Source organism: Aplidium turbinatum, chromosome 5 (genome assembly GCF_918807975.1).
Source record: "Aplidium turbinatum chromosome 5, kaAplTurb1.1, whole genome shotgun sequence".
NCBI lineage: Eukaryota > Metazoa > Chordata > Ascidiacea > Aplousobranchia > Polyclinidae > Aplidium > Aplidium turbinatum.
In genome coordinates, this window is record NC_137476.1 from 23,270,636 (window position 1) to 23,329,546 (window position 58,911).

The 58,911-nt window shown below is 37.6% G+C and overlaps 1 protein-coding gene across 1 annotated transcript; it reads left to right on the forward strand.

The window, feature by feature from the left end:
- The first annotated feature begins 40,648 nt into the window (after positions 1-40,648).
- Positions 40,649-54,441, forward strand: LOC145771039 (PAN2-PAN3 deadenylation complex subunit pan3-like). The gene is made up of 11 exons (XM_082582782.1): positions 40,649-40,808; positions 41,592-41,669; positions 45,918-46,076; positions 46,469-46,585; positions 46,893-47,012; positions 47,732-47,861; positions 48,163-48,277; positions 48,703-48,815; positions 52,575-52,704; positions 53,188-53,391; positions 54,259-54,441. The coding sequence occupies exons 1-11, from the start codon at positions 40,649-40,651 to the stop codon at positions 54,439-54,441; spliced, it is 1,509 nt and encodes a 502-aa protein (XP_082438908.1).
- The last annotated feature ends 4,470 nt before the right edge of the window (positions 54,442-58,911 follow it).

The following is a 58,911-nucleotide window of genomic DNA, read 5'->3' on the forward strand; positions in this document are numbered from 1 at the left end:
AATTTCTTGGTGGTCATTTTGATGCAGAGACCTCTGAGGCTCTGAACATGGCCCTGTCTGTTTCTCTGATATTCTTCCTTTCTGCGAGGGCTGTGAAGTGTTTATACAATGCTGGGAAACTATTCCACAGAGCATTGATACCACGATGTGAGGACGCAACACAACGCACACTGAAAATTTTACCCACTTTCCTAAATTTTAAGGCACATGAATGGTAAAGGTTATTCAATGCAAGAGTCACATCACACGCAGATATCTAGAATGTCAAAAGAGCCGCAAAATTTTTGTGTCGTTCTTTATTACCCTATTTGCAAAAAGTTTGATTTACTATACATGTAGATTGCATGATAGAATTAAGCTAACTATACAGGACCTAATCACGGAAAACGGCGATTGCTAACAATTGTATGTTCGTGTTTTTTGCAGTTCTGTTGTGAGAAAGCTGTTAAAGTGTTACTTGTTCAGCCGATAAGTTGTTGTTCAGCCAGAAGAGCTGAAAAGTGGAAGCTTGAACGAGCCCCCCCCCCCCCGGAGCCCCCCTACATCAAGCTTTTTCATATTTCGGGGATCTGAGCTCCCCCGAGCCCCCCCAGGAATGCAACCCTGATTAGTAGGCAGAGGTGGATACAGAAGAAGTGGGCGATTGGGGTGATCACACCCTCTCCTTAAAACACAGAAAAGTATTTTTATTCACACTATATTTGCAAGATCGGATTGATGTAAACCTTCACATCATTGTGTTTTGCTGAATTCGTCCCCTAAAGCTACTTGCTGGACCCGCCCCTGTTAGTAAAGGCTATAGGTAGTAGGGTGTACCATTTTGCAAAAAGTTTTTAGAAATTAGTGCGGCTATGTATCACGGGTTTCCACTTTTGTTAAAAAGTATTTTGGTGGAGTTTCAGAATTTTCCCGCCAAAACTGTGGTTCTGCCGCCATTTTGAAAAAATGGCGACCAGATAAGATATCATGAAGATCTACAGCCTTAAGCTTTCGCAATGTGATCATGTAATATGTCGATTACGGGGTTTTTGGGGTCACAGAATACGAATCTGAAGTCAAAAATGCTCTACGGCAACAATTTTGTAAAGTGAGTTTTGACATATAGATGTGACCACACTGTTTTGGACTGCAGATTTACATGAAAAGAGCATCTTATTGTCATTTTAACCTTGAAATGCATGTATTGTATGCAAAAATTTTTCTAGTCGGTGTGATTATATCAATAAATTTGAGGGAAAAATGAACATGTACTTTCTCGTGTAGGCTACTTCAGATCCAAAAAATATCTACTAACTAGTCTACAGTAGCCTGTATATTTACTTAGTTGCTAACCTATACCTACTTACTAACTAATGGGCAGCAACAGAGTACCCCACGGCAGACCGAAAGGTTCGAAAAACAAAAGTAAACTCTCCCAACTGGGTAAATGCTTTACTTCTACACGACGAAGATCATCATAAACTACAGTGACTCAAAGAGTAGCTAGTGATCCTACCCAAGTTACAGATTCAGATCAGTTATGCCACTGAATGAGACGGCCGGTGAAGCATACCGGTCATTGGCACAAACACCAAAAGGAAAGTATTTCCTCATTGGGAACACTAGCAAAGACTAGATGTTTCTAAGCTTCCTAAAAGCTCTGACGTTCTAGCTAGGCTGTTGTTCCTCAGAGACGAAAGTCACAGAACGATCAACCAATCCATCGTGATAGCAAGGGAAGAAATTTGCCAGGTATGGAAACATCATTTTGGCGTGGGTTTGGTATTTGGTAAGAAGAACGAGAAACAATCTGGATCAGAGAAGGAATCGTACAAGGTTATTGTTAAAAATGCGGATATAGACCGGCATCTGAGAAATTTGTATTAAACTTGGTATCAACTAGAACTTGATTCTAGGCGTGAGAGGAATAAAAGTGATTCATTTAAAAAACGTTAGCGTGATATGGAAAAAAAGCTCAAGGATGCTCTGAATATGTAAGACTACTTCGCAGCCAATTATCATGCATTCTGGTATCATTGACTGGGAGACAGATCTGGAACATCTGAAAAATCAACTCCAGCGAGATCAATTAGGTTGCGCATTGTGCACAGATGCTCTGCAGAAGAGACGGGACTTAGCTAGAGAAAAACGACACAGTGCAGCTGGTGAAAGGTAATAGAAAGAGGATGTTGCTGACAATCTTAAAACAGTGAAGTTGGAGTACAGATGAAGAAACACAAAGTGACAACTGGAAAACTCCTAAAAGGAAGAGAAAGAAAATGAATATTATGTTGCTTACAGCTTTAACCCTATTTCCTGTGACGTATTTTGGCCAGTTGACTTGCGGAGGGGGGGGGTCGGTGCGACACTATCACTTTCAGCTCGTGTAACTCAAAAACTACGCAAAATAGATCAATTAAATTTTCACATGATGCAGATAATTTATCTGACAACATAGCATCGAAAATCTTTTGCAATTTGTTCAACAGCGTAACTTGAAAAATCAAATAATTTGATGGTTGGTCATATTTTTTTATTTGACTTGAGAAATCGTTTCTTAATTACTTTATAATTGAGTGTGACGGGATAATTCCATTGTGTTGGATTTTAATCTCTTACGCGTGGACGTCGTCCACGCTTCAATGAAATCGTAATTGGCGTCTGACTTGCGTTTGCTTGTTGTTTTGCCCGAGGCATTGCAAAAATCTTTCGCTTTGTCTCAACATTTGCAGAGAATGAGACAAAATCACGGCAAAATAAACTGTTTCAAGTCATTTTTGAGCCATATGTTATAGTCTACACATTTTCAAATGTACTGTCATCGCTTGATATTAAAACTAAATCAAGCAATGAGCTTTAGTAAACATTTTATTTGTAACAATTGTGTTCAGTTCAGTTTTCTTTTCACACTCATACTGTCCAATTTGGTTATACATGATCAAGAAACACTTTGCAGTTTACAGCACATCCCAGGGAGCTATTTATTTGTTTTTAACATTGTTTCAACGTCTAGAGACGTTGAATTGATGTAAAAGTATCTGATTTGCTTTCTAGCTAGCGGTTGATACAGAAAAGTAAGGTAGCCTATTGGTGTCACATGGTGTTTGAACCACAACCTATCCAAAGGTAGTTACTTGCTTCGATAGGAGCTCGTTCCAACTTGGACCTTCATGCACTTCAAAAACAAAAAGTGTCTAGAACTCCTGACTGATAAACTATGTCACGATGCATTACAAAACTGATTTGTTTCCATACCTACCAACAATGATCACTTTGAATGAAATAATTTTGCAACAATTTTGATAAAGTGAAGTGATAATAATCGTTTAGTCAAATCGTATTGGTAGGCTATAGAAAAGGTCGTTTGTACATTGCCAAAGGGAACTCCCGTTCTGCGTGACAAACTCAAAGTCGTGGCATAACGATAGGAAAAATAAATACATTTAGCAAGATATCAAATCTTGCAAAAAAAATCTTTTTTAGGCTGATTGTTATTATCATACAAAAAAATCACTAAAATTTTGACTTTTTTCTTCGGCAAAATTGAAGGTTTTTGATATTTTGAAAATGCACGTTTATGTCTAAGCGATTGAAACGGCTTTTTTATGTTGTCAACTAGATTTGCAAGATAAGGTTTTCTACATGTTTTTCTAATTTGTTGGACATGCATTTTGTGTCAAGCTATTTCTTACGCATTAGAAGATTTCTTTCTCTTCAAATTTTGAAATAACTTTTTAGATGCAGTTTACGGTTGACGGCATTACTGCAAAAGCCATCTTTTGTAATTGATACATAACCAAAAACAAAAGGCGCATCAACTACTGCTGGCTGATAGACCACGTAACAATACATCATAATGATGTTTTTCCGAACCAAAGACCCAGAAAACCAATTTTGTTGTATATTAGTTCAGACGTTGAACCAGTGACAAAAAGTGATTTGCTGATTTGAAACAAAGTGATTGCTGTTCCCTATGTGCAAACCTTTTGATAAAAGTAATCAAGTTTTGGCCACAGCTTTCTGGTCCACTGAGGCTACTCTGGTCAATCGACTCACGTTGCAAATAACTTATCGACATTATTGGGTAGGCTCACACTGAAGTTGTTTTGTGTAAAGTCTTGCTTGTGAAAAAGTCGAAATAAAAACACAAAAATGAAGTAAGTTATATTTACAAAGTATTATATTCTTGAATCAACCACAGTTTTAAAAAAAAATAGTTTGAACAGGTTTCATGTAATAGAAACTACAATTGATATCATCGCGAAGGATCAAATAGCTGTGAAAATCACTTCGAGCAATTGTTTGTTATGATTTTCATTTTTCATCATGCAAACCAAGGTGAACCTCAATATCATATTTTTATGCCAAACGATAAAAATCGTTTTTATTTTTTTTTAGTTACTTTTAGGAGACAAGGAAAACAATCCGTATAAAAAATAATTCAATTCAACATATTTCCCTTATTTTGTCAGATATGTATTTCGTGCAACAATTTTTTAGAAAAATTGCTGAGTATGGTATCGCGTTTTAGATGCAGTCAGAGAATGCAACTTCGCGGTTGATGGCGTTATTACAAAAGCCAATCTTTTGTCACGGAAATGTATTCGAAAACAAAAAGGCTCAAAAGCGGCTGACTGATAGGTTACGTTGCGATACGTTACAAAAACAAGGCATTGATTTCAGATTCTTTCAACCAAGCAAACAACTTTGCTCCAAATGACATAAACATCCAAATTTATTGGGAAAATGATATATGCCTACACCTTTTTGAGGTAAGCTTTTGTGAAAATAAGCTTTTGAAGATCAACATTTGAAAACAAAGTTTGAAATTATTGAGTTGGTCCTAATAGTGTTTCTGCTGAGATATATCAAAACTTTTCAATCCTCGTAGAGAAAAAATAATTTTGTAATCTCTCACGCAACTGCAAAATTACCATTTAGGTAAAGATTCATTGCTGACAATACAGTATGTGCAATGTTTGTCAAAGCACAACAATTTCGCTGCGCGTGTTTTTCCACAAAAGCAGAGCAGTTTAGATAGACGATGTCAAGTTCTTTTCAGTATCCTTCAATCTTTCGTTTTTATAAAAACGTTTTAACAACATCCATAAATATTTATGTGAATATAAGTGTACAGGTACATGCAGAAGTTTATTGGCGGGTCAAAAACTCACTCCTTGTTGCTTTCCGACAAGAAATCAACAAAAAACTTCCCACATCAGTTTGTTTGTTTTGTGAGATAGACTGAGTTTTGTCAAGAAATTTTCGTACGGCTTCTTGTTATAAGTTAGAAACAAAATGTATTGGCCATAGAAAACTATGTAAAATTACATCTTTTTCAGCATGGCTTATCGTATACTTACTCTCTGATATAATTTCAAAGAAACCCAGATGTAATTAAAAGATTAATCAAAGCAACTCAAAACTCGAGTTTGCAAACAAAAGGCGGAATCATTACGGTCGAATGCTTTACAACAAAGCCAACTCACGAGATATCTGCGTCGCAGTTCCACGCACGACGGCGCTCAGTAATCCTATTAATCCGTATAATTAGAAAACAAAAGGACTAGCTAGTAGCAGGCTAAAATATCCGAGTATGTTATGAAAATCATGTCATATCTCTAAAACTATAGACAATAGCAATGCCATTTCAAGCGGAATAAATACTTGAATAATTTTTAGGAAAAGTCAAAAAATTTCAAAGATGTGGATTGCGTAGTTCTTTAGTGATATTGCTTTGAAAAGCGCCAAGTCCCACCCGACCCCCCCCCCACAGGACAAAGGGTTAACATTTGATCGACTTGGATTGAGCTATCGGCAAAGAACAATGTTCGTGGCTGCTGTGGCTCAAGCGTCCGGCATACAAGTCTGATACCAATATCTCAGCCACAACAGCTCATAGACTGGCTAATAAGACTAGGTCCTCTCACTGCCAAAATATCAGAGATGAGTTCCAGGCCCCTGATTTGGAAATAATTCACTGGGACGGTAAGATTCTGAAAATGAGAGGATATGTTTCATCAGAACGGTTAACTGTGTATAACTGTATATGTGTCTGGCGTTAGTTTTGATGATGAAGGTAATGCAGAAATGAAGCAGCAGTGCTGGGAGTGAGATACCAGACGGCACCGCATTATCTCAGGAACAGGCCGTAATAAAGTTGGTAGAAGACTGGAGAATGAAAGTTGTCATTGGTGGTATGTTGTTTGATACGCCTGCAGCCAATTCAGGGAGGTGGCAAGGTGCTTGTACATTGCTGGAGGCAACAATTGGGAAAGCAATTTGGAACTTACTGATCAAGAGTGGCTACAAATGCCAGTATCAGAATGGAAAAACTTCTAAAATTTATAAGAAACTAAACAAATTCACTTTGAACGTAAGGGTGGTCAACGATATTGCGGAACGCGGGATTATGCTATTCACTGATTTTATTGACAGGTGCAAAGGCACAGAAAACAGTTCTCAGATTACAAAATGCTACGTTAGCCGAACTCAATTGTCAAAGAAATTCGTCAAGAATTTAGTGAATTGGGTGTTTGCCTCTGGTATTGCGTTGATGATAAGGAATAGCATGCAGAAGAGGGATGGATCATGTCTGAGAGTGATTAACTCAATTTGTTTGTAAATTAATCGTGTTATTATTTCAAAAGTTTGACAATAGTTCAGGATTATTCATTCTGGCGTGAGGTATTCTTGGTCAGGTTGTATCCATGTCTGTAAAATTTCACCATTAATTTCAAGGGGTGAAATTTCACTTTGCAAAATTGTTCTCGTAGAGCGTTTTTGACTTCAGATTCGTGTTCTGTGACCCCAAAAAACCCGTAATCGACATATTACATGATCACATTGCGAAAGTTTAAGGCTGTAGATTTTCATGATATCTCATCTGGTCGCCATTTTTTCAAAATGGCGGCAGAACTACAGTTTTGGCGGGAAAATTTTGAAACTCCACCAAAATACTTTTTAACAAAAGTGGAAACCCGTGATACATAGCCGCACTAATTTCTAAAAACTTTTTGCAAAATGGTACACCCTAATAGGTAGCATACTGTAGTGTAGGCCTATCGTCTACATTTTTATTATTTCCTTGCTGAACATAACATATTTTCTTGTTGCATCAAAATTAAACTTTATTTTGATCTATTTCCTACCAATGTTTTTACTCTTCATTGACAGTTTGATCATCCTATTGTGATTAGTCTTGGTCAACTTGATGATAAGTCTTTCGATAGTCTGCTTTCAGTCAAAAATTCCAACTGGTAGTATCGTAAATCTACTTAACTGTCATTCAAAAATGCTAATGCGGGAAGTTGTCGCGGCGTCAATTGCATTTTTACCTTAATATGTTGTTGCAACAATATTGCTCACAGTTTAATGACAATCGTGAACGCTGGGAAATATTTATAGATTTTCTTCATGAATAATAAAGAAGTATGCGTATCGGTTTCTCTGCAGCGCTTTTAATCTGGTAAAAGTGATAGCACATGGACGGAAAGGTAAAAATAGCTGCCATAGAAACGTTTGCAATTCAGTTACAGGTTTTAGATCTGATAAGGTGACATTGTGCAACTTTATGTTTTTAACTCAGATCAGAGTCAATGGAACTACTTTTGGTGAAGCGTTGATTTTGGAAAACAGTTGTCTTGGTTTCTAGTTTAATGTTATCGATAGAAGGTTTAAGCAAATGCAATAGCCTACATTTTTATCTGTTGCTAGATTACAATAAGCACAACAGTAAGATTGTGTTGGGATTAAAAGTTTAAAATAAAAACAACATTTCAGTGTTAACTTAGTTAGAGAAATGTTTTATAGCTCAATTTCATTGTCAAATGTTTCAAAACAAGTAGGCTAAGTGAGTTTATATTGTAGATAGCCTATACAGGGTTTCGAGGGTAGATGGCTTTCTTATTAAGTTTATTGTCTTAAGATGTCAAGGATGCGTTGGGTTAGTCACGGACAGATTGGACAGGCTATAAAGTTCACCTCAGAAAACAAATTATAACCTACTGTACAACAGCGTGGTCCAACTACAGGCCCGCGGGCCGCATGCGGCCCGCGGATGGAATTTTTGCGGCCCGCGAGCTTTCACAGTTTTGATTAAATTTGTATTTTATGTTACAGAAAGTAATTTCAATTAGAACAAGTATAGCATGTGAATAAAAAGTCTCAAAAATTTAATTCAAAGTTGTAGACAGCAGAGCCTATACTGTTTCAACCTATTACGTCTCGTCAGTACAACTGGACTTCTTAAAGGCTGATATGTACCTATAGTGTTCCGGACGTAGAATTCAGTGATTTACCACTTTATACAAATGTCAGATGGCTTAGTGCTGGAAAAGTACCGGTACTGCAACATTTATTTGGTCTTCGGAAGGAAATACTATCATTTCTTCAAACAGAACAATTGGGCGAAACACAAATGTACCAAACTCAGTTATGCGACAAAAACTTCCTGTGCAATTTTGCTTTCCTCACAGACATGACAATGCACTTGAATGTGTTAAACCTAAATTTGCAGGGGCGAAAGCAAACTGTTTCACATTTAGTTGGACACATTGAAGCTTTCCAGCGGAAACTGCGCCTTTTTGCTAGGGCCTATGCTTGAAAAATAACGATCTTTCACACTTTGATTCTTTGCAGGCACTTGTGGTAGATGATTATGAAGTGGAATGCTCCCGTTTTGTAAGAGATATTAATGATTTATCTTGTGAATTTGAGAATAGATTTAAAGATTTTGACAGATTAAAACCTAATCTCCATTTGTATAACAATCCTATGAATGTTAATGAGGAAACACAGCTACCAGAACCAGGGGCGCCGGAAGCGGGGGGGCAGGGGGCGGAGGGGGCCAATTTTTCTGAAGATGGAGGGGCAGGGGGGGCAATGGTGCCCTTTTAAAGTCATGTAAGCTACTGCACGGTTTGCAATATAACAATTTCTGCTATTCGCTTTTAGCCTAGTCTAGTTATAATCTTTCATTTTTGCCTCAAAATAATATTTACGGCACAAAACTTTGCAACACAGTAGGCTACAGGCCTTAAAACTCGTTTTATTCCGGCAGCCGTCGTGGCCTACAGGGAGCTCCTTCTCGACGGCCAAATCTGCGTGCTTGGAGGCCAAAATACAAAATAAAATTAACGATAGCACAAGAAAATAGAATTAAACTTGCAACAATGCTAAAATGATGACTTATAGCGTTGTTGAAGTCTGGGCCTGGGCGCAGTCCTACAATAGAATCGTTGCACCACGCAATAACTGCTTTATTGGGATTGTAATCTAGTACTGCGGGACCATCTAACGATACTCGCACGAGTGTCTCCAATGTGGCTGATTTTAAAGAAGGCGAGTGGTTAGCAGCAATGGCGAGTGGTTAGCGCGTTGGGCTCACAGTCGAGAGCCTGCATGTTCGACTCCAGCCACCCGCACTTGCTATTGTTTCTCTGGGCAAGAAACTTTACGATAATTGCCTCTACCCAGTGATCGATTTCGAGTAATGGGTAGTACCAAATTTAAGTCATAAGTAAAGTAGACAACCGGAAACAGACATTGCCGTCGGCTGCAGCGTGGGTCAGGTGTACGTCGGAAGGCGTACACCGGTGCATAGCGCTCAAGTCCGCTTTCCCGCAATGCAGGATAAAGATAAACAAACAAACAAGTTCGCCACTCACCTAGAATTTTGTTTAGCAACGAAAAACAACGTTCGACATGTGTTGACGATGACGGCAAGGTAATAAAATAAGTATTTCAATGATGTGAAGGACATTACTAAAAGAATCATAATTTTTGCAAAATATGATTAAAAAATGTTTTCCCCTGGGATGTCAACTAACCTAGTTCTCCTTTTTAACAACGATTCAATGTCCGACAACATCGAATCGACATAAAAACGATAATATTGCCAGCCGATGTAAATTAGCACTTCGGATTAAGACTTTGTGAAAATAAACATCGGGAAATACAAACAAGACTTACAGCGCTGGTGATCGCAGATGGATATATTCCATCAATACCGTAACAAATATTTCCGCACAATACAACAGTGGTGACTACGACGCGCCGACCTAATTTTGCATCACTCTTTGATACTACATATTTTCGACAGTTAATCCACGATCATTCTATTGCGAAATTAAACAATTGGCTAGAAGAGACCGGCGGCCAAACTTGGCCGATTGAGTAGGTAGTACCGGCGGTCATTCAAGCACTACTTAGCGGCCATGGCCGCAGGCTGCTTTAAGGCTTGACAGTAGGTTACATTATTATAACATAGCATGATGCCCTTCTTTGTATACCGGACACTTGTAGGCTATGATTAGCCTACTCAATACATAGTGAGCTGATAGATTAGCATTGTCGCTATATCTTATCTTAAAACTTGAAAAAAATTGGCCTTTTAGTAAACAAAAGTGCCCTTTTTTCGTAATCTTGCCCCCCCAGTCAAAAGTCGTTCCGGCGCCCCTGACCAGAACTTCAGCTCGAACTCTGCGAGCTTCAGTACAACCAATTCTTGCTGTCAAGGAAAAATGAAACCTCAAAGTGCTTCTGAAAATTAATCAGCAAGGATAGATTTCCCAAACTGAAAAATTTTGCATTAAAAATGCACTCAATGTTTGGAAGCACGTACATGTGTGAGAGTACATTTTCTAGAATGAAGCAAATCAAGTCTAAAAACAGAAATCGAATGATAGACGAAACACTGGAAGATAGTCTCCGACTTGCTACCACTAACATTGAAATTGATGTAGAAACGATAGTATCAGAGAAACCTCGACCTAGGCATCTCACTGATAGAGATTTGCAATAAATTTTTATTTGGTATTGTTTAGCAATTTCGATTACGCACTCACTATCATTTTATTGGAAATGGCCCGCAAGTTGTCACGTTTTTGTAAAGTGGCCCGTAAGTCAAAAGTAGTTGGACCACGCTGATTCCTACAAGATTAACACCCATTGTGCAACAAGGATTGTTTGAAAGCGATTCTTTGCACATCAGTAGGCTATAAGTAGTCTATTGTTCATACCAGGTTCAAAATCTGACATAAGCTTACTTATACCACCTTTCGTTTGCGTCGTTTTTATCTTCGTTTGAGTCTTTGTGGCCAAAGATTTATTATTTAGTACAACTGAGTTGAAGATGTTTTCCTATACATCAGTGAGAATTTACGGAGAACAGTCGTACAAATTACACAGAGTTATTGCTAAATTTATGGTAGACTACAATCGTTGACGATGCAGTCTGCTCTTCAGCGCTACACTTGAAGTCAAAAGATTAATATACTTCGATATGCTTACTTTTTATTTAATAAATCCTCTTTCTCTCTAGCACATTTCTTTTTCTCTTTTTTCCCATACAGTTCACTCATCTTGGCCTACCACTTTTTGGAGGGTAATCTACATTGTTGTAAGGTTAAAAAATGGACTAAATGTTTATGTTACAATCAAGATGTTTAAAATTGGTTAGCCTACCATGTTTGTGATACGTTCAGCAGAGTTGCTTGCATTATGATTCCCCTCCAACAAATAATAACCAGCACAAATAGATTACGTTTCAACCAGTCAGTTGTATTTTGTTTATGTGGCTTAATAGACTGCATAAAAGAGATGCTGCCAGCTACCGGATTTGTGGGTTTTGAACAATTTTCTTCAAATATTCTTTTTCGTGTTTGTCACAATGGGGTGTAGCCTACTTGTGTCGAACGTATGTTCCAATTCCACCTGTTTAATGGATTAAAAAAGTCGGCTGCATAGCCGAGCGGTGAGAACCCTGGAGCGGTACTAAAAAAAGTGCCGGTGCAGCACTTAAAAAGGTGCCGGTTCGACACCACTTAAGCGCATGTAGCCGTGGATTTGGCAGGATACCTAAAGGCTAGTTCGCATACCTGAAAATGAACAGAAATATTGACTTTCTTGTCTTCCCGTCCACTGAATTCAAATCTTCAACGATCGCTTGTACGCCTGAATACACGACAAAAAAATAAATTCAAATACTTTTCTAACCTGTTCAGTGCGTATCACGACTATAATCGTTTTCCCTATTGCAGTCTTTTAAGAAGCAATGAATTTCATCTCATGCCCTTTGCCCTTGTCTTGGCGGCGCTATGAAGAAACGGAAAAACATTGTTTACAATGACAATAATAATGCAGTATTAATGTGTTTGCTTCAGGAAACAATAGTGCAACACGCCCTATACGCTTTCTTAGGGCTACTGTCTTTTGCACTCTCCAATTGGATGCACACTGTATAGGCTTTTTTTTATGTACCGGTACATTTTTTTTGCATTCAAAGAAAAATAAATCATCATCTATTCAACATTGAATTCTCCGATATTAAAAGAACAAAATTAAACAAGAGCTAGGAAACATTTAACAGAACTAAACAAGAACTTATTGTGTTGAGGGCACAGAATACCAAATATTCTAGAAACCAACAATACGACAAAAAGATTGCAGTTTGCCAAATTGAATATACAGAGTAACATGATTTGCAAAAAATTAATTTTGCAGTGAATAGGTTGAACACTAAGAGTAAGATTCAGCTTCTGTTGAATGGAAGGAAGACAGTTTTTCCTGGCAATCAGCCGTGGATGAACATCGTTTTACTCCCTATGTTCAATTCCAAGTTGTTTGTGGTGATGTTAGATGTAGAAGTCAACAACAAATTAAAGTTACTTGCAAGATCAATCAGGCTCACGTTTTACAAACATGAAGCTTTAAAAACTCATTTCGTGAAGGAAATCATCAGTGTTCCATGTCCTCCACTATTGATAAAACTAGCTACATGGGCTATTTTTGAAGTTCTTGTGCCTAAAAGGTTGAAGTATTACGTCTACTACACAGATAATAAACTTGTTACCTTCCTACATTTAGATTAACAATTATTGCTCTGTCTTCGACCTCAACGTCATTTACTGGTGTCATTTTGTCGTAGGGGAAGCTGTTGTTGATTAACGTTTCTTGAAAAGGACGTGACGTTCAACGTGGACTTCCTAACATGACAGGTGAGCTGTTGATAAAATGGTGTGCTACCTTCGGTTAATCGCTTTGCTGCTGCAATATGCGTAAATTGCTTAATTACATTCCTGAGTTTTTCATTTGTAGTTGGTTCAAACATTTGTAAATGCTGAATTTAGCTTCAACAGGCTGAAGATTTTCAACAGGCTGTGATGATATTGAGATATTAAAGCAATTTGAAAAAGTGCTCAAATATGCTTACATTTTACTTAATACAATGCATATACGATGATAGTAGCTCAACTCATCTTTAGTATTAAAAGTTTTCTTTATTTATTGTGATGTTAAATGCTCTTTAAATAGGGCGTAGTGACTCACAACTCCATTCTACAGTAGGCTATGCTAGGCTACCGATTACCTGTATTGTAAATAAGCAAGTTACAATTTTTGCAAGTGACAATAATTTAAATGTTTTAACCGTTTTACTTTTTGTTTATAGAAATTCCATCCAACAACTTTTCAAGTTTTAAAAGCTCAGCACCGACTTCATTTGATATACATAAAGAACATTTGGTATCACAAATCCTGCTGTTTTTTGGCTTTGCTATAATTGCCGGCATTATTGCTAAAGTAGTGGCAAACGCATCTCAGTACTGGATGAAACGAAAGCAAAGGAAAACACAGAATTCAGAAAGCCTTGCATCAAATGTTGAAGCCGGACCCTCACATGTTCTATTTCCTTCCTTTAGTGGAGAACTCATTGAAAACGCAGGACTGTTTACTATCATAACTAGCGGTCACAATACAATTACTCCACAGCTGTCGAGAACAAAAGTACGCTTAACATCTGATGGTGATGCTGAAAGTGATTTTCAAATGAATAGCGTTGAAAATGTTATTACGTTAAAGCAGGACACAAAACCTCAAAATCCAGTAAATGCAATTCAAGTTCCTCTTCCTGGAATTAAAGATTTTAACTACAGAGGTGTGAATAATTTGTGTGTTTTAAGTAAAAGTTCGAACCTTTAGTGCAACATTTTTTTTAAATTGTCACAAAATTGATTATTGTTTTTGGAATATGACACAGGGGAACCGAGATGAGGGAGAAGTCGGGCAATTTTTCTCTCTAGCATAACATTTTAAAGGAAAATCGAACAGCTTTTCATTTTTTCCCTTCGGAGAGGGGCCCATTTTTATGGTTAAAATAAAAATGTACCAACTTAATATTAAATTTAGTTTCGGGAGAGAGTTTGCTTTTTTATACCAAAGACAGGCAAAACACAATGTCACAATCAAGGTGCAAATGCCTCGCGATGGCTTGCTTTGTATCTTCAACAAGCGTGTTGTTTTCATTATGGAATTCTTGAGCGGTATGTTATTATCGGTCAATGACCAGTAGTAACCTCTAATTGTGAAGTCGTTGTTCTGCAACGTAATTCTAGATTATTCTGTATCTGGAACGTTCTGTTGTTTTCACAATTGCCAATATCGTTTGTCATGATGTCACAAGGTTGTTTACGAATGGACCTCTGATTACGAAATCGTTATTATGTAAGAATCTTCTTGCGAACGTGACCTTCTAGAGACTTCTGTTGTTTACCTTTTAAATGCTACGTGACCGAACGATGGTTCTTTATGATGTAACCTTCTCGAAGTTACTGGACTGAACAGCCAACTATAAATAGTGGTGTAGTTTGTATTTCTGATTATTCTGAGATTATTATTATGGGAGTTGTATTATGATGAGTTGGTGATGAGAGTTCATTATTGTAGTAGTAGCAGTTGTTAATAGACGCAAAGATTATTGTTGATCGAGAGTGGAAGTATTGAATACGAGTACTGTAAAGCAAAGTTGATGCTAATATAATTTCTGATTGAAATTAGAATCGTATGAGAAGCTGTGAGTGGATCACGTTAAACTCGATCAATAGTCGCAAGCATTGGAATCTATTGCTGTTTACTATTACTTTGATTAATTGTTGGAAGTGGTGAACCATTCGTTGGAGTCCTTCAAGCGTTTTTATATATCATTTCACCAGTAGAACTATCCGTGAATTTAATTGACTGCTTTTCGGTTTGACCCATTAAACTACGTCATTGAATCTTTCCAAGTCTTTTTCCTGGTAAGAGATAGAAAGAAATCGTGACATTCTGGGGGCTCGTCCGGGAATAAACCGAAAAAATTTAACCGAAAAACCGAAGAATACCGAAAGATTTATTGAAAGAATAATAAATTAATGTCAAGATGGCGGATACTGTCAAACATGAGATGATTGAAGACTTAGGGAGCATGGCTGAACGAATGGGGCTGACTGGTAATGAGAAGTCTCAGTTTGTGATAGAAGAGTATCACAAGATAATGGACCAAAAAGCTCAGCGAGAAGCTGACGAAAGAGAAGATAGAAGAGCTGCTCGTGAAATAAGGAAAGCAGAACTTGAAGCTGAAGCAGAGGAGAAGCGGGCGCAGCGCGAAGCTGAAGAAAAACAAGCTCAACGAGAAGCTGAAGCTGAAGAAAAACAAGCTCAGCGCGAAGCTGAAGAAAAACAAGCTCAACGAGAAGCTGAAGCTGAAGAAAAACAAGCTCAACGAGAAGCTGAAGAGAAACAAGCGCAGCGCGAAGTAGAAGCTGAAGAAAGAAGAGCGCAATATGAATTGGAAAAGTTAAAACTTGAATTAGAAAGACAAAAGCTGGACATTGGTGAGCGATCTAATTCTATTAATGATAATGCTCGAGATGTTATTGTGGCGCAAGTTAGACGTCCAGATTTGCCATCATTTGTTGAAGAAAAAGATGAGTTGGATAGTTACTTGTTAAGATTTGAAAGATATGCTACAATAGCCAAATTAGAGAAGTCGACGTGGGCTACCCAGCTAAGCATGTTATTATCGGGACAAGCTCTTGATGTATATTCAAGACTTTCACAAGAAGAAGCCATGAACTACGACAGATTGAAGTTAGCTCTGTTAAAGCGATACAATTTTACCGAGCATGGATACCGTCAAAGATTCCGTGAGGCAAAGCCTGAAAGACACGAAAGCCCAGGTCAATTTATTGAACGTTTGAGAAACCTTTTGTTAAAATGGTTTGAGCTTTCGGGGGCCGATCAATCATTGGACGGATTGGCAAACCTTATAGTTAAGGAACAATTCACAGATTCATGTTCAAAAGACCTGTCTGTTTATTTAATGGAGAGAAGTCCAAAGACTCTAGAAGACATAGCCAGTGTGGCAGAACAGTACTTAGTTGCTCATGATGAGAAGTTGTCGACTGAAGAAACGTTGTCATGCGATAATGACGAAGAGCAAACAAATAATTTTAAAGGAGGTGCGGTTCCAAGAGAAGTACGTTGTTTTAATTGTAATGGCTTAGGTCATAAGTCTGTTAACTGCCGGAGGAAGACTAACAGAAATCATCAGGAATCGAGGAAGTGGTGCAATCGTTGCAATAGGCAAGGACACGAAGCGAAGGAATGCAAGGACAAGTCGTTTTCCTTACCTAATCAGTCTGGAAAAGATAAAGACACGGACGTTTATCGATGCGGTTGTGCGTTAATGATTCCTGAACCCAAGCTTGACGAGGAGAAACCGGATGAAGATGTTTGCGGAAAAATAATACCTGAAGATTACCTGCCAGTAGTGGATGGAAAAGTTGGAAACAAAAAAGTAAAAGTTTTACGTGATTCTGGTTCTACTGGTATAATAGTGAGGAGAGATTTGGTTAAAGACAGTCAATTAACGGGAAAAACTGGCCATGTGACAAAAATAGATACCACTTCAATCCAAGGACCGTTAGCGATGATATCTATCGAAACTCCGTATTGTAGTGGGACTGTGAAAGCGTTATGTTTACAAAACTCTTTAGTTGATCTGATAATCGGAAATGTTTTTGAGAGAGATTCTGAAGTTACTTGTTATTCTTGTGGCAAGAATGGTCACTTTGCTCGAGATTGTTCTGCAGATAATCAGCAACGATCTCACGATGACGGATATTACGAGCGCGAAGAACCGAGGAGAAGAGGCAGGCGACGACCATTTGGAGTTTGCTATAGATGCGGTAGACGCGGACATTTCGCCAGGGAGTGCGTTGCTGACGGCGGACATTCGGAAAACAGACGTTGCCGTGACAACCATTGCTACCAATGTGGTGAGATTGGACACATAGCCAGGAGCTGCCCTTCTGATGAAAAGGCTTGCTATAATTGTCATAAAGAAGGTCATCTCGCCAAGGACTGTCCGGAGAGGAGATGTTTCCGATGTAGGAAGATGGGTCATCTCGCTCGCCGATGCACTGAAGATGTTGAGGACGTTGGAGACTTTCGCAGAAAACGTGACTATTGTTTTGAGAAAAGCTATCGTTGGTAGATCATGCAACGATAGACTTATGAGAACTGATTATTGAGTAATTAATTGTTTTATGGTGTGTTTTGTATTGATTGTGCTGTTATATTGTTTGCAACAATATTCTAAGGGGGGGCGTATGTCACAATCAAGGTGCAAATGCCTCGCGATGGCTTGCTTTGTATCTTCAACAAACGTGTTGTTTTCATTATGGAATTCTTGAGCGGTATGTTATTATCGGTCAATGACCAGTAGTAACCTCTAATTGTGAAGTCGTTGTTCTGCAACGTAATTCTAGATTATTCTGTATCTGGAACGTTCTGTTGTTTTCACAATTGCCAATATCGTTTGTCATGATGTCACAAGGTTGTTTACGAATGGACCTCTGATTACGAAATCGTTATTATGTAAGAATCTTCTTGCGAACGTGACCTTCTAGAGACTTCTGTTGTTTACCTTTTAAATGCTACGTGACCGAACGATGGTTCTTTATGATGTAACCTTCTCGAAGTTACTGGACTGAACAGCCAACTATAAATAGTGGTGTAGTTTGTATTTCTGATTATTCTGAGATTATTATTATGGGAGTTGTATTATGATGAGTTGGTGATGAGAGTTCATTATTGTAGTAGTAGCAGTTGTTAATAGACGCAAAGATTATTGTTGATCGAGAGTGGAAGTATTGAATACGAGTACTGTAAAGCAAAGTTGATGCTAATATAATTTCTGATTGAAATTAGAATCGTATGAGAAGCTGTGAGTGGATCACGTTAAACTCGATCAATAGTCGCAAGCATTGGAATCTATTGCTGTTTACTATTACTTTGATTAATTGTTGGAAGTGGTGAACCATTCGTTGGAGTCCTTCAAGCGTTTTTATATATCATTTCACCAGTAGAACTATCCGTGAATTTAATTGACTGCTTTTCGGTTTGACCCATTAAACTACGTCATTGAATCTTTCCAAGTCTTTTTCCTGGTAAGAGATAGAAAGAAATCGTGACACACAACAATACCACAGGGTTGAGCATTACAACAGTATATATTTTACATATTTACAAAATAGTTTAACATTCAAACGTTTTCGGCTTAACCTAAGCCCTCATCAGGAAAAGAAAAGTGCCATCAAAGACCATATTATGGAGTGTTCCTTTTGCACAAATCGAAAATTCTCTGCTGACTCATTTAAAATTTTACGCAAAGGCAAATCCCAATTTGACACAAAAATTCAGGAAGCGCTATTAATCAAACGCTACAACCCAAATTTAAACAAACAATTATTTGCTGGTGGCGCGTCCTTTCTACTAAACATTTACTAAGTTAATACGTTCCCTGTGGTGCTAATTCGTTTGTAGTCATGTAGTTGCCTTTTTCCAACGTAATTTTGTTTTCCGTCCGTCTGTTTGTTTTCCACACTATTGCTTTTAACCGCTGCGTATTTCTTGATGCTTACAATTAGTTAGCTAGTTACCTTAAAGAAGTTGAAATTTATTGCATTTTATTAATATTTGCAGATTCCTGATGAGGGCTTAGGTTATGCCGAAAACGTTTGAATGTTAAACTATTTTGTAAATATGTAAAATATATACTGTTGTAATGCTCAACCCTGTGGTATTGTTGTGTCTTGCCTGTCTTTGGTAATATTAATTTTTTTTTTAAATAAAGTGCGTAGTTTCAAGTATTCTATGATCATTTGTAAATGCTACTCCAAGTAAGTGTTTTTTATCAAGAAGAAATTATTCTCGTTTTACGATATGTGAAACTGCTTCAAGACGAAAAATCTGATGCTGTAACCTCCTGATTTCTGTATCACCGAATGGTTTCTATTGTTTAATAGTTTCAGCTTGGAACGTGGTGCTGCGGTTTGGCTAAGCGTGCAGGCCTACTATTTTTGCTTGACCAACTGAAATTTGACTTCCAAGCATGTATTAGCCAGACATATGATTATAGATCCAATATATCTGGAAAAGTGTTTATGTTCAACCAAGATTAAAGGAAGTAAACCAGTGGTTTGCAACATTTTTTGGGTTACGGCACCCTACAGAACAGAAAAATATTTTGTGGCATCTGTAGCAGATTAATGATCTTTCACCTCGAAGGCAGCAGTTTGTTGGAACATATCATAACCATTTTATATCAAAGACTTTGAAAATGGTGTTCGGAGTTTCTCTGCTTCTAGCTCATTCGGTATGGAGAAAAGTAGGCTAGTTTTCTTGGGGTGCCTTTAGGAAAGCCAATTAATAATAAAAACTTCAGAAATCAACATAAATAATAGTAACACAGCAATTTTACTTGGAGATTGAATCCCACTCTGAAACGGGTTTTCGAAATGAAAACAAAACGGACTGTAGTTTAATTATTTCGAAGTCGATTTGAAATTTGTTCTTGATTTTTCGTGTGAATCTCCTTTTTATCTGGTTGCACATTTGATAAATCTACCCTCATTTCTTCCTCGATTATAAGTAGCCCTTTTTTGTTTTGATGTTAGTCAAAATATAAAATCTAATCTCGCAAAGGTATGATGTGGAAAACTGGAGAAAAATCACCAATGCCTTCTCTCCAATACAAAGATATTTAATTCGAAACTTTATCCAGAACTCATGAAGTTGCAACAGCTTTATATTTCTGTCGTTAAATCCTGTCTATTCGTTCTTTTTCATCTTTGAGCTTCAATGTAACATGAGAGTGTGGGGATAAAAATGGATCTCATACCCATGCATAATTTTCTGTTCACATTGAAAAATTATTCTTTTTTTTTTCTCCAAAGATTGAAGATGCTGGGTGATCATCCATTTCTTTTTCTTTCGGAAAAATTGAAGACAGATAACAAATGAATAATTATAAAAATAGTTCGCGGAGCCCCAGATTACTGTAAATGACACTCCAGTTGAAAACCACTGATGGATACCTTTCCTGCATATTTTTTGCTTTTGGATGTCATCACTTGAATCTAGTTGTTCATAGTGTAGCTTGCAATGTTGACCAGATGTCTTATTACTTTTAGAGTAGCTTAATTGATCGACTGTAAGCTTTGCTGCCCTATGTCATTTTTAGTTTTAGCCCAGCCAGATGGGAAATTCTAAAAATGCTGTTCCATTATCTTTGCAACTCTGCTTCAAGACTGTCATTATGGCAGCAGAATGGCATGGCGCAGTCAAACCCATTGCTTTACATTACTCTATTATAGGTCAAAAAAATTTACTTAAATGCAGTAACTTAGAACCAAGACGTAGATTGAAAGCTGAGTCAGTGCTAAAGCAGCCTATTAATCTGTGCTTCTGTGAATTACAGTCCTAAACGAGATTCACTCCACTGTAACCTATTAACTATTCATACAGTGATAAAGGACTGTTCAATGAACCATGGACGACAAGTGGATGGACGACAAGTAGCTCCACTTGCCCCATCCTGTGAGTCACATCTGCTTTCAACCACATGAGAAACGAAACTTGTCAACCAAAAGCCTTCACCAGGAAGGCTCAGCTGCAGGGGGAAATAGACAAGTTTAAACGCCCTACCATTCTGCAGCTCAACATTGAAGACTACACAACAAACAAAATCAAAGTTGTGGAGAAGCTTGCCCATACCAACTGGGCACTCGTTATCTTCCTCCAAGAAACCCACTGCACCTATGCAGATTGGCTAGCTATTCCCAACTACACGCTAGCCGTGTATACTCTAAGCAGGAAGCATGACGTTGCCACGTTTGTGCATGAGAGCCTAAAGTGGACCTTTGTCGACCAATTTCCAGTTGATACCGAGATTGAGTGGGTATGCAACTGTGCATATGTATCGCACACTGCAGCATCGCCAATATTTACAAGCCCTCATCCTCGCGAATGTTGCCATCATGCCTTCCACGTTCCCCTCTTCCAGTCTCTACGCTGGTGACTTCAACTGCCAGCCCACCGCCTGGGGCTACAACAACACAAGTAACGAATAATAACGATGGAGAATTGCTGGCTGACTGGGTCTGTACAAATCATATTGCCATCTTATTTAACCCAAAGGAAGCAGCCAGTTTCTACTCCGGTCGCTGGGGAACAAAGACAAAGCCTGATTTGGCCTTTGCGAGTGTCGACAGCTGCGTGCTCGAGAATTTCCCGAGCTCCCAACACCAGCCGTCCCTCATCATCGTCCCAAAACTCGTGGCTCATGTCCAGACTTTACCGGTGAAGCGATGGAACTTCAAAAAACCCGATTGGAATCATTTGTTCAGCAATGCTCTGTAAATTTTCAACCATCTCCGTTTTGACAATATCCATTATTTTGACTGCTTGATATTATTTATTCTTCAGTATCCCGAACGATCCCCCAGAATGTCACAATTCCTTCTAGTTCTTACACGTAAAAGGGCTTTAAAAAGATTGATGACGTATTTTATTGGGATATCAAACGTTAAACAGTCAGACAAATGGTCGAATAGTTTTACTTGTGAGATGATAGATGAACTACTTGAACTGACGAATGGTTTACCACTTCCAAAACGTAATGAAATCAAATTCTGAACAGCAAATGACTTCATTGGTTTCAAAATAAATATACACTATATACTACCTGGAACAGCTAGTTTAGAATTGGCAATAACGTCCACTTTTACAATCTATTTAATATCGGTCAGAACTCTACAATTAATGTAATTTAATTGATTAATTTAATGAAGTTAAGAAATAATGTAATCAAAGTTAGAGAAAGCTAGCAAGAGTATAAATTACTACTCGCAAGCTAAAGTTGTTCTAGCAACTAAGAATAAGGATTTTTTTTTCTTTTTTTAAGGAAGGGACATCCCAATAACTCCACTTGACCAGCTGCATCATTCAAATAAAATTTATTCTAACGTAAGCTTTGTTGCAAAAACTCGCTAGCTTTTGGTACTCTATTAACAAATGGGTCAACAAGCTCAAAAGTTGTATAGAAATTTCATCGAATGTCTAATGTGCGGTTGTTGGCATGTGGAGCAAATTTAAACAAGTTGTACATTTCTGTGGACATTTTGGATGAGTTGGTGCTTTTGAAAGAAAGCTACACAGCAAACTTGAGCTGCAAACCGGAACGCACAACCTTATGATCCCAATTCAAGGAAATTATATATTGCAAATTCCAAAAAAATTCTCCACATATTTTTGTTGCTTTGAAGAATTTTTTTACGTATGCCACAGTACCTCCATCGGTTGCGAGCTGAGAACTTGGTTTTAGCACACTGGAATTGTAAAGATTAGTTTGCGCTCCACTATGACTCGAAACCAATTGAACAGCGCATGCAATACATGTTGTGCATCAAACATGATCTTGCAAAATCTTTATCATCTGATGCTCTGATCCGTAATATTGCATTGCAAAAGGATCAAAAAAATGAATTGAGCTATTTTTGTTTTCTTTATTGTGTGTTTGCAATTTTTCCCAGACAAAATAATTAGCAACCATGGCATTTTTGCTATAAATGTAGTCGAGTGATTTTTGTTGATTGTTTGTGTTAAAACAAGTTTTTTTGATATGAATACGTTGTTAAAGTCGAAATTTTACAGGAATTCAGTTTCACGCTGGGGAAAGTAGGTTAAGTTCAGCTTTGTTTTGCTGTTTTGCTGATATTCTTTTGGTGAGGGGGCATTTTTCATATTATTTCCCGACCAGTCCTAATTTCTCTCGGATGCCCTGAATTATAATATTCAATTGTTCTATGAAACAAACTTGGAAGGTTTGTTACCAACAAGTGGTTGTCGGTTGTACCATGCACAATTGCACACTGCTGTGTAACGTAGGCTACCGTAGGCTACATGTTTTAACGTTTTTCTTCCGCAAATTTAATTTTCAAATTGAATTATACTCAAATGTTGTTACACTAAAGTCTATGGAATATACTGTACTTCTTATTTTAATTTGGCTTTAGCTAGGTTTTTTGCAAAACTTGTTGAATCTGTTCTTAGGAAGTGTATGCTAATAAAATAACTAAAATTTACTTTTCCTGGCATGTCTTTGGTTTCATCAGCCATGATGGTGCTTAAGTTAAGATGAAAACGTTTGAGTTACTGTATTATGTTATATATATTTTTTTGTGTGTAGTACATTATGTTTAACCCGCTAAGGTTACTTTATTTTGTTTGTCTATGGTAGGCCTACCATATTTTCATCACCTAAAAAGAGGACATGTTTAGCAGCCTAAGCAAGTAAAATGCAATGCATTTTTACGTTTAAACAATTTTTACATCTAAAAGCAATATTTATTTGTCAGATTCAGTCCATGAACATTTTGCTGTTCATTTAATTTTCACCAATTCAATTGTCCGCCCCGTTAGCTCAGTGGTTACGCGCCCGGCTCAAGATCACGCGCGGCAAGTTCGACTCTCGGGGTGTGCGCTTGAGCAACGCATTTCAGGACTGCTCGCCATTTAGCGGCACCTAGTGAATGGAATAATTCCCCGGCCACAACACATCAATAATCGGAAAAACTTCACTCTGCCAATCTCGGTAACCGGCCCTGCGTCAAGAGCCTCTACAAGTATGCTAAACTACCAGGTAGTCCTTTACCTATCAAGGCTTTGTCATTCCGAGGATAAAGATTCAAAACCAACCAACCACCACAGAAAACATGAGTTTTACATTTGCATTTTTAGCCACAGCCTCTTGCAGACGAAGAATTGCTCAATTTTTAACAATTCATTTTAAAAAAATCTATAGTTCTGCAATGTTTGAACTATTTTGTTCATTTTCTAATGTTTCATCGTTTAAACAAAGCTAATGCAAACTAGCTATCAGGTGTAGACGCCTTTGCACTAGCTTTGGTATGGAGCTTACAGATCGAACAGTTTAGCATCACCAATGCCAACATTTTTCTCTGACAGATAGCCTACTGCACATACCGTGAAAAGCGTTATCCTATTCTTTGGTGTAATACAAAATAAGCATTCAATCAAAGGATGTGAACTCGGAAAATGAAACTATTCATCCAAATAAGCAAATCTGCCCAGATAGCTCAGTTGGTTAGCGCGTTAACTTCTGGAACAAAGAGGATTCAAGATCAAGTGGCGCTGGTTTGACTCTCGGGGTGTGCGCTTGAGCAACGCACGTTAAGGACTGCTCTCCATTCAGCGGCATCTAATGGATGGAATATTTCCCTGAGTACAAGACTTCAACAATCGGAAACTTCACTCTGTCAATCTAGGTGACCGGGCCTGCGTCAGTGATTCAAAGCTTCTACAAGTATGCGAAACTACCAGAATTAAGCTCTGCAAGAAACTTTCCCAGTCCGAGGATAAAGATTCAATCAATCAAGAGTCGAACAATAGAAATACATCTGACATGGTCATCGAGTAACACTGCTTTCGTTTGCCACAGAAATAAATGTTGCCATCATACCCACAGCAAGCAATGTATTGTCAACTTCAAAGTCAATAAACACTTTTCTTAAACAAGGCCAACCTACTTCTGCCACAGCTCACAGAAAACATACTTTTCATACTTCCTTTTTTTCTAGCTATTATAGCTGATTGAAATCGATTTTTAGATGTTATGATTGAACTGACTCGTGTGAAAATAAATTCGTTTGTAGCCTATTGACCTTTTTGGTATCGTTGCTCAGCCTTGGTTGGTTGGTGTGGTTGGTTTTGAATCTTTATCTTCGGACTGACAAAGCCTTGATTGGTTGTTCCTGGTAGTTTTGCATACTTGTAGAGGCTCTTGACGCAGGGCCGGTTACCGAGATTGGCAGAATGAAGTTTCCGATTGTTGCAGTCTTGTTGCCGGGGAATTATTCCATTCATTAGGCGCCGCTGAATGGCGAGCAGTTCTGAAATGCGTTGCTCAAGCGTACACCCCGAGAGTCGAACCAGCGCTTGTTGTGATCTTGAGCCTGGCGAGTATCCACTGAGCTATTTAGCTTTCGTCAAACATCACATAAAAATAAAACCCTGTTGAAAATAATAGCAATGCAAAAAAAGAGGACATTTGAGCATTTTCAAGTGTCCTCGGAGGACAATTCATTTTTTATGAAAAAAGAGGACAAGTCCTCCTAAAAGAGGACATATGGTAGCCCTAGTCTATGGTTCAAATAAGACTCTCGATCGACCAACATGATTGGTATAATTACTGTGTGCAAGCATGGCCACCATAAGGAGATGTGGCCTGATTTGTCACATTTTGCAGATTTTGATTACAGCTACGGCTAGTGTTTGAGTGATATTTTCTGAGATTTTTTTTGCTTTTTGCCGACTCCTAATGATATAAAATATTTTTGTTGCCTTGGGAAAGCAGTAACAAATGAGAAAAAGTAACTTCAAAAAGCTGAATCAGACTGTTGTTGAAAAATTAACAGTCTGACTAAAATCTTCGAAGTCAAATTTCCTTTGTTTTTCAACATTTGAGGTGTTAAAACCTATTCTATCATCTGGGGAAAGCAGTAAAGAAAGCGTAAAAATGTAATTTTTAGAAAAATTTATTTAAACATTCATTAAACATTGCCCAAAGTTAACAAAATCTAGAAATTTCTGCAAAATGTGACAAATCAGGCCGTATCTTTAGGTAGCCATGGTGCAAGGTATTTGCAGTGCAAGTCCGATACTGAACTGCAGCATGCGCCCACCAGACACGAATAATTGTGAATGAGAGTAATGTGTTGGGGGTTGTTGCCTGAATTGCTGTTTCTTAAGCAAAAATAAGAAGAGATAATATAAGAATGATCTGCCCTGTGTTAAACCAACATTTATGAAATTTTGCAGACGTTGGCACACTGTAGTTCAACTGTTATTTTCATCAACAACGCACTGGTACAAACGATTGACGCGGCGAGAAGAACACAATAAACATAGCCAGGTCAGGTCATAGAATTTAAAGATCCGGCTTGCCACACCCGCGGCGAGATTTTTGGGTGGCAATGCACCCGAGAGAGAGCTCCACCAGCTTAGGTCGCGGGGGTCAGACTGGGAAGTCTAGGTACTTATAAAGGGAGAGTGTGGACTGAAAATTCTATGCAATCCGTTTGCAAAATTTAGAATGGCCGAGCAGGTCAGGGAAACGGACTTAGCTTTCCGCAACGCAAAAAGGTCAGCCCACGTGTGGGGTGGCTGGTACCGATCGTAGTTTGATAGTCGGGGAGCGCTTACATCTCCATCACGTGACCGTAGCACACTTACGCTTGACTCCTATATCCGGTCTGCCCGTAGGAATAGCGGAAACTTGGGATCTCCTACGAGGAAGAGAAGCCTTGCTAATTAAGGAAAATTTAATTCTTGTGAGAGACAAAATTTAAGTAAAATCTGGAGCGAGCTCAATTAATTGGTGTAAAAAAGGGTACGTGGAAATATGTTGCATACTTTACCTGCAGGAGAAGTGTGGACTTTGAACCAGCAAGCACGGATGCGCTCTAGCCAGACGTTGGAACAGATTTGCCCAGCTGGGTCGGGAAGACTAGCCATCGAAGCGGAGACATGACTAGCCTACGTTATCAGAAAAAAGATGGAATAATGGGATGAAACTTTGGAGGTTGCATCGAGTTGATCAGGGGATCGTGTTTATCGATGTGTTAAAAGCAACGTGAGGATCCGAGCGGGCAAAAACAGCATAACCAAGACAAGGCAGTGCCAGTGTGTGATACGCCTAAATATTGACTAATGAGAATAGAAATCCAGTGGTATGATATTACGTAATTGGTAGATGACATGAGTCCATTCACAATATGCAATAAATAATTAATTCGTTCACTATTTTATTTATTTATTTTTTATTGTAGATGATTTTTTCTTCATTAAGCTGCATCTTGCTGACGAAACGACAATTGTTTATAGATAAATTTATAATGAAACGACATATTTAAAATACTATGACGACACATAATAAACGGCAGGTTGGAAAGTTTGCTGTTTTGAGTGCTCGGATACTTACTGCAAAGCTTCTGCTGTTGAGGAATTGAGCTTCTGATTGCTGAAGTCGTCTTTTCTATGATGTAGGGGTCGGCAACCTACGGCCCGCGGGCCGGATCCGGCCCGCCAAGCAAAATTATCCGGCCCGCAGCATTTTTGCAAATTGTAGTTGGCGGGCCAAAACGAACATCCCATTATTTTATGCTGCCATTTGGTTTTACATAACAGAATTAAGATTACTAAATGTTATGTAAAACTTTCGCAATTTTTACTTTTCCATATTTATCCGTAACGCTCACTTGTAATCACGTAGCCTGTGTACTTATGCCGCAACAATGCTTAGTTAGGGCATTGTCGCCATTTTGAATTTCCTTGATATTCTTTCTCTGCGAACTGCATTTTAGAGAGAGCGACGTTGCAGGCCTGACAGATAGTTTGATAGATTTGAAGTTTTAAGAATTAGTTTGTTTGAAGGTTGATAATTTAGAAATATGTGTAGCTTAGGAAGCAGGAATTGGCCTTTTTAGTGACAGCCGGTCCAGACTTTTAAATTACTTTATTTTTTAGAGTTATAATTTACTCCCAGTTCCATTTTTCCGTTTTTTTCAACAAGTGATTCTTGTCTTTGAAGAATTTGCTGCTTGTTAGAATCCACCAAGCATAGAAAATTATCACAAAGCGCCTTTGTACCTGCGACCTATCGATCACGGGTCGCTTTGTTATAGTAAACTAGGTTTGGGGCAAAATTTAGCTTAAGCTTGCAGAAGGTAGCATCAAGGTACTTGGCAGTTTCACCTTGAAGTCCGGTTATATTAGCCTATTTACTGCATGCTAGTTGCAGGCTACATGAGTTGCGTTAGTAATAGTCAATTAACCGTATATTTAACGGCAAGTTGAGAACACAACTTACTGATGACCACTTGCAAGATGTTATGATTCTTGCCTCATCCAACCTATCACCTGACCTTCAGAAACTTTCTAGCAGGAAACAACATCAAATATCACATTAATGTTGTGCTGTCAATAAATAAAGTACTTGGTGTTTTTCGTTACCAATTGTTACTAATTTTCTTTATATTAATCTATATAAGCCTATAGTAGCTAAATATGGAGATACTCTGATAAGAACGCCAATTTTAACAATATTATGAAAAGTAAAGAAAACGGAAGTGCAAATGGAAAACTTGTACGGCCCGTTGACATCTGCGCAGTTTTGTTTTGGCCCGCGACTGAAGAAAGGTTGCCGACCCCTGAGTAGACCCTCCACGAGTGAGCCCGGCGTTCCAAGCCCAGACACGGTGAAAACCTTAGATTGAGAGGAAGGCCACTTTTTTAGCCACCTCTGCTACCCCACGAACAGGAACGCCGAAGACAGTCAGACCCCGAGAGATCGACGGAGAATAGCTTCCGAGAAAGCCTATGACGAACGGAAGTGACAGGGCGTCCCTGCAAGGGCACTTCCTGGCTTTATGTTTACACATAACTCGCCGTACTTGTCGTGTTTCCTATCGGCGACATGTCGAAGGGCATCCGCACCGTAGTCGAATGGGAAAGTGACGTCACATACAACCGTGACACCGTCAGGAAGTTGCAGGCCAATGTCAGGACGCAGATCAGCACCGCCCGCTTCCACGCGTTGTGGAACCGTACTATCTACGGTAAGCAAAGGTTGCCATTTGGCAGGTACATGCCCCACGATCTCCCTCCATACTAAATCGTGTCGTTCCGTGACAACGGGCATCACGGTAGGTCAGTGGTTCAATATATGGGGGAGAGTCTCTTTCGCTTTCCCACACGCACGACATATGGTAGCTTTATAAGGGCGGCCATAGCTTGGTTTGGATTTCAAGGAAGTAGATTTAGGTGGGCTTTGTAGGCAAATGCTCGGTTAGCGTTGTCCAGGAGCTCCGGCGCCGAGTCCAAGAATTTGAAAATTCAGACAAGCAGTGGAATGTGTTTCTCCAGAGTGGAGATGAAAGGTTGAGTAAGGGACACATTTGAGGTGTAACCGGTTCGAGCACTAAGATATGTTTAGCCACTTGCCAACAGTCTGATTAAACGCTTTTTAACTCACTTTTCCTCAATTTTATTGTAAGGTGACAAAACGATTTTATAGAATTCCATTCAGAAGAAAGTGAAAAGATCTAATTTTTAGAAATTTTAGTCAAACAGCAACGATCGCAAAAAAGTAATCAGCAACGACTAAAAGCGTTCAATCAATATAACATTGAGTTGAGTTAACAATTCGAGAAAATCTTACCTCTCGTATTAAATGTGTCCAACTATTATCCAATAGGCCAGGGCTTCTCAAACTTTTTTGCTCGCTACCCCTTTCTCCTACAAGTTTCCACGACCCATTACCGTTGAAATGATAAACAGTGCGGCTATACATTTGTGATATTAAAAGGCCTAATTCGAACAAAACCACAATGAAAACAATCTACCCGTATTTGTAACCTGCTACTTTACAGGTAGCCTATTGGAAACAAAACAAAACTGAAAGCACATTTTATCCAGTGTGATGGGTGCGACTTTTCAGCTGCAAGGCAAGTCCATCCGTTGCTCAATGTTTGTGACTGCTGGTCTCAAGGCGATTTCAATATTGCTTAGTCTGGAACGGTATTTTTTGCGATTGCCGTCAACTTTGAAAACGTTGACTCGCATATACATGGAGACAAACTGCCGGAGTACGGTTATTGCTAAATGAGATAAATATAGTTATTCCACTCTAACGAGCCAAAAAGTGTGAAGCTTTTTTTCAGAAAATTCAAGTCACAACTTAGAGTTAAAAAATAGATCAGCAAGTTATTCCTGAGACTTGGGAAAGAGGTGCTTGTTTGTTTGTTTGTTTGTTTTATTATCTTTATCCTGCATTGCAGGAAAGCGGACTTGAGCGCTATGCATCGGTGTACGCCTTTCGACGTACACCTGACCCACGCTGCAGCCGATTGCAATGTCTGTTTCCGGTTGTCTACTCTAGTTATGACTTAAATTTGGTACTACCCATTACTCGAAATCGATCACTGGGTAGAGGCAATTGTCGTAAAGTTTCTTGCCCAGAGAAACAACAGCAAGTGCGGGTGGCTGGAGTCGAACATGCAGGCTCTCGACTGCTCAGTAGCCTACTTTGTTTTTGCATTGCAAATGGGTTTTGGATCCAATCTAATTTGGCATTGTTTAATTCTAAAAGCAAACACCTCTAAAACTGTTTTAACAGATTTGACAAATGGTCGATAACCACAGGCTTAATAGCATTTGGTTCCACATCATTATTAGTCAAAAACTCTTCGGTGAGTTAGGCTACATGAGAATATTTCAAATGAATCATTTTCAACCTCTTCTTTCCAGATGCTTATTTTTTTGACAAACGCTTCAATTTTTGATTTCAATGTAAAAACATGAGTGTTTTTTTTCCTTAGATGGATGGATTCTTTCAGTTTTTCAAGCAAATCTCACAAATAAAATATCTCACACAAATCTCATAAATAAGTCCAAACCAAAGAGTCTGAATTCAAACATAGCCTACCCACAAATACAGCAAAATGTTGGTCTCAGAGTATGTAGCCTATCCTATTGGTCCCAAAAAGATTTTTGAAAAAACAGTGGCCTTCTGCACATGGCCTACGAGAGAAATCAGGACTGGTCGGGAAACCATACGTAAAATGGGCCCCAAAATTTTTTTTCAACAAAAATAAAAACAATGAATTTGTATCATGCGGTGCATCATATGTTTTAAGCTGAACTTGGTCTACTTTCCTCAGCGTGAAATCGAATTCCTTGTGCAAATTTTAACAAAGTATCTATATGAAAAAAAACTTGTTTCAATTTGAAAATCAACAAAAATCACTCGACTATAACACTTGCAGCAATATTGATAAGGTTGTTCACTATTTTGTCTAAAAAATTCTAGAGTCGTATATGGTTTGCGCATCTCATACGCGATGCCTTTGGTACATATGACCAGTGTTTAAAAATGTCGTCACATAAATACATAGGCTATATAATATCAATCTGTCATATATCAACAAATTCAACATTTACACAACCAACTACATTAAGTTCGATTTGCATCATCATTCGAACGAATAGGCTACTGGCATGCAGACTTGTCAAGGAGAGGAGCCGTCGTCACCGACCCAACAACGGCTCTTCCAAGATTCCACTCAACAAACAGGCAAAAGTGTATAACAGCCTAAACAGGATCATCAGCAAACACGCTCGCACTACCTAAACACTACATAGGCAGGGTACTTTCAGCAGTTCTGGATGCTCACACTACGAATCCATCATTCAGGACGTCGATCACCTGGTCAAGGATTGCCGAGTCACCAAAGTCAGCGTCGGATACGGAGCATCATGCTTGCAGCTGCACATCGGACAGGTCGATACGATGAAATTTCCATAGATCTTCAAACGTATCGATGATATGGTGTGAGATTGTTGATGCAGTTGTTAATTGACTAGCTATCAACAGCCTGCGAATATGTTACAATATACAGTAGGCCTAGAATAAATTTTGTTTGTATAATTGAGCTGGTGAAGCGGAGTTGTTGAAGCGTTCGGTCCCTAGAAAACTCAAATCTTTTTATTTTCAATTCATAGTTCCTGTAATAATAACTTGGGCTTGCGAATAGCCTGGCCTACTTTTCCTTGCTTCCCTTAACTTTGATTACATTTTTATAAGTTGATTGTTGAGTGGTTAGTTTGGTTTTGAATCTTTATCCTCGGACTGACAAAGCCTTGGTAGATTATTCCTGGTAGTTTCGCACACTTGTAGAGGCTTTTGACGCAGGGCCGGTTACCGAGATTGACAGAGTGAAGTTTCCGATTATACTGAACTTTTGAAGTGTTGTTGCAGGGGAATTATTCCATCCTATAGGTGCCGCTGAATTGAAAGCATTCCTCATAATACGTTGCTCAAGCGCACACTCAGAGAGTCGAACTAGCGTCGCTTGATCTTGAAACTTCTTCCTTCACGAAATCACACGCGCTAACCAACTGAGTTATCCGGGCGGACATCTATCCATTGAACATCTAGCTATCCATTGAACCGTTCTTTATGGCTGTATGAATAGGTTAGTCAAGGGAATACTGTTTAGAATATAAATTGTAATCCACAAAATGCAGAGAAGCATGGATTTGAAACTGCTCAAGTAGGCTGTTTGAATGAGACAGCTTTATTTAAAATTTCCTATCTGGTCGGGTTACACTTGAAATTGATACAAGCATAGCTCACAGACGATTTATTACTCCAAAATGATATGACCCCCAAAGTCAAACCAGCGCCGCGTGATCTTGAGCCGGGCGCGTTACCACTAAGACTAAGATAACGGGGTGGACTTATGCCTGGCCAACGCAGTTTTTGAAGTCAAGGTTCAGTTGGTCAAGCAAACATAGTAGGCTACACGCTTAACCAAACGCAGCAGCACCAGTTTTCAAGTTAAAACAATAAAAACCCTTTAATGATGCAGAAATCAGTAGGCTTAACAACATCAAATTTTACGTCTTGAAGCAGTTTAACATAGCCTATTTAATACGAGAAGTTATTTTAGTGGCAAAAACGGGCCCCCTCAAACGTGAAAAAACGAATATCTACTCGTTTTTCCTTTACAATGTTATGCTAGGGGGGAAAATTCCCCTCTCGGAGCCCCTGCTACTGCATACAGTGAAGTTGTTCTCAAGTCGGGTGTGCAGCTGTTTTCGTTTAAAGACCAAGTATTCTCAACTGGAAAAAACCTTCGCCGACATCTGTCGTTTAACTAGCCTATGGTTAATAATTCTTATATATAGACGAATAGGCATAGAAATAACATTTTCAATCAATTTACTCATAATGATATTGATATGTTTGAAAAATGATCGCTTCAGAAGTCAATATCATTTTGACAGAAAAATTCAACATTCTGGTATTATGCTTTTATGAACAGTTTTATTAAGTAAAAACTGCTTCATTATACTTTTCGACAAAGACAGCTTCTTGCGTGATACTTTAAGATTTTTCTATGCTTATTTCCATGCTAGTAAAAAGTGATGTGAAGAAATCAATTTTATTGTAAGCTGCAGTAGCGCACCCAGAAAAAAATTTAGGGGGGGGCTAATTCAGAAATGTCGGCCGAGTGATTTGCGACAATAGTGACAGTGAAAATAGGCCTATGCCCATTCCTTTGATGAATATTTAAAGGCACTCACGGCCCACGACCCACCGGTTGCCGATACCTGTGCCAGGATTCCAGCAGAGCGTTTAAGCTCCTTTGGAAAAATATTTGATTTTAACAATGAAAATACACCCTTTTTAAAGGCTCCTAATAAGGGTCATATAGCTTACATTACTTTGCTAAACTGCGCGTTTTCACTTTCCTGAATTTCTAATGGAATAAACCAAAACAATTTTCCCCCCATCATTATATTTTACGTTTATACAATGCCTTGTGTAAAAATTAAATTAGGTGTAAAAATGCAAAATCAAAGAAAGTTCTCTAACAGACGATAAGAAACAGGTTGTACCATAACTCCAGAATGAAAACAAAATTCACCAGCCAACGAGCTACAATTTCATGTCAAACCGTCTTTGACGTTTCTGAAGTTAATTTAAAATTTCTGTTGGTGAAATTGGAATTTCCCAATGAATGTTCAATCCATTTAGCCTTTCTTCTCTTATGCTACTTCGCAGATATTGGTTCGGTTTTCAATCTTTTTCTTCGGACTGACAAAGCCTTGATAGGTTATTCCTGGTAGTTTCGCATAGCCTACTTGTAGAGGCTCTTGACGCAGGGCCGGTTACCGAGATTGAAAAAGTGAAGTTTTTCGATTGTTGAAGTGTTGTTGCCGGGGAATTATTCCATTCATTAGGTGCCGCTGAATGGAGAGCAGTCCTGAAATGCGTTGCTCAAGCGCACACCCCGAAAGTCGAACCAGCGCCGCGTGATTTTGAGCCAGGCGCGTAACCACTGAGCTAACGGGGCGGACAGCAAATAGCTTTTTATCCTCTTCTGTGTTGAAAACGAGCGTTCGCTTGTACAACTGGTAACTGGCAAGGTAACAAATATTTTTAACAATTTGTAAATATTACCCCAGACAGCAAATCAGTCAGTTTTTACATTGATTCAACGTCTGCATAACGTTCTGCAGACGTTGAATCAATGTAAAAAATGACTGATTTGCTGTCTGGGACAGTAGATGTCTGAATCGCGCAGCAATATTACTTCAATTGCCGATGTCGGTGGAGGCACGTCATTAGCATTACTGCGAAACTGTTCGTTCCAATACGTCAATTTTTTTTACAACAAAGAATCAGAATCCAACTCCAATTCTTCGCAGTAAAATTCAGACAAATTTAAGAAAAATTGCCTATCTAGGTTTATCAACTGACGTCCAGTGGGAAGTAACAGAAAAATGGCCTCAAGTCTGTTACCAAGCTTTAAAAAACGGGTGTTGAGTTAGGAGATGAAATCGTCGATAAATGGAATGAATATAGATATTCGATAGTAATCTTCAGGTGTTTCTGCAACAACACTTTTCCGATGAATTTGATATTCTTCTCAGGGCAACGCTGTCTTGAAACAAATCAGAAATAATTTTTGCACCTTTCGTGTAAATTGCGTTGAACTTTTCGACAGCATCCAGCCTCACGTCATTTAAAACTTTCTCAAGAGCTTTCACGTGTGTAGTTGCACTTGCCCTCCATATCCAATTGTTTACTTTGTAGTTGCTTACAAAGTGGCATACTGAACGAAAATATTTCTTTCGATATCACGAGAGAAAATACGAAGTCCGGCTTCGATATTCTGCACAGTAGTAATTTAGCACCAGAAGAGAACTCTCTATCACTCCATAGCGACATTTCATGAAGGGCGGGGACGGCAGAAAATACGGCATAAAATAACTCTATCACTATCATTACCGCATCATGTCGGGAAAACTTTATTTTTGGTGGCGGGTTTGGGGGGGGCTTGAGCCCCCTTAGCCCCATGCTGAGTGCGCTACAAGTAAGCTGTTTGAATTTATTTTCTTTCAATTTTTTTTATTTCACAAACATCTGAAATCATTTCCACAAGCAAGTTAATTACATAAGCAAAACGTTCACTTTGTAATTTTGAAAATATACAATGCGATTTAATAATACTGACTTTTATATTGGGTATTCAAACGGTTTTGTTTGATATTTTGAGAATTTGGACGCCATTTGTGCTTAGTCCATCTATACGCGCAGAAATCGTAGTTTTTGTGAAATTAGAAAATAATTTCGAAATACTTTCGACAAACAAAACTTGATAACGATTTTTTTTGATCTGCCTATTTTGATAAATCTTGCATATGCCTTTAATATGGAAGAACAAAATTTAGGTTACACCACTTACATTTAGTGTAGCCTATATAGCGCAATATCTATACCAAAGCGTTGAAATTATAGAGTTTTAGTTTTACAAAACTAACCTTTTTTTTATTTGTAGTGATGGATTCAAACATAGTTTTAGTTTTAAATCCTAAGCTGCTAACAAAAGAATACAATTGTAGAAACTTTTCCACTTGCTGAGAATCAGATTACCAACTGTCACATGACAAGAAGATGGTTGCCCATATTGGTAATTACAGTGTTGCATCTTAATGTGTGAATAGAAGGATTAGCAACAGCAAACAATTGTTAACTAGCGTTTGTCTGTTTAAATTCGTTTTATAAATAAAATGTAATGAAAACGGCACCTCATTCTCATATACAAAGTGGCAAAAAATTAAAATATTCGACCTTAGCTTTTGACTAATTGTCGATCCCAGCAAACGCGTTATTTACCGCAGATGGTTACCTCAGTTGTTTACCTTAGTTGTTTACCTCAGCTTCTTTCATCACTAAAACGAATTGGGATTGATGATAAAGATTTCCGTATGATACACAATCTATACTACAAGCAGCAAGCCGCTGTCATGCTTCTCGATGGAATCACTGAATGAATGGAAATATCAAGAGGTGTTCGACAGGGCTGTGTCATGAGCCCAGATCTCTTCAATTTGTATAGTGAACCCATCTTTAGAGAACTAAAAGAAATTGGTGAAGGAATTAATATAAACGGAAAACTTATAAATAACATTCGATATGCAGATGACACAGTCTTGCTTGCAACGTCACAATGTGGTTTGCAAATTTTACTAGATGCAGTTCAAACATCTAGTGAAAAATATGGACGAAAAATAATCATTAACAAAACCAAAACTCTGGCAGTCTCGAATCGTCTTCCTGAACCAACAATTTGCGTGTAGGCTACTGCAATGACAACAAAATTGAACAGGTTCAAAAATTCAATTATTTGGGCTCAATACTGAATCCAAGCAACCGTTGTGATGAACAAATTAAACGACGCATTGCATTATCAAAGTCAAGTTTTAACACCATAGCAAAAATCTTTAAAGATTGAAAGCTCTCTAAAACTTTAAAAATTCGTTTGTTATAATGCTTTGTTTGGTCAATTTTGATGTACGGATGTGAAACCTGGACGCTAACGGCAAAAACCCGAAAAAAGCTTGAAGCTGCAGAAATGTGGTTTTACCTAAGAATTCTTAAAATTCCATGGACAGCTTTTTGAATCAACAGAGCAGTTCTCCAACAGATGGGCCGGGACCAGCAGATAATAAGATCTTTAGAAATGTGGCAGATGAAGTTCTTGAGTCACATCATAAGGAAAGGCGAACTTGAAGATTTATCTTTAAGTGGAAAAATACTAGGAAAACGATCAAGAGGAGCTCAAAGATTTCACATTTTTGCAGTATTTTCAACCATAATACAATTTGGGTAGAGAGGTAACTCTTTTAAACCATAAACAGACATAACTCAGCAACAACACTACATTTAACATTATAAAAACAAAAAACAAAAAGCGAACGTTTTCGGCTAGTCATATAGCCCTTTTCAAGCCTATAAGAAATACATTATTAAAAGAAATGCTAAAGAATCATATAGTATCACAGCAAAAATATGGTCAAAGCTAAACATTTGAGAAACTGCCTCGCTCACACAAAATGATAACTGAAAATTACACAGCACAACGGGTCAAGTATTTCAGAGGTAATTAATTTTACCTCTGAAATACTTGACCCGTTGTGCTGTGTAATTTTCAGTTATCATTTTGTGTGAGCGAGGCAGTTTCTCAAATGTTTAGCTTTGACCATATTTTTGCTGTGATACTATATGATTCTTTAGCATTTCTTTTAATAATGTATTTCTTATAGGCTTGAAAAGGGCTATATGACTAGCCGAAAACGTTCGCTTTTTGTTTTTTGTTTTTATAATGTTAAATGTAGTGTTGTTGCTGAGTTATGTCTGTTTATATTTTCAACCACATATCAAAAACTCTACTAAAATTTGGCAAGACGCACGAGATCGATCACACTGGAACATCATTGTACATCGAAGGCTGTATCAGCTATGATACCTACAGAAAGAAAGAGACCTCAGATGGGCATTTAAATTGCTGACACTCAGTTGCACAATTTTGCACAATTGAAGAAGAAAATTGATTGACAACCAAGGAAACTTTTTTTTTAAATATTTTTATTGCAAATGTTACCATTCTGTAAAATATGCCTCTAAATCTACAATTATTTATTTACCTCTCCTGCAAACAACCATTCCTTATATTGATTGAACGTCTGCAGATGTTGCATCAATGCAAAAAAACATTGAATGAATTTTCCTGAAAGTTTATATAGAAACAAAAACCCAAAATTAGCAAAACTACACCATGGTTGCCGGTAACAAATTATTACAAATAAAACACAAAAAAAGAACAAAGCTAGCAACTAAACTCGACTGCAAACTTGCGTCATGAATACAAAATTAACGGAATTGACAGGAAAGCGTGTGTACTTCATGTAGCTACCAGACAAATTTGTTTCTTTCAGATATATTTTTTTATTTTACAAAAGAAAACTGGGGAGTCACACTGCGACAAAGCACAAAGGGAAATATGTTATTATGTTGATTAACCGTCTATCCATTAATCAAACAGAATTCGATGCTTTATTTGGTTAACCGATGTAGTTTTTGTTTGCGAGTTAATGCCATGGTGCATTAAAAATATGATGTGATACCCATGTATTGGTTTAGAATTGAAACAGAACGTTGGTTTGTTGACAAGGAGTTTCTTTGTTTAAAAAAGTAGTCAATGAGCTGTAATTGCAAAGTTTAAAACTCTTGCAATTAAGTTATAGGCTAAGGAAGAGAATTCAAGATAAATAATGTTACTTAGTAAGTAAGTGAATTAAAACGAGAGTCGACACTTTGTACCTTTTTACGCAGTTTTTAATTTTTCGGTTGCAATTTGCAATACAGTTTTCTCCTAAACTATTGATATGATTTCAATTGGTTTTTAGGTCAATAATAATAATCCTATTGATTAGATTGCGGTTTGTTTACTCTCTGCTGGAATTTAGTCGCTTTTCACAGCGTGTAGGAACATTTCGCATTTGTTCTTGTTGTCTTCCAGGCTGTAGCTAATTACGAGAACGTCAAAGGAAACAACCCAGACAGCAAAAACAATGATGGAGTTTGCTATCTGGGAAGGTGTTTGAGGTGTAACATGAACAAATAGGAAAAATTGGATTGCGCAAGCCTAAAAAAAAAAGTATTTAAGCAGGAACGACAGATATTTTTAATCAGTTCAAACTGGTTGAGGTTAGTGACTAAGTTGAGCAAAAAAAAGTAGATTTTAGATCTGTGGTTAGCGAGTAAAGAACGTGATGAAAGCAAGACTTTCAAACTAGGTTTCCAGGTATAGATTTTAAAGTTTACGATCACATCTCGCAATAAACTGCAGTGATAGTGGCTACACCACATTCTTTATTTTATGAAGCAGAAAAGTAGTTTTTTTATTTCATTGGAAAGCGCTAGTTCATGAAATTTCATTAAACAAGGTCAGGAATGATCAGCGTTGTTTTAGCCAATAACTTGGCAATAAACAATGAGTTCTGTTTCCAGTGCTTCAGCTGATCCTTATTTTGCAATATTTATCTCAATCGTTTTTTCGTTTCTTTTTTAAATTTTAGGTCTTGATGAATTCGTGACTTTAAAGTGGCCACACGAAGCAAGAAACATTTGACGAACCTGGAAATTTATAGCACTATAGATTTAAACGCTAAGCGAGTCAGTTTGTAACTACCAATGAGACGTTAGAGGCGCTAGAGGGCTGAGTCCAGGTCTCGCATAATTATGCTTGGTGGTTCTGGTTTTGAAGTGCTCGCTCCAAGCATTTTTTCAAGTTTATTTTGTAAAATCAGCAATATTTAGAGAAATGTCACTTCGCCACCAAGCGTTAACTTTGTAAAATTTTACAGTTAATGAGACCATGTTTTTAATTTAAGATATGAATTTAATTTGTGTGCAATTTTCTAAAAATAATATTTTATTCCTGTCTTTCCCAGGTAACAAATTGGGCTTTTACTTCACTTGGTTTTGAAAATCAAACACAATTTAATTCAGAAAATCTCATTCAGATTGTAAACCGCTTGTTAACAGTCCGATTGGACGTTTTAAAATTTACTTTTTCTCATTTTGTACTGCTGCACCAAGGCTACAAAAAGCTTTTATATCATTATCTTACGCTTGTGGGTACTGCAGAATAGCTACAAAAACGCACAAACGTAAAGAAGTTGAAAAGTGGTTTTAACACGAGTAGAGCTATGTGTACAAGTGACAAATCACTGTATATCCAGACAACCACTTTATCTGGTAGACATCTTCACCAGATCTGATCAGATCCGTACCAGATCTGATCAAGATACGTCAACCTCAGTGACCGGGTCTGTATCAGTGGTTCAAGGCCTCCAGCCCTCCACACAGTGCAGCCTACTGTTTTAATCACATTTCTTGCAAATAATTTAACAATTTCGTTAAGGCTGACCATTCCTTGTTGAAAAACGTTAAGGCTTGACCTGGAGGTCGTGCCTGATTTGTCACATTTTGCAGATTTTTGCGATCATTGCTGTCTGACTGAAACTGTCTAAAAATTAAGTATTTTTTTCCTTTTTTGCTGACTTTTAAAAATATAAAATCATTTGTTGTTTTAACTAGAAATGAGAAAAAAATAGTTAAAAGTTTAGTCAATCTGTTTTCTTGTTTTTTTTGGTAACTTTTGCAGCGTAGGCCTATACTGTAATGATCTAAAAACATGTAAAAAATTCTTCAATCGTAAAAGTCTACTTGCAGGCGAAGCGTGTCCTCTTTTTAGGCGATGAAAATATGGTAGGCCTATTATTCATACATTAACAATTTAAATTTTCTTAAATTCATTTTTAATGAATAAGACGCTGACAAAACTGCCTTTTCCTTGGCGAAAGCTTTTTCAAAATACAATATACTGTAGGCTACAATCCACTGAAAATGTTTTTTTTATTATCTAGGAAAATAAAGATAAATATCTGTAGGCCTAATTCACACTTGAATTGTGATGCTTTTTTTCTTTTGCAGCTTCACTTGTTTATTTTACAAGTTATACCTTGTTATATTTACCTTTGCACAGACAAAAGTGTGGCTGCAATAAATATGTACAACAATCGAAGAACTCTGAACGAATACTATGGTCAGCTGCAAAACTCTCTAATATCACCAATGCCGTTGTCAAATCATGTCACAGCGCAACGAAGCACTAGTTCAGGAGGCTATACCGACCCATGTGGGTCATCAAATCCCATCTATACATCAGGTACATTCTCAAATAGGCTACATTTATAACTCAATCTATGATATTTCTGAGATAACAATCCGCTGAAAGATGTTTGAGAGTTAATCCTTATGATTGCGGAATTATCCGGGCAAAAGATTTTGTTATCTCCTACAATGATATTCGAAACACCTGGATAGCTAGTTGCTATATCTAACCATTAAGTGGACTATGTTTCTGGTAGACGTTTCCAGTATCTTTTTTAAACATGGAGCACGCCTTTTAGCAAAACCAAAACAAAATTTAGTGTCGTCATGGCAAAGCGTCATCAAAATGCATATAAATCCATATGACTATAGTGTTACATTAATTACTGCTTTGCAACGCCTTTTAGCAAAACCAAAACAAAATTTAGTGTCGTCATAGCAAATCGTCATCAAAATGCATATAAATCCATATGACTATAGTGTTACATTAATTACTGCTTTGCAATAGATTTCTTCATTCAAATTTGTATCGTGTAACTAGTTACTTACAATAATCTCATAACCACAATCTCATCTGCAATACAGTATAGGGCCTAGGCAAAAGAGAAACGAGAAGTTCCTTCACCCAATTTGATTGTAAGGCGTTGTCCACTATTTTGATTGAAATTGCAATTTGAAATTATTTGAAACCATTTTGGTGTCCATTTTCAAACATACCATTCATTGTCTGCCGAGATATAGGCTATCCAGGTGTCTTCGTTGGTCATAAAAGCTGTGGAATTTGAAATGAAAGCAGAAACACCAGATCATTTTACAAGTGGTGTTCTTTTTTGTGCAGGCACTTCAACATCTAAAACAAATCCTAGAAAGATACTAGAAAAATGCATATCCGTTGTGGATGTCAAACAAGATCCAAGTAAGCTTAGTAAGATTCGCGTGTCTTTGGTGAGTGTCGAACTGGTGGATTTAAAATGAAACTAGAAACACTAAATCATCTTTATAAGTGGTGTTCTTTTTTTTTTATCTACTTTAGATACGTTTCAAACCGAACTTGATATTAGACAAGCATTTGCCGAAAAAGTTCGTGGAACCATGTACAATTGCAAACCACAGAGCCGCATGTCCATCAAGTCTGAAGAAGCCACCCTACGAAAGGATCTTCACACTGAGGCTGTAAAAAAAGACCTGAGTACGTTAAATATTTTGATGATTATGTAATCCTCAATAGGCTACTTAATTAGCTAACGTTAGCTTGTATTATTTCACAATCACAAACATATTGACAACATTTAAAAAAAAGGACTGTCATCATGCGATGTATGTGTCTGGGACAGTCGTCGGACGACTCGGCATGCGACAACTCAGCAAGTGCTTCAACTCAGCAAGTACATTTCATCTATTATCCAAGTCAGCAAATGAGATTTTCATCTAGCATCGAACTTGCTTGGTCATCGCTTGCTAAATTGATTTTGCTGACTTGTGACATGCCAAATTTCGGCTTACTCACTGCTCAGTTTTATCACCAGCCAATTTCGGCCACTTGTTGAACGTTGCGTTAGTGATTTTTATTTTTACTGGGCTTTCTTGGTTTTGAAAATCAAACATAATTTGATTGAGAAAATCTCATTCTGACTCTAAACCGCTTGTTAACAGTGTAGACAAACCACTGTATATCTAGACAACCACTTTATCTGGTATACACCTTCACCAGATCTGGTCAGATCCGTACCAGATCTGATCAAGATATGTATCAGATAAACTAGTTGTCTGGGTAGTTACCAAGTTTTGCTACAATAATTACGAACTACTCACAGTTACACGGAGGGGCGACGTAATCAAGCGCACGTGACTCGGTGCAATGCACTAACGCTAAAATAATAACGATTACGCAAAACTAACGTCACTGAATTGTATCACATTTCGAGTTAGCAAAACGTTTAAAAAAATACATATAAATTTTCAGTCAGACTGTAGCAGCAGCAGCCGTATTTCTAATCTGCAAAATGTAACACATCAGGCCAAACGTCCAGGTAGCTACAGGCAGGCTAACAATGTTCTTGCATAAAGTTTGTGGATTGAATGTACAACAAACGAAACACTAGTTAAGCATTTTTTATTTTAAATATTTTCAATTATCACATGACCTTTCTGAAAAAAGCCGGTAATGCAAATTGTCAAAATATTAAAAGTGCGGCTGGTTTATGCTTTTAATATTTTGAGTTAGCCTGAACTAGTTCCAGAAGAATAAATGAAATAATAAAGGTAAAAGCCACCAACTTCTGTTTTGACTTCTCGATGTTAAGAATAATAAAACACACAAAGATCTATAAATTGGGATGTAGCCTATACACTACAGTCAAAATATCTAAGCATGTTTAGCACTGCTTGGTAAAGCGCTAATAGAAAGGCTCATATGGGATTGTACTTATGTAATATTTTGGATAAAATATCTTTTTGACCGAAAGATAATAGATATCAACTGGAAAAATTCTGCTGTTCTGCCAAACCATTATCTGTTGTTTGTTAAACTTGGCGCCATTGTGGGATTTACTTGGAGGCAGATATTTAACTGGACTAAACCCTTTTTGTGTGTATCTTTAAGTGTCTCTCTTGACACACTCGCGTGTCTTTGGTGAGTGTCGAACTGGTGGATTTACATTAAACTAGAAACACTAGATCATCTTTATAAGCGGTGTTTTTTTTTTTATCTACTATAGACACATTTCAAGCCGAACTTGATATTCGACAAGCATTTGCCGAAAAAGTTCGTGGAACCATGTACAATTGCAAACCACAGAGCCGCATGTCCATCAAGTCGGAAGAAGCCACCCTACGAAAGCATCTTCACACTGACGCTGTAAAAAAAGACCTGAGTACGTTAAATATTTTGATGATTATGTAATCCTCAATAGGCTACTTAATTAGCTAACGTTAGCTTGTATTATTTTCACAATCACAAACATAGTGACAACATTTAAAAAAAAGGACTGTCATCATGCGATGTATGTGTCTGGGATAGTCGTCGGACAACTCGGCATGCCACAACTCAGCAAGTGCTTCAACTCAGCAAGTAGGCTACATTTCATCTATTATTATCCAAGTCAGCAAATGAGATTTTCATCTAGCATCGAACTTGCTTGGTCATCGCTTGCTAAATTGATTTTGCTGACTTGTTTCAGTGCAGTGCTGGATTAATGCTACTGCAGACGTAGAGGTGGTTTTTAGCACGGGGCCCCCCGATCTAAAAGTGCCCCGGGGCCCCCATCGGCTAAATCCGGCCCTGCGTCGGAAGGCGTACACCGATGCATAGCGCTCAAGTCCGCTTTCCCGCAATGCAGGATAAAGACAAACAAACAAACAAACAACCACAAGTGATAAACCACTGTATATCCAGACAACCACTTTCTTTGGTATACACCTTCACCAGATCTGGTCAGATCCGTACCAGATCTGATCAAGATATGTATCAGATAAACTGGTTGTCTGGGTAGTTACCAAGTTTTGCTACAGCAATTACGAACTACTCACAGTTACACGGAGGGGCGACGTAATCAAGCGCACGTGACTCGGTGCAATGCACTAACGCTAAAATAATAACTATTACGCAAAACTAACGTCACTGAATTGTATCACATTACTCAGTTGCGCCTCTATACGGCTGCATTGACACTGTCTGCTTTATAAAGTGCTGAGGAGCAACGCATTCTGCGTTGGATACAGCGCTATTTAAAAACTAACATTATTATTACGGGTTAGCAAAACGTTTAAAGAAATACATATAAAATTTCAGTCAGACAGTAGCAGCAGCAGCCGTATTTCTAATCTGCTAAATGTAACACATCAGGCCATACGTCCAGGTAGCTACAGGCAGGCTAACAATGTTTTTGCATAAAGTTTGTGGATTGAATGTACAGAAAACGAAACACTAGTAAAGCTATTTTTATTTTAAATATTTTCAATTATCACATGACCTTTATGAAAAAAGCCAGTATTGCAAATTATCAAAATATTAAAAGTGCGGCTGGTTTATGCTTTTAATATTTTGTGCTAGCCTGAACTAGTTCCAGAAGGATCAATGAAATAATAAAGGAAAAACTAAAGCCCACCAACTTCTGTTCTGATTTCTCGATATAAAGAATAATAAAGCATATGAAAATCTACGCATTGGGATGCAGCCTATACACTACAGTCAAAATATCTAGGCATGTTTAGCACTGCTTGGTAAAGCGCTAATAGAAAGGCTCATATGGGATTGTACTTATGTAATATTTTGGATAAAATATCTTTGTGACCGAAAGATAATAGATATCAACTTGAAAAAATCTGCTGTTCTGCCAAACCATTATCTGTTGTTTGTTAAACTTGGCGCCATTGTGGGATTTACTTGGAGGCAGATATTTAACTGGACTAAAGCCTTTTTGTGTCCATCTGTAAGTGCCTCTCTCGACACACTCGCGTGTCTTTGGTGAGTGTCGAACTGGTGGATTTAAATAAAACTAGAAACACTGGATCATCTGTTTAACGGTGTTCTTTTTTATCTACTTTAGACACATTTCAAGCCGAACCTGATTTTAAACAAGTATTTTCCGAAAAAATTGGAGAAACCATGTACTATTACACACCACAGACCCGCATGTACATCAAGTCGGAAGAAGCCACCCTGCGAAAGGATCTGCACACTGAGGCTGTAAAAAAAGACCTGAGTACGTTAAATACTTTGATGATTATGTAATCCTCAATAAGCTACTTAATTAGCTAACGTTAGCTTCTACTAATTTCACAATCACAAACATAGTGACAACATTTAAAAAAAAGGACTGTCATCATGCAATGTATGTGTCTAGGATAGTCGTCGGACAACTCGGCATGCGACAACTCAGCAAGTGCTTTAACTCAGCAAGTACATTTCATCTATTATTATCCAAGTCAGCAAATGAGATTTTCATCTAGCATCGAACTTGCTTGGTCATCGCTTGCTAAACTGATTTTGCTGACTTGTGACATGCCAAATTTCGGCTTGCTCAGTTTTATCACTAGCCAATTTCAGCCACTTGTTGAATGTTGCGTTAGTGTCATGGCGCTATGGTTTGTGCAGTAGACTGAGTAGAAATGCCTTTAAAGACTAACCTGGATATTCTTTATAAAAATCATTGCATTCACTCAGGTATACCGAAGAAAGTTCGCAACTATCATAGCGTGTTTCCACTTGAGTCCACATTTGACTTGCCTCTTCAAGAGCCAACTTTATTTCAATTTGTGACCTCCTGCTACAAAGCTATCAACTACAAGGATGGAATTTCTCGCTGTCTTCGTAGGATACATGGTATGTATATACAGCAAGTATATTTATGTTGGTATATACACAACAAACACACATATGCTATAACTTGTGAGGATTTTCGTTAGGTTGCAGCAATGTAAAGTTCAAACATTTTTAAGGTGTTTGAAAAATTCATTATTCATTCGATCTTTAATTAAAAATAGGAACTATGGGTTCTTGTATTTTCGCCCATAGAACAAACAAATAGTGCAATCAATTTGAGAATCATTATAAACTTTCATTTCAAGTGTAAATTCTGGCGACATCGCGAGAAAAAATAACTTGTATAAAACACAAAATGTTTTTTTATGTTTTATATAGTAAATACTTTTTCCTTGGAGTGATTTCAATAAACAACCGTTGATTCAACGTAAACTGATCTCTATTGTGTTTAGGACTTCACCGAGTTGACGCAAAGTGTATGACTCTGGTTGAGAAGTGGAAGAAACTGCAACACCCAAATATTGTCCAACTGCGAGAATTTTTTACCTCAAACGCATTCTTAGAGAACTGTATGTCACCAATAGTAGTTAATACTAAAATATCGTGTATCGTACTCTCACTGTTGCATTTATTAACCTGGTTACAACTTCGCTAAACTTCAAAAGTGGGTAAAACTTGATCAATTGAGACGTATAAGCGTGTCACATGCGATTATTTCACTTTTGCTTTCTTCATAAAGTTTGTTTGCGTATATTTCTCTTTATATAAATTAATACTAATAGTAGCGAGTGCAGGCATTTCTTTGTTTTTGATGCGCAAAGAAAACAAAGTAAAAAATTGATGAGCCACATTTCAATACATTTAATATTTGTCCAGCTTTCATATTCGCACACGATTACATTTCTGGAGCCGAAACACTGATGGAGAAGCATTTCCCAAACGAAAACAAAAGTCTTGCATCAAACTGGAATGGAGAATCCGTGAAGCAAAATGCTGGTTAGTGTCGATATCCTTTCCGAATATTAAATCGACGACATGAATAAGAAATAATAAATAAATCCCCAAATATTGTATCACTTAGATCAAGTCGGCCCGTCCAACTTTAACATTATCACATTGTTTATTATTTAACAAATTGATCATGATTGATCATCTGTGACCTCCCTTATAAACACCTCTATTTTGTTTTATCTTTGTTCTGTTAATAATTCCGGGATACTTTTGTTACTGTAGTTTGCTTGATGTTGTCAAAATGTTTCAGTTTCTATCGTATTCTAGTTTTCTTTGCACCATCCCACTAAAAAAATTTCCAATAAGTTGCTTCTTGCAATGTGTCCGAAGTATCGCAGTAAGGTAACGTCGTTGGGTAACGATTTTGTTGGCGTTTCTTTCCTTCCAGGTAATAGGAAATAGCTTTCTTTGCCACAACAATTCAAAAGTCTATTTAAATGTTTTAATGTAATTTATAAGCAGATAAAACAAGAAATTTTTGAGGGAGAGCAGCAAAATTTCAACAAAAAAGAACAGATAATGTAAATGTTGAGGTCCGAAGAAGCAAATAGTTTGCTAAGGAGTCATGTGTTCATTTCAAGAATACTAATAACACTACTAATCCATGTGTCAACTTCAGCGACTATTAATGTATCGCTTTATCTTTCAATTCGTTAAAATTTTACTCTTGATAATTGATCTAACATCTTTCACATATTATCCAGACTTACTTCATGAAAACCTGATATGGACATATGTGATACAGCTCAGCTCTGCACTAGAATGCATCCATTCCGCTGGTCTTGCTTGTCGAGTGCTGGACCTAACAAAGATCTTAGTAACGGACGAGTCAAGGTATGTGAATCAAATTAATCTTTGCTCTTTGAAACCAACAACATGCATTTATTATTAAGATGTTCCTCTCAGAATACAAGTATCAACAGACAAGTTTTTCTTCAAACATATTGAATCAATATTTCCAGGCACAAGAAATACATAAGAACTATACAACAAAAGTAAAGAAAAAAAATAATGCAAATGGTTTGCTTGAAAATAGGTTTCTTTTATCATTTTATATATTACTGAAAAAGTGCTTTTTCGTACAGACAAACAACATCAAGGTTGTTTGCCTCTTTTCATGTCACATTTCTTTCAGGTTACGAATCAATGGAGTCGGTGTGTTTGAGGTTTTGGACAATGACTGTTCCAATCCCAGACTACCAGCATGTATTCTGAAATACCAGCAAGAAGACATGATTTCACTTGGAAAGGTGAATTTATGACTTTTTTTTTTCATTGGAAATTTTAATCAACTGATAAACTCTTTTCATTCTGCCTACAGTTTATGTGATGACGTTCAATCTCGTGACAATTTGTTTACTAGAAAGTTAATTAAAAAGAATTTTACAGCTGAAGAATTTTGACATAACTAATCTGAAACCTTATTGACATAACTGTGGCGCTCAGCGTGTCTCGACGTAGATTCTTTTTGTCACGAGGAAAACTGAAGTTTGTTTCTGGTTCCAGTGTAACCCAATTAATGTGCTACAAGATTACAAGTCAGTGTTGAGCCATACCAATTAGTGTTGAGCCATTCAAGCCATACTTAAATGCAAATATTTTAAGTTTGCAAAATAAAATTGAACATAAGAATGGTACACTGAATTAACAGTTATATTGTTTTATACATTGTCAGATTGTGCTAGCTCTGGCCTGTAATTCTGTTGCGCCGTTTGAACAAGAAAATATGCAAAAGGCAATAACTTTTGTCGGCATGAATTATTCTTCAGATCTGTATAAGCTCATCAAGTAAGTGGTGGATTTTATTTGCTTGCATTAGTGAGTAATACTGTAACCGTTTTGCGCCACGTAGCCAGGGGCGTTGACAGGGGGGTCTAGGTGGTACTTTTGGACCCGGGCCCGGAATATTTAGGGGGCCCGGATTTAAAAGATTCTCCGCGACTTCAAACATTATCAAGATCTTAATATAATCAGATCTAAAGGAATTGCCATCAGAGGTTAAAACAGTCACTTCGCCGTCAGATGGTAAAGTACCGGGCCCCCTTCGGGGTATAGTGATTTCCCTAACCACGATTTTTTTTTAAAAAACACAAAATATTTTTCTTCACCCACTCTTTAATTCTGAATATATATATTTTTTTGGTGGTAATCACTTCTAGATAATTGCATCTACGTCATAGCCGTAGGAGATGGGGGCAGTCGCTACCCCGCTGAAAAAAAAATGTTGGAAATTTGGGCAAAAATGTCCAGTTATTTTGGAAAATCAATCTTACCATGTGCAATGTTTCGACGCCTCACCAGTTTAGAAACTTTACATATGATAATTGTTGTAATTTATGAGATACATTAATATTTTCCAATGAATGTAAATGTATTATCACCGACTTTGAGAACTGTTGCATGTGGTATTGCAATCTGGGTAGAATGATAAGTTTCGATTGGACTACTGCAAAATCGAACTGTAAAAAAGCACAGTTGGGAAACAGAGGTAAGCTTATTACTGATATTCACTGTAGGCTGCATTTCTTCATGGGTAAGATTTAAAAGCCTACTGGGTACTGGAAACTTTATGAGGTTTTTTGTGATTTCTCAACATCCTACTAATGTAGTTGATTATAAAAATCATTTGGGCAAAAATGTCTAGTTATTTGGACAAATCAATTCTTACCATACGTTTTCAACATTCTCCCAGATTAGTAACTTTATAGTGTTGCATTTTGTATAAAAAACATTTTGCTTTGAATGTAATTAACAGAGTATCAACAATTTTGAAAACTTTTATATTTGGTATTAAAATTTGGGCAGAATGTTAAGTTTTGATTCAGTATTTGAAGAAAACAATGCTTCGACAAGCTGAGATAAGCTTATTACAGATGTTCATTAGAATATCACACTAGCCTACATTTCTTCATTGGTAGAATTTTAAAACCCTGCTGGGTTGTGGTGAGCCTATGAAATTTTTGTTTTTTCTCTATATCCCACTAACGTAGTTGTTTGTAAAAATATTTGGGCAAAAATATCCAAATATTGGATAAGTTAATTTTACCATGAGTTATGCTATGCTCGCAAAACTTGACTTAAATACTACAAAAATAGCTTATCATTTTTAGATATGGTCAAACAAAATAAGCATTTGTTATAAACTTTAATAATCAACGGTTGTGAGGCCACATATACACCACTTTTGTGAGCGTTGATCCCGGCCACTAACTATAGTTATGTACAAAGTGAAAAAGTATATTAAATGGAAACAACTTGTGAATTTTCCTGGATTTAATTTCATGTTTTTGTGAGCTATGGTTTAACTGTTTTCTATGTTGAATTTTTTTATATAAACTGCTGTTTGTCTTTGCCAGTCCCAGGGTTGATATGCTCAGCTATTTACTATCTATGACACAGTATTAGAGCAACAACAATCAAACATAAAGACACATGTTATGTTGTTTTGTCATCCAATTCATGCAGTTAATATATCAGGCAATGCAAACAGTGCTATTTTTGTGTCATGGTAATGTGGTCTGTATTTTGTGGCAACGATTGAGTTTGAAGTTATTATCTGGGAGTCATTTTTCTTCAGTGCTTGTGATTTTAGTAGACCTAGCTGCTTTATTGTGAAGCCTTTATTCGTCCGCCCGATAGCTCAGTGGTTACGCGCCGGGCTCAAGATCACACGGCGCTGGTTCGACTCTCGTGGTGTGCGTTTGAGCAACGCATTTCAGGACTGCTCTCCATTCAGCGGCACCTAGTGAATGGAATAATTTCTCGGCAACAAGACTTCAACAATCGGAAAACTTCACTCTGTCAATCTCGGTAACCGGCCCTGCGTCAAGAGCCTCTACAAGTATGCGAACAAGTACCAGGAATAACCTATCAAGGCTTTGTCAGTCCGAGGATAAAGATTCAAAACCAAACCAAACCAAACCAAACCAAGTAAGATTATATTTGTAATGATCTTCTGAAAAAACATTGACTATGATTTTATTGTAATATAATATCAATATTTTTGGTATCAAAAGTAGTTTTTTTCAAAGGTGGAAGTTTGATGCACATAACATGGTAAACTGTCAAATTCTTTTCAGGCTGTAGGATTTGAAGCGGCATGGATTAAGTAATGTTACTGGTGTGATAAGTAAACGGATTGTCATTTTAGTTTTTTTCAATGTAAATTTACAAATATTGAATCTTTGGACTATCTTTGAATTGAAAAGATTGAGCTACTTTTGGTCGGGCCTTTTATTGAAGTTGGGCTGAAGATTTTCATATAATCTGGTGACATGGATATTGAATATTCAGCAATTATTGTTATCCAGTTATTGGTGAAGTCTCAGTTCAAATTTTTTTGAATCCAGTTAGGCTTAATAAACTGTATATTATTTGTGATACACAAGAATGTTTTAATTTGATGGTTTATTTATTTGGGACACAGACAGGTCTATGAACGTAGATTAAAGTAAGTTCAGCCTTGTTTTGCTGTTGTGTGTGTGTGTTTTTTTGGCTGTGGCTATATTTACACTATATAATGTAAGAATAGCTTCAATAGTGTTGCCAGATAAGGAATTCTGCCCTAAATTGAGTAAAGTTTAAAGCTGTTGGAAACAAAAACTTGTAGTTGGAAATTTTTTTAGTCCTGGGCAAAGATCAAAACCCTAAACTTATTCCTAACTCTAGCCCTTACCTTAACTTTAATTCTAACTCTGCCAATACCTCATTGTGTAAAAATAGCCACTTCTTTTTTTTGCTTGTGTTTCGTACATGGCCAAGTTGATGACTTTCAGAGATTGTGAGTAATTTTGTATTTTTGAAAATATATACGCAAAGACAAAATTTGTGCAAATTTTTTAAAAATTTGGGCAAATTATGTTCACCCCCCCAAAATATTTTACTCTCCTACGGCTACTCTACTATACAAAGAATTAATTTCAGCCAAAAAATCCAACAATTTTAAACATACCGACAAAGATCGTGATTGAGAGCAAGGATTTTGTGGTTTACGGAGAAATCCCTAAATGCGGAATTGCACAGTTGGGGAAATTCGTGGATACAACAAGTCTTTGAGAATGTATAAATGATATTCCTCTTAATTTTCTACTTTGAACGGCATATGTCATTCTCATTTTAACAGCACATCAATAAAAGTTTGTACACATCCTTTATATTCATAACATTGTCGATGAAGGGGGCCCGAAAATAAATGGGTACCGGGCCCGAGAAATCCTGTCAACGGCCCTGCACGTAGCCGACTATTTTATCAGAAAGTGATAGTGATCTGATGTGTGAAATACATAAAAAAATCTCATTTTGAATATTTGGCCACTTTTCACTGTAGACCTATTCAATTTCTTTGTCATTGTTTGGCTGAAAATATTAGATGTGACAACCTTTTGAACTTATGCCAGCATTTCCTTTGCTACAAGATTGGAAGCATGCCTCATATATCTTGTGCACTCTTGTGACTTGGAGACATTAGATTTATAAATAGCCTATCATATTTTGGGTTTCAACTTTTTAAGTCGTTGAATCTGACAAACCACTGTCTTCTGCTCGCAGATACCTCACGATACCTCAACAGAAGATGCTTAAAGTGGACATATTGATATATTTCATCGGGAGCAGGTTCTATACTCATCCAAGTATTTCGACGATCAGAGATGGTGTGAAAGATGATCAATGCACGGAAGTGGGTGTTTGATTAGTTTATATAAATGTGTAGGCTACAATATGAACCGATGCATAAATTAATGTACAAATCATCTTAACTCAGTGTCGCAGCTAGAAAGAAAATTTTAAAAGGGAAAAAGCAACTGTTGGCGAGGCAAAAATCGTGCAGCATGAATTATAATGGCAGTGAAATATATTTTTGAGGTGGTAAGTTAAAATTGGAGGGATTACTCTCCAAGCCCCCTGTGGTTACGACCCTGCGTCAGTTAGGCTACATACAAAGGAGCCCATGGAGTCCCAAACGTTTCATAATTAGTTTCGTGTATTTGCAATTGACATCTTGGTTTTCATCAACGAGAAAAACTGAAAGGAGAAATATATTTTTAATTATAATTATTTGCTGATACGACGTTAAGATCTAATGAAATAGCTATTTGTGCAATATGTGAAAATGTATGCAATCTGCACCGATAATATGATATTATATATGTTGTAATTTTAGAAAGCGGAGAATGGACGGTTATTTAGAATATTAAGCAAGCTTGAAATGCTCACCGAACGGTCGGAGTGTAACACAGAGATGGACTCATTCGATACAGGAGACATGTTCCTGATGAAACTCTTTCTAGATCACTTGCTCTATGGAGTCACAGATGCTGAAGAGCCCCCGATTGATTCGTCTCATATCATACAGTGTCTGAAGAAGGTAAGCTTATAGCATTTGGAACTGTTGCTTGACTTCGAAAATTTAAGATAATAATTTGTAAATTATATAGAAACTATGCAAGCTTTTATAGAAACGCAGAAGATTGAGTTTTGCTTTTACCTGCATGATGTTGTTTGCTTTACAAATGTAGATACAGACAAACTGTTTTAGTCTGATACTACAGGTTCGCCGTGATAGTAGCGGTTTGCACCAGCTTTTGAAACACAGTTCCTATGTGCAATGACGAATGGAAACCTATTTCAGCACTTTTTGGCAGCATTAAAATAATTCAATCTATCTCAATAACTTAGTGAATAAAAACTAGGCTGTGTAATCAAAGCTATCATATCATGAGGCAATGATGATTAAATTCTAGGGGCCTGTTCTTGAAATGCGCGCAAAAGGTGGTTGTTCAAATTTTCAGTGAATGGAGTAAATCAGCCAGGCCCGGATTTAGGGGGGGGGGCAGAGGGTGCAAGTGCCCCGGGCCCCGCTTTTGAAGGGGGCCCCCCGACGTGAAAAAAATGTGATTTTGTGTGATTTTTTTCTTTTAGCCCTTGAAGTTTCTACAAAATGCTCTGCAGTGCAGGATTAATGCTACTGTAGACGTAGAAGTAGTTTTTCACACGGGGGGCCCCCCGATGTAAAAGTGCTCCGGGCCCCCCATCAGCTAAATCCGGCCCTGAAATCAGCCAGAATTATTATTATGAACAAATGGATGTTTAAGTTTTTATACAAACCTGCTAACATTAAATTTCCAAAGAAGCTCCTCTGTTTGATAATAATGATTCTAACAATCAATAGATCAGGTTCAAGGCCGTGGTAGTATTTTTCTCAATTGTGGATTGATACAACGTTATTGTTTAGCTTGACGGGGGCATGCCGGAAAAGATTCGCCTTATGTCACGTGATGAACAGAATGTCTTTGTGGTGTCGTATGCGGAGCTCAAGGAAACCTTCACAAAGTCCTTCAATAAATTTATGTCCTACCAGGAGTACAAGGATTGTGATGTTTATCCAACGACGAACTGTACTTTGCGTGCAATTTGAACTAGAAACCGTATGCAGCATACTCTTCCAACGAGTATGGATTTATTTTTACTTATTTTTGTGTTGCTCATTGTTGCAATCTGCGAAAACGCTGCTAATGCTTGTGTTACCGGTAGGCCTACCACGAATATTTTTATAGCTTCACGTTTGTGTTGAGGAGTAGTGGACTTCTTAGCTATGAAGCCTATACTTAGTTTACTATTTATCTCTTGATGTGTTTGCTTGCTGATGTAGTGATTGAGCAACTTTTAAATCCAATACTATAATTAACACTGTCTGTGTCACTGATTACAACTTTAAAATGTTGTTTGAAGATGGTAGAGGCTTGATCAACTCGACAAACCTCCAGGTTTTAGCAAAATACGTTTATTACATATCCGGCATGTTGTTTTTCATTTTGCAATATGGCTATAATTTTGTGCATTCGATTATTTCTCTAGACTTTGGGGGTCTACAGCGAATTCTATTTTTAAAACATATCACGTACCGTACACATTGTTTGCCATATTTGAACTGGTTTTCAACAATTAAATAACATATTACTGCAACTACATGGTGTGCGACTATTGTTCATAGCTGACATATTGTGACTGATCTCGTCTTATGGCTTAATGTCGATGGTCTATAGCAGAGCTTACCAAGCTGCGTGCCGCAAGATAGTCGCAAGTGTGCCTTAAGACTAATGACTTGAATTGAATGTTGCAGCGGTTGCAGTCACAGCGCAAAGCTGCAAAATGTCAAATTTGTTTGGAAGATAGCATTTGGTTTCTTGTTACAGTAGGTCACTATCAAGACGGACTATATAGTCCGTCTTTGTCACTATGAATAGCCGACCAGTGGCGTCTGGTGAGTCCTAGAAATGGGGGTGCTGCGGACGGGCAAAGCCCGGCCGTGTGTCCTTCGAAGGCGAATACAACAGCGGGGGGGGAGGGTCTCAGAAAAATTACATTTGATTTGGTGCAGTCTGAGCATATTTTAGCCCTAAATTGTGATAAAAGTTTAAGTAAAACTTGACTTATTTAAGAGTTTTGCAAATGCGTAATATTTTGAAGGGGACGATCAACAAACATATGTGAATAACACGTTCTAAATGATAAAAGAGAAAACGCTTGTTTTTTTTTCATTATTTACTCCACAAAAAATTCTCCCGTGGCCTATGTCACTTTACATTTTGGATGTAGATAGCCTACGTTGCTTATTGCATGATATATTAAATTCAAGCGTTTTTTTCAAAGGATTGAAAGTAGACCTGTCTTATAAAGTATCAGTTTTTTTTAGTGCATCCCATTTTGAGTTCTTCTCTAACTAAGACTACCGTCATACTAATCAGCGAAAATGTAAATTACTAATTGGTTCATTGCGTAACACTAAACAATGCATAATTCCACAACGTAAAGGCGGATTCCGACTGGAGTCGCTATTGCGCCGTTAGCTGCTTTTGATGTTACCACGACGCCAGACTCTCATCGACTTTTCACACAGCCTTTTAAAACAGCACATCGTTTTGCTATTCATTGGCAATTCAAAAAAACTCGGTGCTCTACGACGTCACAATCCAGCGTCTCTTTAGTTGTAACCCTGCGCAAAATATTTCACAGCACGCAGAATTTCCAAACATAATTTACATTTATAGCAGTCCGCAATTCTGTGAACAGAGAACATAAAATACATTTTGGTCGGAAAAAACGCTAAGATAAGTGAGAAACTTTTTGTGATAACTTTCGTGGGTGTGCTGCAGCACCGCAGCACACACTAGCGAGCCGCCCCTGTAACCGACGATTAACTGCGTAAATCACTTGATCATAAGATGTTTTCAAAAAGTAGGTGCCTAAAAAAGTCTAAACCAGTTAGTCGGCACTCGGCAGTATAGCGACAATTGAATGTGCAATGCGAATGCATGCGGACATGAGTTTCCACTCTGCGATCTCTGTACATATTGCAGTAAAAGTAAACGATTTCGCTTGCATACATTGAAATACAGCTCAAGTAGCTTAGCTATCATGTATACGTTGTTCAAGGTAGCAGCTTTGATCAAAACCTTGGTGAAAGGCAATATTTCGACAAGAACAATGACGTAGAAAGGCAATGTGCTGTGATAGATTCCGAAATTTTTTGGTGTGCCGAAGATCAAACACCATGGAAAACGCTGGCCTATTAGATGGTCTACAGACTACAGTGCTACATCTGTCAAGTTGTAAATTCCCTTGAAATACTTCAATTCAGCTTCTTTTAATTTGCACTTTTTAAGTTGTTTCAGTTTCAAAATTGGTATTTTCGATGGTTCAGTTCTTGGCTCAGCTTTAGGTGTTAGTTGGTGTTTGTTGGTTGGCAATTGCAGTTTAGAATGAACTTCACAATGCAAGACCACGTCTTCATCTTTCATTTTTACACAATTCACCAACAAAATGAGCAGATTCTAATGGGAGTAAATGTGATAATTGATCAGAGTTTTTGTGAATAAGTTAAATTCAAAATGATTAAAACTTTCAAAACCTCAATATTCTTAAACTAGACAAAATCCGTTTAAATGATATATGGCAATTGAGAATTTTTCCTCCAAATTTTACCTTGGCAAATTTTCCTGATTTTACGGACTATGGAAGCCGAACGAAATCAGATTGTTGATCATGGTTTGGAAGCTGGCAGCATCTCTAAAATTTTTCCAATAGGACCTCTCTAACTTTTTCTACAAAAACATTTCCACCAGGGGCTCTATCCATATTTAGAATTTGGGGGGGTGATTTTTGTACAGTGGGCTAAAAACGTCATAGTCATTTCAACTTCTGGGGGCTACGCCCCTCAGACCCCCCATTGTAGCATCAGCTTCATTGCTCACCCACGTGCATAGGGTTTCCAATTCGTTTCAAAAAGTATGTTTCGGAGAGCAGTGGTGCCGAAGTTGGGGGAGGGGATATACCCCCCAATATTTTGGCAGCATTCTCTCCCAATAATTCATAAAAAATTATTTGCTATGAAGTTGTAGGCTACTTCGATCTAGTTGTTTGCAAGCATCTTGCATTGCTGTTGTTTTTCTTTAATTGATGTTTAATCACAGTTCTGAGTTGTCTTGGATTTGATGCTAGACAATGCAGGACCTTCATTGAAGGTATTAAGGACGAGTTGGACCATGCCACTGGCCACGGCACTGCAGTAATGAAAAAACTGCACAAACATATTTGGAACTTGTGCTGATTTTGAAGCCTTTTGCACTTATAGAGCAATATAGTATCACGTTGCAAGAAAAGCTTGACATTGACTCTTGTGAAGAGCTGTTTTAAACCTTGAAAATCACTCGAGAGAAATATCGTAATTTGGAGTTTGAGAACAATAACAAAAATGCAGTTTCACTTCCGGAAAAATTTGCTGCTTATTTTATCACGCCTTTGCCAGCACCACGGCAAAGAAAAGTCTCTGAAAGATTGGGTGGAGGCTCGGTGGCAACTACTGCAGACACTCAACTGCATTATAAAATACTTTACAATCAATTCATGGACAGAGTTATCTCTAAACTGACCGAACGGTTTAAAAGTAGCCTGAATTCCGATTCGGCAAAGTATAAAAAGCTTACACGAATTTTCAAGACCGGCTGAGTTCCTGAAATGGTCAAAAATTATCCAGAGCTGAATAGACAATCGATGAGTTATCAAATTTATTCATTCAGCAAGGCAACAGGAGCAAAATCTCTGTACGATGCTAAAAGAGCTTACCAGGCATTGTCCGAGTTGGAAAAATCTTTCTATACTCAACTACTCCAGCTGATTAAGATCTTCTTAGTTTGCCTGTAAGCTCTGCTGCTTGTGAGAGGTCGTTTTCTAATCTTCGTAGATTGGAAACCTGGCTGAGAAATACTTTGGGACAGGAAAGGTTGAATGCTAGCATTGTTTGCAACATTCACCAAAATATTCTTAATGACATCAGCATAAATGACAGTGCTAATGAATTTTCAATGCGCACTACCGTAAGACGCAAAATGTTCGGTTGTAACAAGTTCTTGTGATGTGTTTGAAAGTTATTATTTTTGTCATAAATTTGCAGATGTTCTTCTGTAGCTTCGATTGTTTTCAGTCTCCTGACTAGTGACTTTGTCCTATAGCGCACTAAGTGTAGTGATTCCAGTGAAGGAGAGGGCAAGAAGAAAAGTATCTTCGTTTTTTTTTTTTTTGGAAAAACCAAGTGTTTATTGGAAGGTCATAAGTTCGAATCCCGCTGGAGGTACCAATTTTTCTTTGCTTGTTTCTTAATCTTGCAGCAGTCATTCACAAGGGCACTGGTAGCACTTTTATCTCCATAATTTTTTATCTGTAGGCTATATTATGCTGTTAGCAGCTAATCTGCCAAGGTCCGGTGATTGTTTAATAAATTTAATAGTAAATACCAGTAGCCTACCACTAAAATTGTGTATAAAAGTATGCATCCCCCCCAATGTTCATAATCGTCTAAAATTTGATAAAATTGTGATTTATTCCCTCC

What these genes read in the sequence shown, in the direction of transcription:
- LOC145771039 (XM_082582782.1), top strand. Translation starts at nt 40,649, where the DNA reads ATGTACAACAATCGAAGAACTCTGAACGAATACTATGGTCAGCTGCAA. An exon ending in AAATCCCATCTATACATCAG is followed by an intron (nt 40,809 to 41,591) that starts GTACATTCTCAA and finishes TTTTTTGTGCAG; the next exon opens with GCACTTCAACATCTAAAACA. An exon ending in GATCTGTATAAGCTCATCAA is followed by an intron (nt 48,816 to 52,574) that starts GTAAGTGGTGGA and finishes TTCTGCTCGCAG; the next exon opens with ATACCTCACGATACCTCAAC.